The sequence below is a fragment of the Mesoplodon densirostris genome, chromosome 4 (genome assembly GCF_025265405.1).
Source record: "Mesoplodon densirostris isolate mMesDen1 chromosome 4, mMesDen1 primary haplotype, whole genome shotgun sequence".
In the NCBI taxonomy this organism is placed as follows: Eukaryota; Metazoa; Chordata; class Mammalia; order Artiodactyla; family Ziphiidae; genus Mesoplodon; species Mesoplodon densirostris.
The window spans coordinates 152607134-152676677 of record NC_082664.1 but is presented as its reverse complement, the minus strand read 5'-3'; the positions used below and the strand labels follow the sequence as shown (position 1 = coordinate 152676677).

The window sequence follows — 69544 nt, the reverse complement described above, 5'->3', positions numbered from 1 at the left end:
CTCCCATCCCATTGGCAGGACGGGAAAGGGGATGAGGGTTAGGAAGGCTGGCCATGACCCTCAGGGCTGATCCCCAAATCATCGGGGAGAAGAGGGGGACCCGAATCAAAATTGGCCTCAAATTGGATGGGTAGGCAGCCCCTGTGCTCTCCAGGAGTGGGGAGAAGAGAGTGGGGGACCAAGAGGGAGGTCACTTCTAAAACCTGGAGGACTGCATGCAAGGGCATGGGGTTAACGTGCCCAGGGTGCATGGGGAGGGAGGAGGTGGGTGCAGGGGCGGGATCTGGCCCCAAGTATCCAGGCTGGAGCTGCTCCTTCTGTGTGCAGAACCTCTGGAAGGAGCAAGGTCTGGCCTCATGTCAGCACCAGGGGAGGAGGGCTGGCGAGTGCAACCCGCAGCTCAGGCAGCAGTGCCCAGGGAGGGGACCGATCTGAAAGCCACTGGCCAAGGTGTCCTGCATGCCTGCCAGGCAGAGCACTGAGCAAGGCCACCTGCCCAGCGTCCTAGCGTGGGAAAGTGACCAGTCAAGCCGGACACACTGTTGATGAAATACCTTCTACACACTCACCTTGACATACAACCACCAGGCCAGGCCCAAAGGGAGTGTCCTAGATGCCCAGGTCGGCCCAGGGAAGCAGCCTGACCAGCGCACCTGCTCCCTTCACACCGACTCTCAAAAGCCCGGGAAGCAGGTGGGGACAATTGGCAGGGAGCTTACGGGTCCCAGGTTCTGCTTTCAAGGGGTGTGGGCTCTGGGTGGGCATGTCCACCTTGGGGAGGGGCCCAGCTGGAGGAGGACTCTGGAACAGGGGCCTCTTGGGGCTCTGAGGGGGGCACTGGTCCCCATACAGTGTGTGACAGAGGGATGCAGAGAACAAGGGGAAGGAGGACCCTGCGGAGGCGCTTGGCCAGGAGGAGGGTGGTGGCCCCTTCACCAAGATGGGCTCTTCAGAGAAATAGCTGGGGTCTGTATGCTTTTCCTATTGGTCTGGGGTCTTTTGTAAGTATTTTTTCAACGGTGGATTATTCCATGGTGTAGATGTTTCAATACACCAACCGTTCCCTTGTCATTCGGAGTTTGGGAAGGAGAGGGATGCCGTGGTGGGCGTGCACACGCTGGGTTCTGGAAGACCCTCTGCTTTTTGGTCGGGGTATTTGGGGTTGGTTTGTTTTTCAGATGGTGAGAGCCCCGAGCAGATCCGGGGGCTCCCTGCAGGAGTCGGCGGACATGGGCAGAGAGGTCTTGCTCTTCTCTGTCTCGTGTGGAAGCCGCACTCCTGGGGTCACAGCTGGGGCGCTGGGGCTCTGTTTTCTTCCTGGCTGCCAAGTGTGGCACAGTCTGGGGGCCCTATGTCAGAGCTCCCCGTGCCCTGGGAAGGGAGGATGCGTGTCGGGGGCCCTGGGCTGGGGGCAGGCTCGGGCCCACAGTACACCCTTGCCCGGGGCCATGGCTCTGAGGATGCTGGACCCCGAGGCCCTCTCTTGGAGAAGGCGTCAGTGACAGAGGGCAAAGGACAAGGCTCGGATGAAGTCCAGGCCCAGGTGCTGGGCAGAGCCCAGGAAGACCCCAGCTCAAAGACCCTGGACCAGAGGCCTCCCCCAGGGTATAACAACTCTGTGTTTTCTTCTATCCCCTCAACCCCCCAAACCCTGTCTGGCCGGGCTCCTGCTTTGCGGGGTCAGATGCAAGGACGGGGAGCCCAGGACAGGAGGAAGGCGGCAGGGCGCAGCCATCCAGCCCACCGCCCACCCTCTGCCGTCATGTGCTCACCCGCCAGGCAGAGGCTCACAGTGCTCCTTTGTTTGGCAGCTGGCTCAGAGCACAGGCCACGTGTTTGGGGCAGCCCTGGCCGGCCGGCGGTGCCAGCCCTGGAAGCCAGAGATGCCAGGCTGGGGAGGGAGGATGCGCCCTGCTCCGTCCTCTGGACCCCGGGCCAGATGCTGTCCAGAAAACACCTGGGCTGGCCTTGCTGCTTCCCAGGACCCCTGGGACCCTGGGGGGCTGTGTCTGGGGAGTGGGCAACCTCAGCAGAGACCTGGCTGTCCGTCCCCAAACTAGCAGGGCCTGCAGGGTGCCCTGGCACCACCAAGCCACCCTGCCAGGCCAACTCAGAGCCCCCTGGTCTCAGGTAAAATGAGAAAACGAGGGCAGCTTGGTCAATTTGTATAAACTGAATGTATCTATTTTTTTAAATATTTTTTTTCAGATGTAAAAACATTCTCTTTCAATGAAATCATCATGGTAGGTAGAGGCTGTTTTTGTCATAACGCCTTTAATTGAGAACATAAGAAGTTGGCAGGGAATTCCCTGGCCATCTAGTGGTTAGGACTCCGTGTTTCACTGCTGAGGGGGTGGGCTCGATCCCTGGTTGGGGAGCTAAGACCCCACAAGCCGTGCGGCCAAAAAAGAAAAACAAACAAGTTGGCAAGTCTATTTTCATCTCTTTAAAAAAAAAAAAAACATTTGGTTCTTGGAGGCCCCCAATGCTGACTCCACAGCACTGGCCAGGCCTGGCTGGGGTCTCAGGGAAGGCCTGAGTCTCCAGAGCTGGCACTGGGGCAGAGGTGGAGGTCTCCTCGGGCCCTGGGTTTTCTCCCCTCTGGACCGGGGGGAGCGCTGACTGTTAGGGTTCCTCAATGACGACTGCAGCGCTGAGCAAGGCCGGGTGTGGGTGAAGTGTGTGCCCAGCGGGGACAGTGCCCGCTCGGCTCCCGTCCCACCCTGGTTGGTCTCCAACCTGTGTGGGGCAGGTCTGGGTGCCGGGTCAGAGCTGGGGCCTGGATGTCCAGCCAGCCGGGCTCTCGGGAACACCCTGGGAGGGAAGACCCCTCCTCATTTCTTCCCTTAGAGGTCAAGGGCAGTGCTGGTGAGCTACCCACATTGTCCCCCTCCCCAGTTGCCTGGCTGTCCTCTTTAAGTAGAGCATTCAAAGGGAGGGGAGATGCGTCAAGCCTGAGAAACTTGTCCTGGATCTGAGAAGAAGAGCTGTCCCTGGTCCAGCGGGCACCGACTGTCCCCTGCCTGCTGGAGGACCAAACCCACTGCCTGAGATCTTATCAGGCCTGGAGTTGGTCTCCACCAGATCAGGCCTTCTGGAGGGAGGGTCCAGAGTGCAGGGTTCTCCATAAAAGATCTCACAAGAAAATGGCTTTTCATTCACTGAAACGTTTAGGAAAGAAATGCAGGGGGACGTCTGTTTTGGTTCTACTTTTCGAATGACATAGTAACATGTCAAACTTAATTTAAGAAGCAGCACCCTCAGATGTTTATTGGATTGGATTTTCATCAGGCTTTTTTAAAAATGCAAAAAAAGGCCTCTCTACCTGGGCCTGCCTCTCCCAAAGAGTTTAACTCATTTCAGCTCTGTGGACGATTACATGGGACTGGTGGCTGAGACAGACTTTCCCAGAGGAAAGACAGACTTTCCCAGTAGAGAAAGGCCCCAGCCCTGAGGGCCCCCCCTACACCCCCGACACCATAGCGACCCCCCCTAATCAAAGTGAGGTCAGTGGAGAGATGCTTCTGGGTTTGGGAAATCCATCCCCTGACCAGTCCAGACTTTTCTGTGTGTCTGGGGGAGGGGCAGGGATACTGTGGGACCTAGGGAGCAGGCACGCCCTCACCGGATGCCACGAGCCCTCTGCTGGGCCCGGCCCTGAAGAAATCACAGCCTGGGAGGAAGGCTGGAGGGCAAATGAACAGAAGCAGCCCCAGTGTGCAGGTCACTGGGAGAGGGTGTGGGCAGAGAAGACCCCAGAGCAGAAGAATATGCCCAGGTGTGCCATCCGTCCAGGCCAGGCTGGAGGGTCCCTCATCCCTCCCTGAGCCGGCGAGGGTCCAGCTCCCAGGGATGAGCTTCTGCAGAGCGGGATTCCCTAGGTCCTCCCTGGAGTGTGGCCATGGAGAAACTGCGGGCCAGGGGAAGGGGGTGAGGCCAGCAGGTTGGAAGTGGGAACGGGAGGCCCAGGCCACCTCTCAGAGCCAGTGTTGGCATGTGTGCCGTGGAGACCCCTGGAAGGAGTCACCGGGGCCTGTGCTGGGAGGGCAGGGGCAGTAGGAGCACAGGCCTCAAGGCGGTCCCTGCTTGGTCCCTGGCCCAGAGGTGAGATGAGCATGCTTGTTTCTGGACCTTGTTGCTATAGGTTCCCCGGGCTTCCACTGTCATAGCAGGGAGGGAACCTCTGTCACCCTGTTAGCGCCCCACAGCCATTGTCTAGACAAAGCCAGAATGCCCTCAGGGCCTGGGGGGGAGCCTCTTGCTCTCAGGGCTTTGGGGTGGAGCATCTCATGTCCTCAGGGCCTGGGCGGGAAGGGGCGGGTGTCTATGCCCTCAGGGCCCAGGGGGAAGGTGAGGGTCTGAGCCCACCCCCTGGACTCTTAGACAGGGCCACTGAGGCCCCGAGAGATCGAACACTCATCCCCAAAGCTGCAAAGTGCCCGTAGGCTGGCACTGCCAGGTGGCATTTCAAATGAAAGGAACATAATCTTTAAACAGGTTCAACCTAAAATAGAGCCTTATCTCTAAATGACAGATGCTCCACTTCTCAGAGTATTTCTGTCATTTGGCTGGGGCAGATATTCTTGGTTAGTTCAATACTATGGGGGGATGGTTTTGTGCTTGTACAGCATAAAGGGACCACACCCCAAGCACGACTGTGGGCAGCCCTGACCCCAAGCCAAGCCTGCAGGAATCATCCGTACCCCGGGAGCGGTTATGCCAACAGCCCAGAGCCCCGAGCCTCACCAGGGCCCACCTGGCTGGGAGAGGGGCCTCGGGGTCTGACTCCACCTGGAGGAGAGGGAGGGGCAGAGAACCTCAGGCTCCCCCAAAGCCTTGCCGTTCAAACCGCTCTCCCCCCAAAAACTCCCTCTGCAGAAGACAAAACTATTCCCGTAGTGCTGGGGATCACACACTAGCACAGATGTCTGTGAAAGACAAAGGAGCATCAGTTCACACTTTGGGGGAGGGGTGTCTCCAAACCCATCCCCCCACCAACTGAGAGTGAATAAGACCCAAGAGGGCATCCTGCAAATCCGTCCGCACGAGATGTAATTTGACCTAGAACGTTGCGTGGATTTCCCCGTTATTCATGATAAGTGTAGTAGCTGTTGCACACCAGCTCTGCCCCACCCTCCCTGCCGCCCCAGGACAGAGCTGGAGCTCTAAGCCCCTCCTCATTCCAGCCCCTGGTGCCTGTGTGAGTGGAGCAGGGTGGGGATGGTGGGGACACAGGAGGGTGGGGTATAAGGGTAGAGGCTCTTGACAGGGCTGATACACAGGTTGTGGGGTGTCAGTGAGACAGCCATGAAGAAGCAGGGACAGGGAGGCCGATGACTGGAACCAGCCTGGTCTAACCAGGCAGGGGCGTAGGGGGCAGGGCACACCCTGGAGAACCTGCAGGAGGAGGGAAGCAGACAGGACACCCCCAATATCCTTGCCTGCTCCTGCCCCTGTATCCATCTACACGGTGTCTCCACAGTGGAAAGAGCCCTGTGTGTCCTGATCCCATGTGGACAGAGGAGGGGCTGCCCACTGGACCGGGGTCGCCACGTCCAGAGGTCAGAGATCCCCTGCAGCCCTTCCCAGAAGGGTCAGGCCTGGGAGATGCTGAGCACCAGAATCAGACCCCCACCCTCACCTCCCTCATAGCTGGTCACGTCCCAAGGGAGATTGACTTCAGGCCAAGGGGCAAGACCAGCAGTCAGGGTGGGGTGGTGCCTTCCTGGGGAGCCATGGGTGGTAGGATGACTTTGCAAGCAGGTTCAAAGCTGGAAGGGTTGGACTCCCCTGCTGGCACAGTGGTTAAGAATCCGCCTGCCAATGCAGGGGACATGGGTTCGAGCCCTGGTCTGGGAAGATCCCACAAGGTGCAGAGCAAATAAGCCCGTGCGCCACAACTACTGAAGCCCGTGCACCCTAGAGCCCGTGAGCCACAACTACTGAAGCCCGTGCACCCTAGAGCCCACGAGCCACAACTACTGAAGCTCGTGTGCCTGGAGCCCGTGTGCCACAACTACTGAAGCCCGTGCACCCTAGAGCCCGTGAGCCACAACTACTGAAGCTCGTGTGCCTAGAGCCCGTGCGCCACAACTACTGAAGCCCGTGCACCCTAGAGCCCGTGCGCCACAACTACTGAAGCCCGTGCACCCTAGAGCCCGTGAGCCACAACTACTGAAGCCCGTGCACCCTAGAGCCCACGAGCCACAACTACTGAAGCTCGTGTGCCTGGAGCCCGTGTGCCACAACTACTGAAGCCCGTGCACCCTAGAGCCCGTGAGCCACAACTACTGAAGCTCGTGTGCCTAGAGCCCGTGCGCCACAACTACTGAAGCCCGTGCACCCTAGAGCCCGTGCGCCACAACTACTGAAGCTCGTGTGCCTGGAGCCCGTGCTCCGCAACAAGAGAAGCCACCACAGTGAGAAGCCCGCGTAGAGCAAAGAAGAGTAGCCCTGGCTCACCGCAACTAGAGAAAGCCCGTGCGCACCGCAAAAAATAAATAAATAAATAAACCTGAAAAAAAAGGCTGGAAGGGTTAGGGAGGGGGCAAGGAGCTTGGAAAGCAGGCGGACGGACTGGCGGGGACTCACACCTGGGTTCAGGCAGCAGCCCCTATGGGCAGCATGTCTGGGAAATCGCTTGCCCAAAGAAAACGCAGTCTGCCTTCTTCCTTTTCTCTAGTCATTATTTACTTATCTGGAAGATGCTTTGGTGACAGAAATTTAGGGGTGCACGCAGCCCTCTCTAGTGAGGGCGACAGGGAACAGAAGAGGGATGAGGCCGTCCCTCTGGTGCGGCCGTGGGAGGCTAACAGCCTTTGCATCAGTGGAGCCCTGGCCTGCTCTATCTCATGCTCCCAGCCTTTCCCTCCATCTCTCCTCCCAGGCCCCGAGGTGCAGAGGCCTCACGGGTCAGATCCTCATTTTACAGACAGGAAGTCACACTGCTGTGGCCACATGCACACCCAGGGTGACTGAGGCGCCTCCCAGAGGCAGTCCTGCTGGGGGCCTGTAGTCTCTTCCTGTGCTCGGGGCACTGCCCACCTTGTGAAAATTACAACCGCCTGTTGTTGCCATGGTGACCGGTTGCATCATCCCATCCCCACAGTGTTGTGTGCACCACCTTGCCCCAAGACAGTTCCTTTCTGCAGGAGAGAATCTCTACCTCCAGGCGTGTGTGTGTCCGCTACCCTGGCCCTGCACACCACCCTTCCTGGCACACCCTCCCCCTCCCCGGGCCAGTGGACCCCAGGCCCCTGTGATGCTGGGGTGAAAGGAGTGAGTCCTTTCCTAGGGCACTGACTGTTGGGCAGGGCCGTGTTTACCCCTTGCAGCTCCTGTGCGATCAGGTCCCCTGTACCAGTACACAAGGGCATCCTCATTCTTGTTTCAGCTGAAGAGGACTGTTAACGGGAATTCCCTGGCGGTCCAGTGGTTAGGACTGGGCGCTTTCACTGCCAGGGCCCAGGTTCAATCCCTGGTCGGGGAACTAAAATCCCTCAAGCCACGCCACAGGCCGCTCCCCACCCACCCACCCAGAAAAAGAGTACTGTTACCTGAGTGGACAGGTCATAATCCATGTGACCAACCCCTGGAGATGGACAATTGGGTCATTTCCAATCTCTGACTGCTGCAAACAGATCTGTGAAGAATAACCTTGAATGTGTGTCATTTTGTACATGTGAGGACATTTGTAGGATAAATTACTAGAGGTAGCATTATAGGGAACTGGGTGTATGCATCTCTAAGTTTGATAAATATTGCCAAATGTCTGTCCATCATTATCAGCCATTGCGTACCTGTTTTGTGCTGAGCACTGAACTCAATATTTTTTCTGGATTATCTAATTTCATTTCACCAGGACCCTGTGATAGAGGCTACTCCTATCCTCGTTTTCCAGACGAGGAAACAAAGGCTCAGAGAAATTTGGAAATTTGCTAACTCACCCTCCAGGCTAGTGAGTGGTGGGGCCGGAAGGGTGCCCGACTGTGTGGGGTTCAGGCCCTTTCCTTCAGAAGCCCAGGAGTCCAGGGATGACCCTTCCTCCCACCAGCCAGTCTCCTCCTGCAACTGGCCAACCACATCGGGGCCTTGGCACTTGCTGTACCTCTGCCTATGAGGCTGTCCACCCCAGACGCTGTCCCCTGGGCAGGCCAGCGTGGCCTGAGTGCCGTCGGCACATAGGAGCCTGGTCTCATCCTTCCCGGCCGGTTGTGCGATTCAAGGTGGTCCTCTGCCTCCACTTCTTTTCTCTGGTCCTGGCATCGCCTGCTGAACTGAGAGTCCCCGAGGGCCAGGTCCCGGCCAGGCCAGTGCCGGTAAAGGTCATTAAGCCTGGATGGGGAGGGCGGTGGGGACAGGCAGGACCGCCCTGCCAAGTGCCGGAGGCCTTGCTCCATCTGCATCACAAAGTGGCTGGGACGGGGCTGGCTGGGGGAGCAGGCTGGGCCCCTCCTGCCACATCTGCATCACAAAAGTGGGGCCCAAAGCCGCACTGCGCCCACGCCCAGTGGCTTTGTTGAGAGCTTGCAGCCGCGCTTGGGCGAGCCTGGGGAATTGTTCCCCAGCCCAGGTCATCCTGAGCTCCACAGCCACCCCGGCTGACAAAAGCCACATTGCTGGGCCAGCGGCAGCTGCCAGCATCTGCTCCCTGAGCTGCCACCCAGGGGCCTCCAGGCTCCGCGGGGCGAACACGATCCTTGCAAGGGACACGGCCCGGGTCAGACCCGGAGGCCTGGGTCAGACCCGGAGGCCCGGGGCCGGGGGAGGGACTGACCTTGCCTGGTGAACTGAAGTCTCCAGGTCACCAACAGTGACACTAGACTTGAAGGAGGGAAAAACACTGCCCGGGGACACACACCTGCTACGTGGTGGGTGCCACACCCAGGCTGGAGCATTGCATTATTATTATTTGTGTGTGCGTGTGTGTGTGTGTGTGTGTGTGTGTGTGTGTGGTACACGGGCCTCTCACTGTTGTGGCCTCTCCCGTTGAGGAGCACAGGCTCCAGACGCGCAGGCTCAGCGGCCATGGCTCAGGGGCCCAGCCGCTCCGTGGCATGTGGGATCTTCCCGGACCGGGGCACGAACCCGTGTCCCCTGCATTGGCAGGCGGACTCTCAACCACTGCGCCACCAGGGAAGCCCCTGGAGCATTGCATTATTTGATGCCCCCCACACACAAAGCAGCTTTTTTAGCTGGGGAAGCAGGCTCAGAGAGGTTCACTAGCCAGCCCAGTGTCACACAGCAGAGCCGAGAACCCAGCTCCTCAATGTATGGTCCTCTCAGCTGCCCCAAGGCTCCGGGCCCCTCCTCCTCCTTTTCTTTCCTGAACATCTGAAGCTTCTCCCTTCCTCCCTTACCCATCCTTCCTTAGGGCATCCAGCTGCCTCAGCCAACCTGTACACTCCCCTCGGAGCCCCCCGTGGGCCCCTGCCTGTGTCGGGGACTCCCCAACATATGACCCTCTGCCCTTGACAAGCTCCTAGGGCCCTGCCATCAGCAGGCCGCACCTGCCTCTCGGAGGGCTCTTCTCCAGCCGGTCAGACTTCCCGGCCCCTGAGCACGCCTCGTTGGTCCTGGGCTGCCTCTGCCATCGCACCCCAACACCCTCTCTTCCTTGGTGGACCCGCAAACCCGGTAGCCCACCCACCCAGCCCCCCGCACACGCCTTACCTTCCCTGGAAGCTCCTCCCAGTGGCTCCCCAGAGCCCAGCTGCCTTCTCCTGACTCAGGGCCTCCTGTCCTGGCTGTGAGCATCTGCGATCTGGTACCCTGGGTACTTAGCCCGGAAGCCACACCTCAACACCTACAATCAGCCAACATTTGTGGAACTAGATCCACTTTACAACTGTATTCCAGTGGGGAACACTGCAGTTACCCCGGCTTTCGGGAGAAACATTTAACCTTGTGTGTGTTTCCAGCTAACCTGGAGGGGCAAGGGTTGGGCTGGCCACAGAAGCAAACGTGCCCACATGCCTGGGGGAGCGCACGTGGCCTTGACAAGGATGCTAGCAAGTAGGGAAATCACAGGGACAGGGCATCCCCTCGGGGAAGTAAGAGCAGGCGAGGGGCCATTACCATCCAGGGTCCTCATGGGGCAGGAAGGCAGTGCCTGGAACCGGGAAACAGCTGAGTGGAAAGGGGTTCCATCAAAGCCATGACCTGTTCCCAAGGGACACAGCCAATCTACATAGACCCCAGGGGAGGGCCCCTCCTCCTCTCTCCCTGTGATTTCCTTCTGGGACTCCCCAAAGTCCAAAACCGACCAGAGGCCCAAGGAAGGTGGAGGGTGCCTATGATCCCCGGTGGGGCAGGTGGGGGTCCTGCTGGAGGAGCCCAGGAGCACAGCCCCCCTGTGAAGGCCTGAGCCCAGCACAGCTAATGACAAAAAGATGCGGCCATGGGCAAGATAACTCTCATCAGCTGGGGAAGTCAGGGCTGAGCCCGGGCCTCAGGAGGAGAAATGGGGGCCAGAGAGGAGCACAGGCGAAAATGGGGGTGTGTTGGGGGGAGGCTGCAAGGAGAGGCTGCAGGTAGGCTGGGCCTGGAGGGGAGAGGGCTGGCTGGCTGGCTGGGAGTATTGGGAGGGGTCTGGTCACCCCAAGCCTCAGTGTCACAGTGCAAGGGCGGCATTTAGGGCAGCCTGGCCGCTGGACCAGGAATGGAGCCCTTTCCAGGGCCACTCACTTTACAGTGATCCTGTGTGACATCATTTATCTTAGCAGGAGAAGGTAGAGCCCTGATGCATAGCTGGAGGAAGAAGGACCTCCAGGGGATCCACCGTCCCACCTACGGAGAGGTTCCGTGTGGCCACTGCCACCTTGACCAAGCCCATGGCGAACTTGAAAATCCCTCCAACAAACAGGCCATCAACCCTCACCATGAAAACCCTGGAACATTTCAGAGACGGGCCAGAGGTATGGAATTAGAAACATCACATCTCTGCCCCTTCCCACTAGGAAAACTAACCCCACACGCCAGAGCATGCTCATTTGCTAAGGATCCTATGAAACCTTACAGGGCACTGTGAATTTCAATGACTTCCTGGACAGTCCCGAATTGGCAAACACCCCGAGTCAGAAAGCAGGCTCTGTAACAGGTGCTGGGTGGATTGGGGGGTGAGGCAACATGGGACATGCCCCAGAGAATTGCTTCATCAATCTGCTCAGAGACTGGCATAGCCAGCTAAGATAAAGCAAAAGTCTTCTGGGAAAGCTGCTGCTTCTTACAGAGGGTATAGGTCGTGTTCTTCTGTGTTTCCCCCCAGCCCCCAATGCAGCTTCTAGCTCCAGTTGCAGACCTGGAGCTGTGGCCAGTGTTTCTAGAGCAAAACGCCAACATTTAAAGATGGTGAAGGGGTAGGGAGAAGATGCTGGGCCCCCATGGGCACCCTGAGCACTTCTCCAGCCCTGTCATCTTCTGATGGGAGATCCCTGTTTATTTAAGTGACTGTTGACTGGGTTCTGTTACTTGCAACCCAAAGCATTTCCAACTGGTCAGCTGGGCTTGGAATCCGGACAGTGCTGCAACCTAGGCCCTGGGTGTGACTTGGTGTGGCCCCTACACCTCTCAGAGAGGGCTTCCCCTGTGCAATGGGAAAGTTATCCCCTCCTCACAGGCTGCCTCAGTCAGCTCTGGCTGCTGTAACAGAATCCTGTAGGCTGGGTGACTCAGACAACAGACATGTACTTCTCAAAGTTCTGGAGGCTGGGAATCCAAGATCAAGATGCCGACAGATTCAATATCTGGTGAGAACTCTCTTCCTGGCTTACAGACAACCAGCTTCTTGCTGTGTCCTTATGGGGTGGAGAGAAGAAGCTCTGGTGTCTCTTCCACTCCTGAGAAGGGCACTAATCCCATCATGGGGGCCCTACTCATGACCTCCTCTAAACCTAATTACCTCCCATCTCTTAATACATTGGGGGTTGGAGCTCCAACAAATGGATTGGGGGGGACACAAATATTCAGCCCATACCATGAGGCCATGGTGGGGACCAGATAATAGTGCTTGGTGTCATCCGTGAGTGGACAAATGTAGACTACTGATTTCTTCCAGACATAATCCCTTTCCTTCTGGAAGGCAGTTTGAGGGAGGGGATGGGTATTCTTCTCTGTCTTTATAAGAAGGAGTGAGATGGTGACCAGGTGGGGACAAGGCTACAGATGGCTGGGGGCCTGAGGGCAGCCCTGTGCCTTGAGATAGCCCAGGTCTACAGTCTAAAGACTTGGTCTAAAGACCAAGCCGCTTAAATGCAGGAAAACCCATGGCGCCTTTGTCAGGGCTCAGTTCCATCCCTTCAGGGCCAGACCAGGATAGCAGGGGGACAGTGAGATATCCTGGTCTCTGGTGACTCCCTCACCACCCCCCACCCAATGTCAAGGTGGGCAGGCTCCATAGAAATACCTAAGATGGGGCATGTTTGAGTGAGAGTGTGGCTTTCTCAGTTTGATTGATAAAGAAGAGATGTGTGGCCAGAAAAAAAGTTTAAAAGCCATTGCAAAAAATTTAAATATGGTTTGCATATTATGTAATTACCATAAAAGGATGATGAACTTCTTAGATGCAATTATGGCTTTGTGGCTTCTCAAGGAGCAAGTCCTCATTTTTGGAAATATTTATGAGTAAGGTGTCATGATGTTAACAACATGCTTTCAAACGATTCAGGAAAAAATAGATACAGAAAGATATATGGAAAGGGAAATAAAGGGAAGCATGGCAAAAACTCAACAACTGGTGAATCTGCATAAAGGGTGTTCAATGCATTCCTCTTTCAGGGTGAAAACTTTCAAAGTAAAGTGTTGGGGAGAAAAGCAAGAGCTGTTTGGCTAACTCTGTGGTGCCCCCGAGTTTGAAGGTGTCCAGGACAGCCCAGGCGTGGTTCCACCCACACCCTGCCCTCTTGCCCCTTCTGCTACCAATGGTGGCTGTCTCCCATGGGTGGGGCATCATCCGGAGCCCTTTCTAACACTGGGGTGTTTATCTTCTGATGGAGGAGGATGCTTCCGATTTTAGGATGCGGATGCCAGGTGGTAGAGGTGGTCTAGCTGGTTCTTCAAATCAGACAACCCCTCCCCCTCTGCTGGCTGCATCACCCCTCTAGGAAGCCCCCAGCTCCAGCTACACGCTTCTCCCCATGCTCCCCCTGCAGCAGGGCGGATCCGAGATACTCAGCGGGGCAGCTGCTCTGCTGACAAGGGCCCTCAGGAGGCCTGCTGTATGAAGCACCCAGCAGCAGGACTGTCCCTCCGTCCATCAGGCCTCCTCCTGGGGCTCTGTTCCCTGGAGACTCAGAGGGTCAGCAGAGGGTACTGAAGCTGAGCTGCATGGAGAGGGCTGTGAGAGGAAGCCCGGGGTGCAGGAGCCGATGTGCACAGCAGGTGGAGAGAAGCAGCCGCAGTGCCCACAGAAGGAAGGACCCAGAGGACGGCCAGGCAGCTCTGCTGTCTACATGTCCCACTGTTGTGCTTCCCCAGGCCTTATCCCTCCAGGCCTTCCCACAGGAAGCCCCGGCACACACGGCGAGCAGAAGGTGACAAGGGTCCACCTCTCCCTGTCCTGGGGTTTCTGGGACGCCATATCTCCATGGGCCCCCTAAGATCCCATTGGTCCAAGTGGAGTCAGAGGCGTGCCTAGCTCTGAGGGAGGCTGGGAAGACCAGAGATTAAATTTTATCCTGTCTCTCCTGCAAAGGCCCTGGGAGACACATCCAGGGTGCAGCAGAGCTCTGTGGGGGGCACTCTCAGCATGTCCCTCTGGGAAGTGGCCTTGGGTACCATCTCAAGAACTCACCCTCGGACTGCTGGAAACTCTCTTCCACTGGGCCCAGATTCCACAGTGACCACAGTTTGAAGCGGAGACGTATCTCACCTTGACACATAAAATTATAGTTTATCTTTAAAAGAAAATAACACCTCTTTTTCTCAAAAAGAGCTTCGGTTTCTTGGGAGGAGGAAGGGAGATAGGGCTGTGGCTTTTCAGGCCTCCCCAGTGTCCTTATGAACTGCAGTAGAATTAGACACCATCCCACTTCAGCAGGGAAAGGCCTCTGGCACCCTCACTCCTTATGGCAGGTTTTATTTCCTAAAGAATGCCACAGAAATACATCCCATCCCATACACTCTTCTAGAACCTTGCTACTCACCCATCAAGAGGCGTCCTCCCTGAAGCAGGGAACCCTGTGACTGCCCCAATCCAGAGAGTACTGTGGAAGTAAGTACTGCCATGTGACTTCTGGGTGCCAGGTTTTAAAAATGCTGTGCCCTTCCATCTCCATCTCTTGGGACACTCGCTCTTGGAAGCCAGCCCACCAGGCTGTGAGGAAGCCCAAGCAGCTTGTGGAGAGGCCCACTTAGAGAGGGTCCATGGGCCCAGCCCCACAGCTCTGTCTGAGCGCCCAGTGGATAGCCAGGACCGACTTGCCAGCCCTGTGAGTGAACCATGTTGAGGCAGATTCTCCAGCCCCCATTAGGCCTTTAGATCAGCGGTCCCCAAACGTTTTGGCACCAGGGGCTGGTTTCGTGGAAGACAATTTTTTCATGGACGGCGGGCAGCGGGGATGGTTCTGGAGGTAATGCGAGTCATGGGGAGTCATAGGGAGAGGCAGATGAAGCTTCGCTCACTCACCTGCCACTCACTTCCTACTGTGAAGTCCGGTTCCTAACAGGCCGTGGACCTGTACTGGTCTGTGGCCCGGGGGTTGGGGACCCCTGCTTTAGATGACTGTAGTCCCAGCTGACGTCAGGACTATAATCTTATGAGAAAGACCCCAAGCCAGAATCCCCCCAGCTTAGCCACTTCCAAATCCATAGAAACTGTGAGTGATAGTAAACGTTTATTGCCATCTTGAGCCACTGAGTTGTGGGGCACTTTGTTATGCAGCAGTAGCAGAGTAAGACAGGAAACAATTAACAATGATTGTCACAATGAGTAAATAGAGAAAACTGGTCTGTAGATGGAAAAGATGACAGAAAAGAACAAAGAAGGGATTCATTTCCTGGAGAGAATGGAGATTAATAGCAATTTTTACTTTTTAAGCTTTTGAATATTTTTCAAATTAAATAATGTTACAGTAAGGATGCCATTGAAGGGACTTCCCTGGTGGCACAGTCAAGCTCCCAACGCAGGGGGCCTGGGTTCAATCCCTGGTCAGGGAACTAGATCCCACATGCAAGCCGCAACTAAGGAGCCTGCCGGCGGCAACTAAGACCTGGGGCAACCAAGTAAATAAATAAATTAAATAAATATTATTTTTTTAAAAGGATGCTTTTGAAGCCTGGAGTTTTAGAGAGTGTGTCAGAGGGGCTAGGCCTGGGACCGCCATAGTCCCAATCACCTTCCTGAAGACGTGGCCGCTGCAAAGACCCCAAATGGGTCATGTGCCAGATAGAGGTGTGTCATGGAGATGGGTCCACAGAATGGTCTCCACCCAGCCTCTCAGAGGAGGGTCTGCGGGTCTCGCCACTTGGGTGCTCTCCCTGAGCCGTGAGGGGAGTCTCAAGTCAGTCTCTAAGTCAAACAGAATAGGTCAAGTCCCTTGAAAATTCCTCAGCTCACACGTAGAGTCCAGACCTCAGACCCAAGCCCACCATCTTGGTCTTTCCCTCCCCAGGATCAAAAGACATCCCTTTACTTTGATCCAGGCTAGGTCAGTCATTTCTTGGTTTAACCCTAAATGTAATAGCCTAGAGCAACAACCATTGTTCTGTGGATCAGGAATTTTAACGGGGCCCAGAAGGGATGGTTTGTTTCTGCTCCACTGATACTTGGGCCTCATCTGGGAGGTCTGGAGGCGGCAAGACCTGAGAAACAGCTGCAAGATGCTTCTTCACCCACAGGCTGGCTTCCAGATCAGGGTGGTTGGAAGTCTTAAATGGAAGCTCAGGGTTCCAAGAGGGAGCCTGTGATGGGTGCACTGCAGGGCAGCCTGGGGAGGCCGTTGCCTTTTAGGACCAGAGGTCACACCACTCCCCTTGCACGAGGCTCTATGGGTTGAAGCAGTCGCCAGCTGCCCAGAGTCAATGCAAGCCTTATCAAAAGGTTTGCAGCCATTTTTTAAAACTACAACAATATTGCAACAATATTTTAAACTGCCTTGTGATATTGCAACAATTTCTGACTTGAAGAGTGAGCTCCCCTTCAGCTTGGCAGCCTCAGGGGATCCCCAGGTCCCTCCCATTTGCCACTGTGTCCCAGGCACGCTGAAACTGCTGTAGGTAGAATTGTGTGCATCACTGGGATGGTTCATATGAGCCTGGCTCCCTCCCTCTCCCCACCCAGGAGTCTGGGCTGCAGTCTCTGAGTCAGGCGCTCCCAGCCTGGGAGTTACTGCTTCGTAATGACACGTGGGTGGATAAAGGTCTTTAAGGGGAGACTTCAAGGACACAGCAGAATGTGTGGACCCATTCACTGAGGACCCACTTCTTGAGGGACTGCATGCCACGAGGCACTGAATGTCACGCAGCACTGTCCAGTGGCTAGCCCAGAGCCAGGGGCATCCTTGTCCCCTTGGAGAGAAGCCTTTGGAGGGCTTGCCTCCTGGTGACCCACCAGAGCCAATGCAAACCACTCAAAGGGCCTCCGTCAGCCGTTTCCAGTGGGAACTATTTCTGGACTGTCAGGAAATGACTTCTGGTTAGAGATGGCAGCCTCTTGGCTGCTCTCAAGTTACCTGAAATGTGATTAAAACTAATTCATTTTCAACTTCTCCTTTCCTTTTCCTTGGGGGAAAACATTTCTTTTTTTTTTTTTTCTCCCTGGAACATCAATAGCCCTGGTTGTGCAGTTCTCTGCTTTACATACGAAAGAAGTTTCATACCAAAGACCAAATCCCAAGTCAGAAAGCTCCAGTTCAAAGAGCCTCGAGTAGAAAGAACCAACACATACTACATTTGGAAAAAATTTTAAATCAACTCGTTGAACTGTAAAATCAGGTCTAATAGCTACTGACTCTCTCAATGTACCATCCTATGTAGGAAGCCCAAGCCCAGAAAACCAAGTGAATGTACGAGGATGTGGTCCCGAAGGTAACCACAGACCCCCGGTGCCCAAACTGAAGTGTCCACCTGACTGGGCATGACCCAGCCCCACTTTCTAACTCCCTTCATCACTAACAAAAAGAATACTGCTTCCCTTGTGTCCTGTCAATCATCCTTCAGTTCTTCGTTAAGTCCTACATGCAGCCAAGAATCAGAGTCTTTATCCTACATCGTTCATGGCAAATCCACCCATTCCCATTAACGGGAATACTTATTAGATGGGATTCCCACGAGAGCCCAGAATGGACTAACCTGGCTCTTATTTAATGGAGCTGATAAATCCCCACATTAATTAGCTAGCTTCCCAGAGGCTGGGGATGCAGGTACCATGATGAGGCCAAAGAACCCGGGCTCTGCATCTTGCTAGGTATGGCCTTGAGGAATTCTCTCTGCCTGACTGAGGCTCGGTTTTCTCACCTGTAGAGTGGGAAGGAGTGGACCCTTTCTTGTGCCTTTTCCACGTGTGTCAATGTGTCAGGGGAGCTATGAAGCATTACCTGAAGGTTGGGACTTACTGACCTTGACTGGTGCTGGGAAAGAATCTCAGAGTCAACTCAAAAGGATAAAATGCAGCATCTGGCCCAGAGCATCCACCAGGGAGGGGATTACGAGTTACGAATGGCAGACTACTAGGGGTTTATTGTCGGGGCAGAGGGGGCGGTTCACAAAAGAACAGACAATTACCATTGAGACCAGAGACCCTCCCAGATCATCGTGAAGTCGGGGGGGATCCCACGTCACTTGAGCTCAGGAGTGGGAGCCATCCGCTCCAGCAAGCCTGGAAGGAACTATCCATCATTTTAACATGCTTTCCTCATACATTTGTTGCCGACCCTGTAAATATCTCTTAAGTCTTTCGATGGCTGGGTCTCAGAAGCATTTCTGGTTTTAATCTTTCCCCATGTAAACGTGCACCAGCTGTGAAGCTGGCTTTCATCATTTGGGCCCTGATGAATTATTCTGCACTCCAGGACCACTGGGAGACAGGACGTGGAAAAGGTTTTCTGCTCCACCCCCATGTCATACAACAGAGAATGGCTTGTCCTCCTATTAGTATGGCAAGCCATCAGTGACTCCCTGGGAAGGAGGAAGGATGATGCCCAGAGCTAGCACCCCTGGCTGTCACCAGGAAGCCAGCCCCAGAGAAGAACACTATAGCGCAAAGCACAGACCTCACTCCACCGGCCACCAAGCCCTCTCCTCATATGCCTTCTTCTGTTGTTTTCCTTCCATCCCCTCCCCCCCTCCCACCTTTGTATTAGTGAACGTAGGCTAAGCTGCAGTAACAGGTAGGCCCTGGATTATTATGGCTCAAACACAGTGACCATCTGCGAGCACCCTGGGCCAGATTTCTGGGTTCCAGCCTCCTCTATTTCGTGACTCCACCATCCCCTAGGGCTTTGTTTATATAAGCATCCAGCAGGCAGAAAGGAAATGAGAAGATGCAGGAGAGAGATCCACTCTCTTAAAAACCCATAGCCCCTCTGCTCATAGTCCCGCCCTGGGGACCTAATTACCTGGTCACACCTAACTGCACAGGTGTGTGGGAAGTATGGTTACTCACTGCTGTGGAAAGAGGGGATGGATTTTGTTGATGTCTTAGTCCGTTTGGGCTGCTGTAACAGAATACCATAGACTGGGCGGCTTATAAACAGCAAATATTTATTTCTCACAGTTCTGGAGGCTGGAAGTCCAAGATCAAGGTACCAAGCATGTTCAATGTCTGATGAGGACCTGGTTCATAGATGGCTGTCTTCTCACTATGTCCCCACACACAGAAGGGGTGAGGGAGCTCTGTGGGGGTCCTTTATAGGGACACTAATCCCATTCATGAGGGTCCCACCCTTAATCACCTCACAAAGGCCCACCTCCTAATAGCATCACTGGGGGTTAGGTTTCAACGTATGAATCTGGGGGGGACACAAACATTCCACTGAAAGTAGTTGGGAGGCTGGTAGTCTCTGACATGATCTTTCAATTTTAGTTTTTCCTTACATCAAAGTTCTACATGAAGATAGCTTAAAGCTGCAAGGTTAGGAAACATAGTCATCCCTAATCCCTTCCCTTCCCTCCTTCCCCCTCCCCAGAGACAATCCTACTTGCCTCTTTTACCTGATCGTTTCCACAACTCAAACAGTATATGCATTTGTTTCCTTTTGCTGCATAATAAATTGCCACAAGCTTAGCTGGAAACACACATTTATGACCTGCGGTTCTGTAGGTCAGAAGTCTGAGCATGGTGCAACTGGGTTTTCTGTCTCAGGCCAAAACCAAGGTATTGCCTGAGCCATGTTCTCCTCTGGGGCCTGAGGCCCTGTTCCAAGCTCAGGTGGCTGTGGCAGGATTCTGTTCTCTGTGGTTGTAGGACTGAGGTCCTCTGTTCCTGACAGTCTGCTGTCAGCTGGAGGCCACTCCCAGCCCCCCATGTTCCTTGCCATGAGGCCTTTCTACCTTCAAAACCAGCAACAGAGAATCTCCCGTGCCTCAAATCCCACTCTTGCTTCCAATCTCCCTGACCTCCCTGTCTCCGACCCTAGACCCAGATGAAAGGGCTCATGTGATTGGGTCAGGCCCACTCAGATAATCTTCCCCATCTTAAGGTCAACTGATGTGGCCCTTCATTCACATCTGCAAAAGCCCTTCACAGAAACACCTGGGTTGGTGTTGGGCTGACTGGAAGGAGGTGTGGACACCAGGGGTGGGGAGGTGGGGGGCCACGGTGGAATTCTGCCATCACACACGATCACACTGCCGCCCCCCAAGGTTTTGGTCTGGGGTGATGTTGGTTGATCTCCAAGATGTAGGTGTGGACTTGGCTTCCTTTCCTCCTGCTGCCTCTGGCCACGCGGGCATCTCTGGGGGCCTTGTTCCTCCATTAGATCAATGTTCCTTGTTTACAATGATCATTATGGAAATACTGTCTGCAACTGAACCAAGTGGTCAGTGGCAATGGACTTTCTTTTGTTCTCTCTGGAGCTCTTGATTATCTTCCATTTGCTTAGTTTTCTATCTCCTTACCATTAATCCTTTCCCAAACTCTTTGCCAGTTTTCTCAATAGCCTCTCAGGTCACATCAGGTTTTGTGTAAACCATTAATGCTTTCGGCATAGCTCAGCTCCTTGCCTTCTGGGGACATCGTGGGTCTGCCCCGGCTCCCTGTGGGCAGGATGGTCCATGTGACTAGCTAAGAGCGCAAGTGATGTGCGTCATTTCTGGGCCAAGCATTTAATTGCCAGACCTTCCTTCTTCCCTCTGTTGTGGTGACTGCCAGTGTTCCAGAGAGGGATTGCTCTGTCCATCTGGATGCTGGGGTGGAATGATCATGCCACAGAGCAGAGTGCTCAGCCAACCCTCCAGGTACTAAGAACTAAACTTATGGTATTTCAAGCCACTGAGTTTTGGAACTATTTGTTACTGAAGCATAACTTAGCTGCTCCTGACTGGTACAGAAAACGGTAACCAGGAGTGGGGCATGGCTGCAATAGAAAAAAAGGCATGTGACATTGGCATAAAGGCTGGTCCAGTGGGCAGTGAGGACACTGATTGTGGAGGCTGGAAGGATGGCCATCACATAGCCAGTGGTAGAACGTTGGGTACATTGTCACCTGGGATAACTTAGAAGTTTCAGAGACTAAAGAGACTTGAGGGCGTTCCTCTACCATCAAAGACCAAGAGGCTGAAAGAAGCTGCAATTCAGTTGAGACAAATATGTCTTGTGAGGGCGTTGAGAGTGGCCATTGACAATGAAGCAAGCTGGAATCGAAAAGATTAGGTAAGACATTAACTAGAGTTTTGAAGAACTAGTAGGGCAAAAGAAACCATGTACAAGCACTAATACAGTTTGTGGCTGGAACTTAAGATGACCCTTCATCTCTAACCTTCTACAGGCTGAAAGCGGGCTGGGGAAACTGCTCAGCCTCCAAGGAGGGCATATTCCCATTGCCCCTCTCCCACAACATGCAGCCAAGGAGGATGATGGTGGAGGAGGAACCCCGCAAGGTGGAGCAGGGCCCGTAGAACAATTGGGTGGCCGGGACTCCCAGGGAGCGGGACTGGGACTATTCACCCAGTCACTCCAGGATGAGGGGCAAAATCTGCCCAGCAGGGTCTCAGGATTGCTAATGGACACTGTCTGCTGGGATTTCCCCCTCCTCCCCTTTCTGATTTGGGCTGTTTGTTGTGTCATTCTGTCCCTTTCCATCACTGAATGTTGAGATTGTGTATTGGAACTGGGAGTGGGGTGGAACCGCCTACAGAGGTCCTGGATCTCTACCTCCCTTGGCCTCGCATCCCTGTTTTCCTTCTCATCACTGATTTCCCTGTCTCTGGCCCCTAGGTCAGGATTTAAAAGTTTTCCCACCTGGGGAGGGGGACAGTGTATCTTGTGTGAAAGAAGGCATGAGGGACACCTCTGGGTCCCTCTACCATGGCAACCAGCATGTTCTAGACAGAGGCTGCTCCATCAACCTGGGTGTCCCCAGGCAACTCACGATGGACGTGTAGCACGGCCAGAAAAAAACTTTGAGATTTGCAGGTGGTTTGTACTTTGGGCCCAGCTTCTCCTGATGGATACGGGGATCCTGTCTATTTCACCTTCTGAAGAAGTGTCCAGGGAGCATTTGACCTGCTCCAGCCTGGCCTGGTGGCTCTCTGCACCCCTCCCCTCCCTTCTGCATTGAATGCCTCCTTCCTGGATCACATGCCTCCCTCTTTTTCGGTTGGCTTCTTTATTTTGGTGAAGAATTATCTCTGGTAGCATCCTACCATGAGAAAGAACCCATGGGTAAAAATTTTGAGATCTCATTCATCTCAAAGTACTTGGTTTATATTTTCACTGGGTAAAGACTGGAGAATAATTTTCCTTTAGATTCTCAAGGCTTTGCCTCTCACCTTCTGGCTCCTGACCGTCTCTCTGTGACCTACTTCTAATGTCAGGACACTTTGGTCTCCATTATTCTGAACTTCAACAGTGATGTGCCTTGGGGTAGAACTATTTTTTCCCGTTGAGCTCCCTATGGGCCCTTTCAGTGCATGCTCCTGAGTTTCAGAGATTTTTTTAAGGATGAATTAAATGATGATTCCCCCCACTTCCACCCCCCCCGCTACCCGTGTTTCTCTGGTCACTCTTTTGGGGTTCCTATTATTTGATCGATGGACTTTCTGGATGGTCCCCCTTTATTTTTTTCTCTCCTATTTCCCATTTTTGGGGTTCCTTTTGTTCTGCTTTCATAGAGATTTCCTCAACTTTATCTTCCAATCCCTCTCTGGAGGTGTTTTTTTTTTTGTTTTGTTTTGTTTTCATTTCTGCTACTTTAAATTTCCAAGAACACTTTTTGCTTGTTCTCCGAATGCTTCTTTATATGTGGCCTCCCTTCATGGGTTGCCATATTTTCTCTGATGACATTATTGATGACTACTTTGCCATGTACTTCTCTCTGCAGTCTCTGTTTCCTCCAAGTTGCTTTTTAAAAATCTATTGGGGCTTTAAGCTTCATGACGCAGGCTTTCCTGAGATGCTGGGTCAGCTTCGGCTGCCTGTGAAACCCCAATTAGAAGCTCTGCACACGTGGGGGCTCATTACTTGCGCCCTTCCCTCTAGGGTGGTCTGGCTGCTCCCTTGGGTAACCACAGGTGTCAGAAAGTTTAGGTGTTCCCCTCAGCCTGGTCTAATGCCCCAGGAAAGACCCTTTCAGCCTCCTGGCTGCGGGCAATCTGAAAACCCAGAAGAGGGGATGGGGCATGGTCTCAGCATCTAACACTTATAGGTTCATTTAACCGCTCTGTTCCTACTATGGCACCTCTGCCCTTAATTGTGAATGGTATCTCTCAGCCCAAGATGTGCCCTTTTACCTTCTTTAGATGACAGACATCCAGTCTTTTATCAGGATGGGGAAGGCAGCACAGATATGGTGAGAGGATCTGGGCATCTGGGTGCTTCTTAAGCAGACTTTATGCCAGTTATTAGCTTAGCCCCCATTCACACCCGCATCCAGAGGTGCCTATTGCCATCCATTGGTGAACCTTCTGGGGACTCCAGAGTTTGTTCTTGGCTTTCCTTCCTGGCTACCATTTCAAGATTTCATTTTCTCAGGCCTGCTAAGTATTTTAGCTTCAACAACCGTGTTGCAGTTACTTCTTCCCTTGCTTGCCCCATTCTTGCCAATTTCTGCCTTAGAGCAAAGCAAACTTACTGCTGTGTCAGGAGGCTCCAAAAGTCAGAGTCAACACATACCATCAATCCACCACCTCCAGCGGAAACCTCAGCCCCTTTCCAGTCCAGCCTCTTCACTCCAGACACATCCCCATCCACTTTCTCTGGGCTGATCCTCCCTACCCTGCTTTTGTTTATCCTGTTCCTTCCATCTGACACTAGATCCTCACCCATCTCATACATACAGAAGCCACCTCTGTCAAAATCCTCTTAAGCAAGGAAAGCATGGGCCGGTGGCTATGGTGAGATTTTCCTCTGGGGAAGACAACTATATGTATCTGGAAGATATTCCCATGTGGGATTGGGGTAGTCTGCTGGGTCCTGGGGCCTCTTCCATAAACAATCATTTGTTTATTTATTTATTTATTTTATTTTGTAAAACATTTATTCATTTATTTGGTTGCACCGGGTCTTAGTTGCGGCATGCATGTGGGATCTAGATCCCTGACCAGATATCGAACCTGGGCCCCCTGCATTGGAAGCGTGGAGTCTTAACCACTGGACCACCAGGGAAGTCCCCATGAACAATCATTAAAGGCCTGAGAAATAAACCAAGGGGCTGAGTTTTGCCTCCAGAATGCCACGGGGGCACAGCCAAAATCCTCAGGGAGGCTGCATCCATGCGGAGGCCTGTGGGCTGTTTCGGGCTGTGGATGGGGCTGGGGTATGTGTTAGTGCAGACGACCCTTGACCCAGGCTTGCCTCCCCTCACCCAGGGCAGGTGTCTTGTCCATGGTCAAAGCCCAATGCCTAGAAGGGTGCCTACTCCTAGGTGTGTGCAGGCTGGGGTGTCCCGAGGGATCATGGAGAAAGTGGGGAGATGTGGTACCTTGAAGACTGGGCAGAATACTGCTGGCTGGAGAGGGAGGGGGAGGGGGTGGGTGGCTGGTAAGTCAGCTAGGGCCAGCTCCATCCTTAATGAAGTGACTGATTGTGACATGTGGTGAGACTGCTGGAATATTCTGAATCATTATTTGGTCAGAACACAGATCTCTTAAATGTCATCAACACAATCTGCCTGGGAGAAGAATGACTACTTCCTGCCAATAGGAGACCGTCTTAGAGGAACCTGACCCAGCTGGCTGGTACAGAGCACCCCCCCCCCCGCCGCGAATAGCATGCTGTGTGGTCTTCCCGGGGGAGCACGGACTCCACCAGGGAGAGGGAACTTTAGGGTTTTAGTCACAGATACCCAGGGCGCCCAAACGTCCACACCAGTTTACAGGTCACCATGACATGCAACGCAGAATGCCTGTCTCCGTTCCTCCTTAGTGACCTGGAGAGATTTTTCTACCCAGGCCCCAAATTAATTCTGTGAGAATGGCTGCTATTAATTTTGTGCGCAGAATGACTTTGTCCCACCCACCCCTCTTCTCCGGTCCGCAGGGATCCAGTGCCTGGGCTGCCCTCCCTCTCCAGGCTCCCCGCGGGCAGCTGACATGTTTGAACGTCCATTAAGAGCTGCAGACGCCGGCCAGTCTCTCCGGGTCAGGGGCTTGCTGCGATCGGTTCCGGCCTCTACCCTCTATGATGATGGCCTAGGCCTGTAGCAGAACGGCGGGGGGGAGGGCCTAGAGAGAGTGAGGGTGAGGGCGCCGGTGAGGGCCAAGGGCAAGTGGGCGGAGCGGGGCAGGGAGCATTTCCCCCGCCAGGCCCGACAGTGGGTGGGTGGGGCGCGGTGGGCGGGGCCCTCGCAGCCGGTGGCTTTTGAAGCCTCCCCGGCCGAGGTGGGAGAGGGGCAGCCGGGAGAAGTTGGCAGCGGGCCTGGGGAGGGGAGGCGGAGGAAGGGGCCCTGCGTTCCCTAAGCGGCGGCGCCGACGCCCCGGCACGTAGTTCACTCCTGCGAACACAAGACGCGGTGGACACATCACCCACACTGCCAGGCTAACCACCAGCTTGGGGCCAGTCGGGCTCCGGATGACCCGGGCTCAAGGGCAGCTCGGCGCGGCTCGACCCCCGGCCGCCGGACGGTGGGGGAGCTCCGGGTTCCTCCGGCGGGAGTGGCCCCTCCCCGCCCGAGACCCCGCTCCCGGCCGGGCAGGGCCGAGCGCCGGACTCAGCAGGGGAGGAGCGTGCAGCGGGCGTGCGGTCTTTCTCGCGGCGAGGCCGCCCAAGAACCCGGCTTCGGCGGGGTTGTTCCGCGCCGGCTGGAGCGGACACGCCTCCTCGCCGGGCACCTCACTCCGGAGAGAAAAGGGAGAAGCGGAGGCGAGCCCCGCAGGGCGAGCTCTCCGCCGCGCCCAGCACAGGCGGGGCTGGAGGGACAAAGGGGCGCCCTTCAGAGCACTAGTCTCCGCGCCGGGGTTCAAGGCTGTCACGGTACAAAAGCTCCGACAGGAAAATACCCCGCGGGGTCCCCGCCGCGGAAGGGAGGGGGCGCGGCCCCGCCCCAGCCCGCCGCCCTCGGACGTCGTGCGTCAGCGTGCCCGGCTCCGGGCTCCAATTTCCGCCCCTCCTCCCGCCGGCCAAGGGGGCACGCCCATTGGCACGCGCACGCCCCGAGGCCGGGTGGGCGCCTCTCTCTGTACGGATTGGCCCTGCCGTGAACCCGCGGACCAATGGCGTCCGCCTTTGTCCTCGGCCACGCCTCCTCCACAGGAGTGGGCGCGTGACCGCGCCATCCCGCCGATGCGCGCTCCGGGATCCCCGCCCCCTCCGCGTGCGCAGCTCCCCGCTGCCGCCGCCGCCGCCTGTAACCTGCGCCGCCAGGATGTGGCTGGGGGCTGACGTCGGGTCCAGATGTGGCCCCGGCCCCGCCCACCCCCGGGGCCGGGCCGCCCACACCGAGCCGCGGCGCGCGCGGTGGCTGTCCCGCCTGCCACAATGCGCGGCGAGGCTGCGGCCGCGACCTGGCGCGGTCGTCCCTAACGTCGCCACTCGGCATCCTTAGGACAGGCCTCCCCTGACGCCCCGCGGAGACCCCACTGGCCCGCGCCCCCCATGCGCTCACTCTTCGGTGCCCAGCCAGGCGGGCGCCTCGCAGACGCGGAGCCGCGCGGGTGACGGCAGAGGCGGTTGCGCGCCCAGCCCAGCCCGCGGAGAGGGCGCGCCGCGCCCCCGCCCCCCGCCAGCTCTCCGGAGGCCGTGGGTGCGGATGCGCCGCTGACGACTCGCAACGACCAGCAGTGCCGTCCGCCCGCCGGCCGGAGCCCGCAGCATGGCAGCCGCCGCCTATGTGGACCACTTCGCCGCCGAGTGCCTCGTGTCCATGTCGAGCCGCGCGGTCGTTCACGGGCCGCGGGAGGGGCCGCAGCCCGGACCCGAGGGCGCGGCCGCTGTCGCCGCCACGCTGCCCCGCGTCGAAGAGCGCCGCGACGGCAAGGACAGCGCCTCGCTCTTCGTAGTGGCGCGGATCCTGGCGGACCTTAACCAACAAGCGCCGGCGCCCGCCCCCGCGGAGCGCAGAGAGGGCGCCGCGGCCCGGAAGGCGAGGACCCCCTGCCGCCTGCCGCCCGCGCCACCACCCGCCCCCGAGCCCGCCTCCCCCGGCACCGGTGGCGCGGCGGCCGCGCCCCTCAGCCCGGCGTGGAGCGAGCCCGAGCCCGAGCCCGAGGCGGGGCTGGAGCCGGAACGAGAGCCGGGGCCCGCGGGGAGCGGCGAGCCCGGCCTCAGACAAAGGGGCCGGCGGGGTCGAAGTCGCGCCGACCTCGAGTCCCCGCAGAGAAAGCACAAGTGCCACTACGCGGGCTGCGAGAAAGTTTACGGGAAATCCTCGCACCTCAAGGCGCACCTGAGAACTCACACAGGTCAGTGGGGCGGCCCGGGGCCAGTGCGAGTTGTGCAGCCACGCCCCCGGAGCCGCCGGCGGGTAGCGAGGGGAGGTCGGGCGGGGAACGGTAGGAGCCTCGCCCCTTTCCCAGCCGCTTGGGGCTGCGGGCGACACCCCGCGCACCGCGCGAGGCGGGTCCAGACATTGGGAGCCGGCGCCCGCCCGGCGACCGCGCCCCCGCCGGGCACGCCCCCTCCCCGGGCGCGCTCGGGCGGGGCCGCGGGGGCGATTATCGTCATCAGGGCCGGGGCCGGGGGCGGGGACCCCGCCCAGGCCGGGGGGCGCACGGGCAGGTGCCGGCTAGCTGGGTGGGGGCCGAGGTTGCCGCCGGGGGAGGTGGGCGGCCCGGGAGCTGCGGGGGAAGGGTGTCCTCTCCCGGCCCCTCCCCCGCCGGCCGGGCGCGCGCTCGGGTGGGGAGGGGCCGGCCCGGGCGCGCGGCGGGCGGAGTTCATGCGGGGACAGGGCTGCCTCCAGCCACTCGGCACATTCTTCGCTCTCCTCTTCCTGTAATTTTTCCAGCGCTCTAAGGTTTAATTTGTCGAAACCAGAGCCAGCGGCGGCCGACGCGGGGGGCGGTCCCGGGTCCTCTCCCGCGGCTCTTTGTGGGAGCCCCGCCCATCCGGCCGGCGGGGGCGCGCCGGCCCCGAGTGACTCTTGGGGCCCGCTGCGCTTTCTCCCGAAAGGAGCGCCCTGCCTCCTGCCCGTGGGTCTGCGCCGCCCTCCTCCCCGCCGTGCTCTCACCTGCCGGGGCCGGATGCGGGCAGGCAGCACCTGCACGGGGGCGGGCGGCCGGAGCCGGCAGCCTGGGATCCGCGGACCGCCGCCCGCCCCCGACCCCAGGGCAGCATTTCCCTTCGCGCGAGTCCGGGACTTTGTTGTTGATTCCTCTGTGGTTTTTTGTTTTTTAAATACAAAAGTGGAGACAACCTTTTAATGGTTAAACAACCTTTCTTTCCCAGTTTGGTTTAAAGGATTGTGTATTTCATCTGAGCTCACGCGAACTCTTCTGGACACTTTGGTATTCCACCTTTGAGACAGTTTTTAAGCCTTTATACTATTAACTTCGTGATCAAAGGTTTAGTTTTCTCATTTGTAAAACAACTCACAAACTGATTACATGACTGATTTAAAAACCGCAGTAGTCTTCAAGAACCTAGAGCTGAAAGGCTTTCTCCCGGTACATTTGGAACTGAGTCGGCCCGAGGTCTGCGGGTGTCAGGTACCGCGGATCTCACGACCTCTTCCCCCCGAGGCTGTCCCCGCATTTCTGGTCCCACGCTGTGGCCGCTCAGACCACGTGGCAGGTGGTGGGGTCGCGGGTGAAGGCGGGCCGTTTCTAGGCTGTCTGAGTCAGAGTTCGGGCTGTGTGGACTCATGAGGGGGGTGGGGACGTTACTGCAAGAGTGGGTGTGGTCGTGGGGGAGGGGCGAAGCTAGGTTTGGAGCCAGGTGGACCCCAAGTACCCGGGCGGGGCCAGCGTTTGGGGTGCGGCTAGGGTTGAGTACCCCGTTGAGGCGAGGCCAGTACTGGGTAGGGAACTTGATTGGAAAACCTTTCTGTAGCCTCTTTTACTGTGGCCTTCCACCCGGCAGCACCCGGTAGCCAGCTTCGCGAATTGCAGAGGGACTGGCCCGGGGCGGGGCTCGCCCAGGCCTCTGCCGGGGGATGCCTTCCGGGTTGCCTCAGCCCCCCTGGTCCAGGGTCCATGTGCCCTGCGCAGCACAGGGCAGGATGGCTAGATGCTTGGGTCAGGGGTGCTGGGAACCCGCGTCTTCGCAGTGGGGTGGAAGCCAGCCTCTCTGGGGTGCCTGGAAGCCCAAGGCAGCCAGAAGAGGATGGATCCATACTTTGCCTGCAAAGTGCTATGTCTGTTCTTAGAGCAGGAAGCCGGCCCCAACCTCCAGGTGTGCAGAAACTCGGAGCTCTACCTCCAGAGCAGTTGCAGACCTCCAAGTCAGGAGTACACAGGGTTCCCTTGGGGCCCTCGGAAATGCAGATTTCCAGGTCCCAGATGCTGACTGCAGTTTAAGGGGTTGCCCAGGTGAATCTGCTTATGAACCAAGAATCTATCTCTGGTCCAGGGCTCCTCCAGGAAGCCCATTTCCAGGCTGAGCCCAGGTGTGCAGAGCATAAGTCACTGGTGTTCATAGAGGGGACAGAGGTAGCCCACAGAAGGGAGCGGAAAGGCAAGTTGGCTGCAGGGGGTGACCGAGAGGTGATCCTGGGAAGACTCGAGCAACAGACCCTGGTTTGTGGGCTCCCAGAGTGTTCTGTGGTGGGAGGGGTGGTCTCTGCAGGCAGTGGCTCAGGTCATGCCAGGCCTTTCATTAGGGACACCCCTACCCCCATAGCGATTGTATGGTGGGGAGTGAATACCACAATGACCTTTAGCCAAGGAGGCAGTTGGCACCTTGCTCTGCCTAGTTTTGTGACCAGGGACTGGTCCCCAGGTCTCCCTGCAGCTTGGTGATGTCTCCCTTGACCACCTGGAAGGTTTGCGGGAAACGAGGGTGTGTGTACGTGAAATTCCTTTGGGAGTTCCTAGGGTCATCTTTTTTTTTTTGATGTGGACCATTTTAAAAGTCTTTATTGAATTTGTTACAATATTGTTTCTGTTCTATGTTTTGGTATTTTGGCTGCGGAGCATGTGGGATCTTAGCTCCCCAACCAGGAATTGAACTCTCAGCCCCTGCATTGGAAGGTGAAGTCTTAACCTCTGGGCTGCTAGGGAAGTCCCCTAGGGGCATCTTTGACTCTGGGGGAACTTGGGCTTCCTGGCTCTGCTCTAATCTCCCACCCCCACCCCTAACCGACTGCACGCAAAGAGCTGCTGCTTGTCCTGGTTAGCTCTGTGGCCATGTGGTCCCCCAATGGTCATCTTAGGAACTCATGACCCTCTGTCACATTTAGGTAACTGTTGATGTTATAGCAAACTCATGATAAAACAAAACAGAGACACAAATGTCTTTGCAACTTGAGCCCCTTGTTATTTGCTTGATCGTAGCTTCCCAGCCCAGACCTGGGAGGTTTGCTAAGACTCGGTTTGGGAACTGCCTAGACCAGGAACAGATTTTCTTCGTGGCTGAAGGGCTTTGATTTGAAAATTCAAGGACTTAGAGAAGGGAAGCTCTGGATCCCTCTGGGGGCAGACTCCCCACCCGCCCCCAGCAGCTGGCCAGGTTGCACATATTGGAGGAGGTTCCTGCTTGTTGTCCAGGATGGGGCGGGGGGCAGGGGGTGCTTGGTGAGCACCAAGCAGAGTGGCCCCCGTCTTTCTAGGCAGACATATCACAAATACATTCCTACCTATTTGTTCCCACAAAGGATTGTTTTCAGAATGCCTCTGTGCCCTGTTTTCCCTCCAGCGCTAGTAGCCAAAACCTCTCCTTGCACCCTGGGCTGGGCCCATCTCAGCAGCTCTGGGGGCCTGGCCAGGAAGGTGGGCACTGTGCTGGACACAGCCCCTCCCTCCTGCAGCCCCAGAGAGATGTTCCTAGCCACCTGGCCCTGTGTGGGGTGGGGTGGAAAGTAGAGTGAGACTTCACTGTCTCAGCCATTTCCTGTGATAATTTGGGGCAGGATTTGTTTGAAATTTACCCTGACCCACTGAACGAGGGATTCGATCCCCAGTGAGATTACTGGGGCAAGGATTTAGGTCCCCTCCCCCAACCCAAGCTCTGGCTTTAGAACATGGTTTCCAAGCACACTGCCCCCGCCACCCCCCGGACTCCTGGCAGGTGCTCCCCTGGGCAGCTGCGTTGGAAAGGCAGCCTGTCAAGAGTGGAGGGTGGCTGGCCGGGATCTCCTTCGCCCAGAGCAAACCAAGCTGGCAGGGGGCCAGCACTTTGTCTAGGACATGGCCAGGCCAGCAGCTCCCGCCCCTGCTCGCCCACAGTCCCAGGCTGCCAGTGGGCCTAGTTGTGAAACTCTTCAAACAGTGCAGAAGTGTGTAGACAGAATGTGCAACCCTCTCCTCCCCCAGCTAACCACTGCTGCCCTTTACTGGTGCGTCCCTTTCCAGACCCTTTTAATGGATTTTTGTGTATACGCACAAGCACGTGCATCCATGGAGTAGGTGATTTAAAAACACACATGTAGGGCTTCCCTGGTGGTGCAGTGGTTGAGAGTCCGCCTGCCGATGCAGAGGACACAGGTTCGTGCCCCGGTCCGGGAGGATCCCACATGCAGCAAAGCGGCTAGGCCCGTGAGCCATGGCCGCTGAGGCTGTGCATCCGGAGCCTTTGCTCTGCAGCAGGAGAGGCCACAACAGTGAGAAGCCCGCGAACCGCAAAACAGAACAAAACAAAACAAAAAACACATGTAGGATCCACCAAACACATTCCACCAAGGCTTTTGTCCTGTGTGTTTGCTCAGTGAGGCAGCTTCGTTTTTTTCCCTGGCTGCATAGTACTCCAGGGTGCGGCTGTGTGGCTGTACTGTCGCTTACCCAGTCTCTTACCTGCTGGAAGCACAGCTGCGCTGCTTTTCTTGTTTGTTTGCTGTTAGAAGCCATGCAGCAGTAGACTCTGGTGCGTGTCTTGGTGTCCAGCTGGCATTCGTGTGGGATTGAGACCTGGTGGTGGTGGTGATGGAGGCATAGGCGGTGTTTAAATATGTTGTAGAGCTACTATGTTGATTTAAAGGACACATTATGTTTTGAAAGGAAACAGGCTGACAGATCTTGGTCTCCCCAGTGCTAAGTTTCCTGCTGTGTCTCTGGCTGACTTTTTTTTTTTTTTTTTAAACTTCTCCCAGTTCTCCTTTTGTACACGTGAAAGCATCATATTGAGAACATTTGAAACAAACCCAACAAAACCATTGTTACTCTCGCATCCCTCACGACCGGCTGTCCTGCCGTCCTGACTCAGCTTACCCAGAGACCTGCAGCCCCTGCCGCAGTGAGGTGTGCCTCCGGGGGCCTGCTGGCACGGCCTGCACTGGGCGGGGGTGGGGGGCACCGATATGATGCCATTTGCTCCCCCCTCCCCTGGCTGAAAGCAGATTTGAGGCCCTCCCTCCTGTGTGAGCATCTGATAGGACCACGCTTCACTTAGCCAGAGGCCCAGTGTGTGTGGCTTCAAGCCTCTGGAACCAACAGGGTTGGGGGCCCTGCCCCTTCAGAGAAGGTGCTGCTGAGTCCACTCGTGGCGGCCCACATGCTCTCAGGGCCTGCCTGCTGGGACAGGCTGAATCCTGAATCCCGGTGGTTGTTTGATTCCTAGACGTGGCATATCAAAAGGGCAAGGGTGAGATACGTTGCTGGTGCCTAAAAGCAAGGGAGGAAGCAAACCAAAGGGTTATTCACACGCAAGCATGTGTGTTTAAATATATAACTTGAGAAACCCCACAAAACCCCACAGCACTAGAGCAGATGCAGGGCATCTGCAGAGGCTGCGAGGTCCTCCCTGCCGTCCCCGGGGCCTGCGCTCCGTGACACCTGACCTTCCCAACAGAGATCTGGAGCTCTCAGGGCACTGTTAAGGTGTGTCTGGTTTGTGCCCTAAGAAGGCAGTGAAAATAGTTTTTAAAACAAAAACTTGTAGAATGACACACTCAGTGCTCACGCTGTGTCCTGCACATCCGCGCGGCTCACCAGGGGCTGGGCCTTCCGTTTGCAGTACTTTCCAGTACACTGTCTCATCTTCACAAGGACCCTATGGAACATGCACTGTAATTATTACTAGTTTTTAGATAAGGACACTCAGGCTCAGACGGGTTAAGAAATATGCTGGAGGTTGCACAGCAGATGAGGGTGGAGGCTCCCCGCTTCGGGGTGTGGGTGTGCCCGCGTGCCCGTCTCCACCGGGTTCCAGGGGACGGTGGATGAGCAGGGCCTCAGGGTGTTAGAAGCCCAAGTGTCCCTCGCACACCGTTTCCCCCACAAATTCTCATTACTTCTGAAACATTAAGGGACTGTACGATGAATATTCAAATACTCCTCAAGTCATTAGTTAATATTCTGTCACACTTTAAAAAAATCCTTTCTTCCCTCTTTCCCACCTTCTCTCTCTAAATATTATGTTTTTTCCCTCCCCTGCCTCTCATCTCTCTAAATATTACACATTATCTAACATACAGTCCATATTCAGTTTCCCTAGTGACCCTCCCAGGTGGCCCATACGGGAGCCGGGATGCGGTTAATCACACATTGCATTTGGTGGTCCTAATTCTTTAGTGTCCCTCAATCTGACACTAAGGGACACTAATGTGCCCCCCTCATCTTTTGGTCTTTGGTGCATTGGCATTTTAGGGATCCAAGCCAGTTATCTTATAGAACGATCCCACAATCTGCATTGGTCTTGTTTCCTCGTGATTAGATCCACTTTAAACAATCTTTGGTCAAAACTACAACGCAGGTGATGCTGGGCCCTCTGTGCACTACAGTGCTGGATCGCGGGTGAAGGGGTGTCTGCCAGGCTTCTCCGCCGTACAGGGCTGTTCTCTTCTTGACAATAAGTGACACTCTGAGACCGTGGCTTCCCAGAGGGCCAGGGTGCTGCTGGTCCTTCGCGGAGCCAGGTACCGTGCTGGGGCGCCATCTGCTCACCTTTATTCAGCCCCTTCTGCCCAGTCCACCTGCCAGGCTTCTGTTCATCGTCCAGTGTCCTTGACTGGACAGGTGCTGGGTTTTTCAGGTTTGTTGTTGGAAGTCTTTTTAAAGTAAAAGGGCAGCTCAAGAGAGTCTTAGGAGCTCCTTCCCCCAAACAAACCAGATCCCCTGATTTTACGTTGAATCAGATGTTTCCAGATGGTATTTGGAGCAGCTCAGGAGGTGTTCGTGGGCATGTTCTTCTCCTTCAGCCCACCCACACCTCGGCTCTGTGCCTACTGGTGACCTGTCTCCCAGGCCTGGGCGCGCGGGGCCTGCAGCCGGTGACACACATAATTTCCTGGTGGGTCTCAACATGCTTTCCAGAAAAAACCCAAATACGGATCTAAGTCCATACACCTGAGCCTGTTTTCCTATCCTTTCTTAGCCCCAAATGGGGTTATTTTCTTGAGAAGTCAATGTCCCGTCAAGATGGGAACAAACTTCTGAGTGTTCGCCTAGCTTGGTGGGTCAGAGGCAGCTGCTGCAGTGTGACTGGGATGGGGCACTGGGGACAGAGGCCCCCAGAGCTGAGCGCTGGGCTCAGAAGGCCTTGGCCACTGCCCTGGGCCAATACAATGGAGGCTGGAACTCTAACTTTTTACCCTGCAGGCAGTGATTTGACACGAGGCACTTAACGTTAGACATAAGGACTCCTCACCCAACCCCGAGTTCTGCCACACACACACACACACACACACACACACACGCGCGCGCGCGCGCGGTACCCTGTCCGTTGTGGCTGACCTGAGCATCCAAGGCTGGAGCGTGTTTCTGTGGAACCCATGACTCCAAGTTCCATGGTCAGTTTTACACGTTGGGGCCCACCCTCCCCCGCAGCGTAGAGGCCCTGCAGTGAGGGGGCTGTGTCCCCTCGCTCCTCTGGTGGCTGGGCTCTGCCGTGTCCTCCACCAGCTCCCGGTCCCCTGCTGAGCCGGGTGGGCTGGGGCATCCTCCCCGTTCACCATGGGCCTCCTGTGCGTGGTGCGGGCAGCCTGGCCCAGAGCGGCGTCTGCGCTGACATCGTTCTGAACGCACAGCACAGGGCACGCTCCAGATTTTTACTGTGATGTGTGTGCAGGGGGTGGAGGTGGGGATCTGTTTATTGTTCTCCTTTTTTGAAGTTCATCACGCAAAAAACCCTCGCTAACCAGGAACTTGGCCGCACTCCGTGGCCATTGGCCAGTCTGTCCCAAGGTGACCTGTTCGGAAAAGTGCTGAGACTTGACGCCTCAGTTTAAATGTCCCTGCGCTGCTGCCACAGGGACGTGGCCTGCCTGCACAGATGGGCGGCCCGTGGTCCCCGAGCACAGGGCCCAGGCCTGGCTCCTGGAGCCAGAGCCCAGGGCGCGTGGTGGGAGAGCTTTGCAAGTTGGCAGTCACTCACCAGAGAGCGCGTGGCTCTGCCTGTGTCAGGCTCCTGCCTCGGAACGGGCTTCTGGCGCGGGCCTTTGTCCTGCAAACGTGGCCAGTGGGAAGGAAGCTCAGGTGTGGAAGAGGGTGAAGCGGTCTCAGGAGCTCAGGGGGCTTCCTGCCCCCACCCAGGGCGGGGCCCCAGCAGGGTGCCGGCTGGGCAGCCAGGCAGGGACCTGGGGCCCGGTATGGGGTTCCTCATGCCCTTGGGTTAAGTTGACCCAAGGTCATTCTCCTCCAGTGGGAGCAGTACAGGAATTTCCTCCTCCTGTAAATTCCTTCTCTGAGCTTTTCACCTGTTTTTAACTCTTTTTTCTTGTATAAATGCTCACTAAAAAAAAAAAAAAAAGGATAAAGAACTTGTTTGGGGGCCAGAGGAAGAAGCTAAAGTTAATGGCAGATCGAAAATAGAGGTTTTTGCAAGAAAGTGTTGGGAAAGAGAGGAACCAGAAAAGGCGCACACAAGCCGCAGCACTCAGCCCGCTAGGAGGGGCGGAGCGGGGCCCCAGGGGCCCAGGCGTGTCCTTGGTGGGGAGTGGTGTTTTGCCTGGGCCTTTGGCTGGCTGAGTTGCTCAAAACCAAGTCTGAGATCAGGGAGAGGGTCTGGGAGGTGGGGGGTTAGCACCGTGGGTGCTCCCTTATCAGCAACAAACCTCACGGGTTTTCACTGGAGGAGGGACAGTGAGTGTGAACGAGTCAAGTAGTTGCCACTGATACTATCACCGAGTGATGGGCAGTCTGGCTACTTAGGAGCCCCACGTGCTTCCCTAACTTCTGCCCATTGTCCTCCATCCCCAACCGGCCACTCTGGTTTGCCCACTGGTCGTGGGTGGTCCTCTCCCACTGGGCATGCTGAGTGAGCACGGCAGGGCAGCGGGGCTCAGGCGGGGTAGATGCCATCCACAGGTCCCCTCCACCCATCACTGAGGTCTCGCCCGAGTCCCACTCTGGAAGGATTTCCCCGTGTTTGTTCATCAGTTGCCATTTTTGCCACTGAGCACAGGCGTGGTGGTGTTAGGAGGCCCCCAGGGACTCCAGCTCCTGCAGCCCGCCCTGGGTGCCAAGGGTGGTTCCCCAGGTTTCCTTGTCTTTTCCAGAGTGCCCTCTCTGGGCGGCTTGCATGGCAAATCCTGTTTTCAAAAGTTGCCTTGGGCATTCCCTGGCAGTCCAGTGGTTAGGGCTCTGCACTTCCACTGCAGGGGACAGGGGTTCGATCCCTGGTTGGGGAACTAAGATCCCGCATGCTGTGCGGCACGGCCAAAAACTTTTCAAAAATAAAGTTGCCTTGTTGCTTGGCCTAAGGCACCGGGGGTATTCCCCCGGGAGAGTCTGAGGGCCTTTGCCGGATGCCATCTTTTATGATGATGAAATGTCTTTAAGCATTTTCTCCGAGCCCTCTTCGAGATGGGGCCCTGAGCGTTCACAGCATAGGCCTCGTGCTGTTGTGTTGGCGATCAGGGTGGTTGCCCTAAGTTACTGTCAGGCCTCTGGGGTTTGCAGGAAATTCAGCCTTGGCTTCTTACAGGTGCTGATTTGAAGCTGTCCTTCCCTGATACTGGGCTGGGTGTTCCGTGCTAGCATCCTGCTTTGGACAGGTTGCATCAGTCTTAAGTTCACTCACTTTAGCCTTTGGAAAACGTTACCCTTTCTCTCCCTTTCCCTGATCGTCTCCCTGACTTATGAACCAAGTGTTTTAACTCCTTCCCATATTCAGCTCCTCCCGTCACGTGTTCAGCACTGCACGGGGCCTCGGGAGGCAGACACGTGTGTGCACGTGTGTGTGTGCGAGCATGCGTACCAAAGCTCAGGACAGTTGTTTCTGTGGAAGGAAGCCCGGTCGGGAGGCCTCTGGCCAGGTGGCTCCTGCTGCGGCAGGCAGGGGGGTTGTCATGCTGAGGCTTGCCCTGCAGGAGCCAGGAGGAAGGCGCAGCGTGTGTCCAGCTGAGGCTATAGGGGCAGCGCTGACCTTAGGGTGGAGTGGGCACCCTGGAGTCGAGCTGGAGGTTGTGGATTCCCGGGCCTCAGTGGGGTACTTGTTCTGGGGCCATTCTGCCCCCGATCGGGGCCAGCAGCCTGGCATGGGGGTCTGGCTGTGGCTGGCCGGAGGGACCTGAGCTGAGCTCTGTGGCTGCCCAGTGGAGGGTGCAGCCTGTTCCTCACATTTCCTCCTCCCTGCCCCCTCCTCCCCCTCCTCCTTTCCTTCCTCCTCCTCCTCCCCTTCTCCCTCCACCCCCCTCCCTCCTCCTCTCCTCACACCTGGGGTCTAAGCACATTTTTAACCTGCCCTCAGGGGTTTCCAGTCCTCGGGACAGGGGACAGGGGACAGGGGAAGGTCGGTGTGCTGGGGAGCAGGGCCCAGGAGGCTGGGGAGGCCTGGAGACGCCTCTCCTTTGTTCTGTGGCCTGGCTCAGCCCGGGAGACCAACCGGCAGAGGTCTGGGGTGGGGCTGTGGCTTCCTCCTCTGTCCTCTGGGCCCCTGGGGACACCCTGGCAGCCCTTCCTGTGGGGTGTTAGAGGCAGTGGCCTAGCTGTTCCTGGTAGGTCAGCATCCTCCTACACAGCAGAGGGAGAGGTAAACACTGGGTCCCCTTGGCAACCGGCTGAGCCGGGGCTCAAAGTACTTGTGGCAAGAGAAGCTCTCGTTGTCTCATGTTTCTAGGATGGGCTTCTATTTTGATTTTTTTTTCTTTAATTAGCTGGAGTGACTAAGATACCAAGATGCCTGACCTGGTTGCTAGAATTTCTTAATAAACATTTATATTCCCTTTACAGGAGGCATGTTTCTTGCAGTGATTCGTGGGCATTTTCTTTTAAACTGTGGAGAGGCCCTGGCATGGCAGGGCGGGGGTGGCACAAAGGGCCCCCACTGCCGACAGCTGGCACGGTCGCAGGCTGGGGCGCTGGCAGGGTCCCGGCCCGGGAGTGCTTGCGTAAACACTGCCCCAGGATTGTGTGGACTTGGAGGTTGATGACACCCCATCGAGAGCTTTGGGGAGATGCCTCTCTCATCTCAGGATGTTCAGAGCCCCATAACAAGCATCCAGAAGTCTGTCTGAGCCCAAGCAACGCTCTCCCCCCCACATGCCAGGTTCTCCTGAGAGGCCAAGGTATGAACTAGTTTACACCTTGGTACAAGGTGACACTTTGGTGTTTGATGTTAAGCCCTAACTGCTCTCGTAGGTGGTGGCTAGGCTGGATGTCGCATCTCAGTGGGAGTGCCTGAGAGGGTCCCGGCCAGGACGGGGGCACCTCTCTGTGGGTGAGACTCGGCGGCAGGCCTTGCCCTTTACCTGGGGCTGCCTTGGGCTGCCCTGCTCCATCCACCTGTGAATTAGCTCCTGCAGAGGCGCCTGCCCCCACGGAGGAGGTGCCACGTGAGTCTGCAAGAAAGCTGACCTCACCGATTTTACCATGAGTGGAGCCGACCCAGGAGGCCGTCTGCAGAGGCACGGCAGGTTTGTGTCCAGGGGCCCATCTTCACGGGGGGCATGCAGGCCCCTTGGCTCCCTACCCTCGGTACAGACAGGGCTTTCCCCTGGACCCCCACTCCGGCCTCCCTGTCGACCCCACGCGTGTAGCTGCGTGGGAAGCAGCTCCCTGCGGAGGGGTCTGTTGGGGTCACCAGGGGCAGGGTGTCAGGGGTTCTGTCTGGTGCCCGGTGCCCTGTGCCCTTTGTAAGTCCTGACCATCTGGACTTTGGACTTGGAGTCCCGTGCTGTTGCTGCGTCTCGTCCCGGGCTCACGGAAGCTTGACTCCACGTGTGCTGTGTCTTAGTAACCTTGGTCAGGAGCCTCTCAGTGTTTTGTTTTTATCAGAGAAAGGCCTTTTTGTCTGATTGTGCATAGTCATTTAAACAGAGGCAAAGTGCAGTATTGCTGAGGATGCCTGGCCTTGGAGGGAGAACAGATGGAGCCTGGCTCCATGTTCTCAGCTGTGTAGCAGGTTGGGCATGCTGACCTCTGTCCTCTGAGAGTGTGTGTAAGGCACCCACTGGGAGGTGTGTGTTTGTGTGTGGTGTATGTGTGTTGTGTGCATGTGTGTATATGGGTGTGTGTGGTGTGTGTGTCTGTGTTTAACCTAACCTGTGGGAGCAGAATTTCAGAATGGACGGACAGTTTTGCTGACTTCCCTTTTGGAAAGAAACAGATGATTCGGAACTACTTTTTTGAAGCAGGTGCCAGCTCATGTCTCAGGGCCTCCTGGAGCTGCCCTGTGGCTCTGCATGTGGGTGAGCTGTGTCCCAGCCTCAGTTCCCGCCTGTCAGGTGCCCGTCCATCCTGGGCCACAGAAAGGCAGTGCAGACAGTCTGGCTCCCAAGGCCTGTTGCTATGGAAACCTGCTGCCCAGAGGCTTTGCTTAGGCTAGGGAGTGGTGCCCATGCAGGTGAGCCTCATTTGTTACCAGGTACCAGCCGCTCGGCCCTGGCCACAGTCTTTAAAGACAGAAGCTGCTGAACTGGAACCTTGTTTGTTTGTTTTTTTTTTTTTTTTTTAATTAATTAAATTTTGGCTGCGTTGGGTCTTCGTTGCTGCGCGCGGGCTTTGCCTAGTTGCGGTGAGCAGGGGCTACTCTTCGTTGCAGTGCGCGGGCTTCTCATTGCAGTGGCTTCTCATTGCGGAGCACGGGCTCTAGGTGTGCGGGCCTCAGTAGTCGTGGCTTGTGGGCTCTAGAGCACAGGTCAGTAGTTGTGGCACACAGCTTGTGGGGCTTAGTTGCTCCGAGGCCTGTGGGATCTTCCTAGACCAGGGCTCGAACCCTTGTCCCCTGTGTTGGCAGGAGGATTCTTAACCACTGTGCCACCAGGGAAGTCCCTGAACTGGAACCTTGAGGTGACAGCCCAGGTCCCCGTCCCCAGAGCAGCTCTGGGTGTGCCCGCGGCCTGGGGTAGAAGTAGGGGTGGCGCCCTCCACCTCTTCTCTGCTGGGCGTCACTGGTCTCTACCGTCTCATGGTGATGAGTGGCTATGCCATTCCTGCCAGATGACTCCACCCGGATGGACGGGGCGCTCTGGGTGGGGCTTCCAGAAGCCGGCCGTCGTTGGGAGAGGTGCCCACCTCGGGGAGGCCCCAGCTCCCTGATGGCTTTCGTGACTGGCAGCCTCTTCAGTCGGAAGGCTAGAGATCTTGTTTGCAGTGGAAGCGGCCCCTTCAGGTAGAGGGCACCATCCCCGTGGCCAGGGGATCCCGCTCAGGACTGGCAGTCGCTGTTTGACGGCTTCCTGGGCTGCTGGTCTCAGCAGCATCCCGCCTCTTATTTGCAGGGGTAGTTGCTCTCAGGAGCTTTGGGCCATCTGCGGATTTTTTCCCCCTTTCTTCTCTCTTTTTTGGGCCACAGTTTTATGTTTTCAGATACGAGAATTGTTTCCTAGAGGGAAGCATGAAAGCACTCTTGAGGCTGGCTTTTCAGCTGTGGAACCACAGTTCGTGCCCCTTTCCTGCTAGGTTTTCACCCTCGCGTAAGTGCGTTTGGCATTAAGATGCTTCCCGTATGTTCTGAGGGGACGACACTGAAGGAGTGTGAGAGCTGAGGGCCTGTATCCTGAGGTGGCACCTGGGCACCAGCGTGGCCGTCCTTCCTCTGTCCTGGCATCTCATTTCAGAGGACATTCGTGAGTGCCCCAGTGGGGCAGGGGCTGTTCCAGGGGTTTGCTCGGCCGGAGGAGCGTGCTGAGGACCTGTGTTCCTCCCCTGATCGTGTGGGCTGGAGTGACCGGCCCTCCGTGTGGAGAGGCCCCTGAGCCCGGCGCACCCAGCACTCCTGTAGCTTTGTACCTGCAAGGGCTCACCCTGCCCTGCCACGCCCAGCGACACCTGAGCCCCTCCCCACCCCTGCCCTCAGGATGCTCACCTGCTTGGGAAGGCAAGGAGGCGTGAGTGGGGTCCAGCCTTGTGTGGGGACCACAGCGGGAAGGCGCTTCTGCCCTCGCATGTGCCTACCTGTGCCGGCAGCACCCTGGGCCGCAGTGATGCCGACCAGGATTCATGTGTTAGGGTACGATTTCCAAGCACAGGAAATGACCAGGGAGGGTTTTTTGCTCACACGGCCCAGAGCTGTTAAGAGCCGGCCAGCCAGGTCATGGGATGCTCTCTGGTTTGCGGGCTCCAACGGTGGTCCCTGCTGACCCCGTGGAGGATGGAGTCTCGCAAAGCCTGGGGCGGATGACCCGAGGACACCTTGGCTCCCAGGCCGGGATGGGGGCAGAGTTGCCCCTCAGGGGCGCCTCCCTGCCCGCTGTACCTGGTGCCTGCGTGGTCGGAGCCTGTTACTCCTGCCCCAGAGGCAGGCCTTGCACCCCTCCCTCCTGTGCACACGGGGAACCCGGTTTGTCCTGACATCTGGTCCACCCGCCCCACTCCTGCCCCAGGGCTGGGGGTCAGCAGAGTGGTTTACTGAGCGTCTTCATCACTGCCCTCGCCCCCATTTTCAGGCCAGGGTCATAGTGCAGACGTGTCCCGTAAGTCCAGCTGGGGTGCTGGGAGCAGGCTGGGAACTGGCCGCAGCCAGGCGCTCGGTATTTGGGGTGGCCTGCCCCTGCCCCACCGATGTGGGCCTGGCTCATGGGGGGTCACCCCCTGCTCCGGAGCCTGGGCTGAGGGACCTGTTTCCACCGGTGAGAAGGGAGAGCTCCGGAAGGCCTGGGCTGTCCTTCAGCACTCCTCCCTGAGGCCAAACCGGGGTCACAGGATCTGTCCTGAGAATGTGGAGAATGAGTCCTGGTTCTGAGGCTTACAGATTTTTTTCCCTAAAAGCAGTAGAACCTTTCTGTCAGCACATCTCAGTGGATTCCAGGGCAGTAAGGAGCCAGAAGGATGGCCGGCAGGGGTGGGGTGGGAGGGGCTGGGGCCAGGGCCCCTCTGCGCTCCTGAAGGATAGTGCCGGCCACCCCAAGGCTGGGGCAGGGTCCTGCCTCTACACGGCGGGCAGAGGTCCAGCCCCCGAGGCCGCAGGCTGGGTGCCCTGACGCTTGGGGCCAGGCCGGGGAGTTGGGGCCTGTGGTCTGGGGCAGGTGCTTCCTCTCGGGCCTTTCACAGGCTTGTGGTCGAGGAGGCAGTGATGGGACCCGGGCCACACCGGGGGGCAAAGTGGGCCGGCCAGGAGGCACGTGAGGTCACACGCTCTCGGGCAGTGGGGTCCCAGCCCCCGCTGCAGGGCCGTCGAGGGGAGAGAAGGGCTGCGGGTCAAGGTGACAGGGCTGGGGGCTGGCCTGGCCAGTGGCCCACATGGACCCACGTGTGCAGCTGTGTTTGTGGGGTGCCTGGACAGTGCTGGGGCGGGGGGCAGTGGGGGGTTCTTCACGGTCCCCTGAGTGCCGCCGAGACCCTGCCTGTGGCTGGCATTTCTGTCCCTAGAGGACTTGGTGCTGCACGCCAGCGCCATGCGGCCCTGTCCCTGTGAGCTGCCCTGGGACTGGGAGGCCTGCGTCTCTCCCACTGTGGGGCCCTGTGCACAGCGTGTGGTGAGGGCACCCTGGGGTGAAAGGAGGCACTGAGTGAGGGTGAGGAGTGGGTGGGGTCTCGAAAGGCGGAGAACTGAGCTGCTCCTGCTGCCCCGGCCCCTTCACCGGCGACAGTGGGGGGCCTGATGTCCCCGCTGGGCAGCAACCGCCTGGCCTGGGGGTGTCGCTGCCGTGAGGCCGAGCTGAGTCCCCGCAGCAGGTGCGGGTGGGTGCCTCCCAACACAGGACACCGCTGACCCAGGGCACCTGCTCAGCTGTCTGGTGGCAGGTCTCCGTGTTTTATCCGCACCTTCCCATGTATGACCGGGAGCCCTCCTGGGTGGGCCTCAGCCCCCACTGGCTCGTCGCCTCTCCTACCCCGTGGGTGAAGTCAGTGGTCCCGGACTCTGATCCCAGTTCTAGGGGAAGGGCGTCGGAGGACAGGCTTCCCTCATGCCGTCCCGAGCACCCGAGTGTGCCCACGAGCCCCAGTCCTGGCAAAGGCCCCTGCCACCCAGCACCCGGGTGAGCCTCCAGCCTGTCTGTCCCCACGGGAACCCGTCCTTCTACACAGGACACCAGGTCGATGAGCTGGGTTCCACTGCTTCTGGAAAGATCACCCATCTGTGGTTGCAGAAAGTATCCTCTTCCTTTTCCTGACCTCTCCACCCCCCCACCCCCCACACACACTCTCTCTCTCTCCCCCTCTCCCCTTCTCTCCCTCTCCCCCTCTCTCCCTCCCTCTCCCCCTCTCCCCCTCCCTCTCTCAGCTCAGTGCACCTCCTTAGCACCAGCTGCCTTTCCTCCCGGCTGGTCCCCGTCCCCTTGGTGAGAAGCAAGACGGACGTGCTCAGGACTCCTCCCCGTGCCACCATCCACATTCGGTCACCCCTGGGCCACCATCCCCAGCTGCAGCCTGGCTCCACTCATCTCCCCGGGCCCGGTCCTCCTGGAGCCCCACTGCCACCTCTTCTTTCTCCCTCTTCCTACTGGACCTCGGCCTCTCAGCCTCGGGGGCTTCCAGGCCAGGGGCGAGCCTGCCACCCTCACCCCAGCCTCTGCTCTAGGGAGGGGCTCCCATGAGGTGATACCCACATTGTCACAGCGGCTCACTTCCATGCCTCCTCTTTCAAAGGCATCACCTTCAACTGAAGAAGAAATGAAAGCATCACCTGTTCTCTGAACCTTTCAGTTTCCAGACAAGGATGGCCCGGGCTCCTGGTCTTCGGCCCATGTGGTCAGTCCATGGGTGGGCTGGTGGCCCTGCGTCTCCAGCTTCCCCGCCCACTGCGCCACAGCCCCTGCCGTCGGGGAGGTGCCTACAGGAGCAATGGGTTGGGTGGCCGGCAGGGGTGGGGCTCGGTGGGGGGGGGCACAGGGGCCCTGCTTGTTGGCCTTCAGCCAGGGCTGTGGTGGGCCAGGTCTGTGACGGGGCCACCCTCAGGAGGTGGGAGTGCCTGGGGGCTAAGAAACCGCTCAGGGAGGCACGGAGCTGGGGCTCAGTGTCTCCCCGGCATCACAGGCATCCCCCCAGAGCTCCTCTGGCAGCACCAAGGCTCCAGAGGAGAAGGCTCCTGCAGCCGAGCCTGGTGACCACTTGGGAGACCAGGGTCACCAGAGTGCTGGCTCCTGTGCCGAGGCCACGCTGGGCTGGCGGAGGTTTGGGAGGCGCCATTCTTGGTGCTTGTGGGTAGGGAGAGGAGATGGGGGGGTCTTTCCAAAGCTATGAGCCAGGTTCCTGTAAGGGAGGGGGACTTGGGTGTGGACTCTGGGGGGTGTAGGAGCAGAGAGGCACCGCCCAGCCACTGGGGGGGTGGGGGGCAAAGGGCAAGTCAGAGGGGCCCCTCCGGAGGCAAGAGGGGTGTTGCCTTGGTGATGAGAGCCAGGCCCAGAGTGTGGGCATCCAGGGATCATGAGGGATGGTGGGAAGGGGAGTCCTGTGCGGGCTCCTTACCAGCAGGGTCTGGCTGGGGGCACCAAGGGAGGGGAGAGAAGTGGGGGGCGGAGCGGCATGACTCAGGAGGCCAGGGGAAGAAGAAAGGAGAAGTGGGCGTCACGGTGCTCTTCGTGTCCCCCGGCTTCTGGGCCTCAGGACTGCATGTGTGCCCCTCCCCTCCATGGGCATCTTTGGGGGATGCACAGCCCCTGCCCAGGAGGAGGGAAGGTGTGTTTCTAGCAGCCCTTCTCATGCTCGAGTGCTTGCAGCCCAGCTTTCCTGACGGCTCCCCACGGTCAGCCTCAGCTCTGGTGGCTTCCTCCTCCTCTTGCTGGGCACCCCTTGTCTGCTTCTGAAGGCAAGACCCAAACCCTGGGTTTCTCTGCTGGTGAGGAAAGTGAAAAGCGCACAGGACTTGGCAGGATGTCAGGCTGCCCACGGGAGGGAAGAGAAGAGGATTCGGCGAAGCCCACCGGAGTGGCTGGTGGCCCCTGCTACCCCCTCTGACTTGGTTTTGCGCTAAAGTGACAGCAGAACCCAAGGGTCTGGCTGTGTCAGCCCAGCCCTAGTGCCCTCTGGGAGGAGGAGGGCCACGCATGGCACACGTGCACACACGTTCTTATTGAAAACGACACGTTAACTGTAAACGATTTGGGAAATTTTAGAAAAGCTCATAAAAGAGAGATTATGTGGCACCCAGTTGTACCTCCCAGAGCAGTTGCTTGGCCCTGTCCTCACGCTTGGGAGACAGTTCACTGGTGTTCAGCCCCGGAAGCCCTCCCGGCGCCCGGGCCTGGCCGCAAGGTCACAGCCGCACAGCCACCTGCCCAGACATGACTGCTCACCAGCCTCCACGCCTTGGGCTCTGCTTTGCAGCCGTGGTGGCTGCCGTGGGCTGTTTGTGGAGGCCTGTGTTCTGTCTGGAACTGAAGTGCAGCTGTGGGGAGGAGTGGGAGCCTACCGCCCACCCACAGGGGCTTTGGAGCATCACAGTGTGCGACTGTCATTCCGCCGGTGGCGTCCTGGGACCCGTGGAAGTGCTGCTGCCCCGAGCTCTCCAGGGACCCGCCCACGGTCCTGACCCGGGCACTCTGTTCCCAGAGCATCTCCTGCCTGGCCCCCGTGGGAAGTGTGTGCCTGTGGGGCTGCGGTGGGAGGAGTAGCCCTCTGGTCGGTTGAGCGCCGTCGTCCAGGGGGCCAGGGATTTCAGGCGTGCTTGCCTTGTGCTTGCCCAGCCCTGGACCCCGGTCTCTGGGCCTGGCCGGTGTCAGTCTGTCAGCCCTGGTTGGCCACCTCCTCTCTGATGCTTGCCCTGGCCTCTTGCCGTGTGAGCCTGCGGGGGTGCCCATGAGGTGGCTGAGGAGGAGATGGGGGCCCAGCGGGAGGATGGGAGTCAGAGCGCGGGTGGCTTCAGTCCCTCCAGGCTGTTTCCCAACCCTGTCTTGGGCCTGTGGGGCTCCCTGGGGTCACAGCTTCCGGCGCCTCTCCAGCCAGTGTGAGGTTGGGTGTGAATTAACTAAAGCAGACAAGGTCGAGCGTCCCTAGAATTCCATAAAGCCGGACGGCAGAATCAGCAGTCGGCCATGTGTCCTTGGCTGAACCAGGAGCACTAGGAGAGTTGCCGAAGCCACCAAGTCCTGGGGGAAGCCGTCACAGAAGTTGTGGCCATTCCTCTGGGCAGTGTGGCTCTTCCCTACTGTGTGAGGCCCTTCAGAGGGTCCCAGAGTCCCTGAGCTTTCAGAGCGGTCTGGCCTGTGACCTCTGTTTTGAAGCCGGTATGCAAGTTGTAGGCCAGAGGGGAAGGGTCTGCCTGAGTCACAGCGGGGAGTGGGCATGGGGACCCAGGGACCCTGGTGTGGGGGAGGGTCGTCCCATAGGTGGCCCAGGCTCTTCCACATGTGGACAGCTGTCCTCAGTGGCCTGGGGACGTCTGTGAGCTTCATCTCATTACAAGTCTCGGGACGTATGTGAGGTTTCAGGCAGGGTGCCCCCCTTAGGTCCTGTCTTCACCCACTCGTGTTTAGAGAAAGCAGTTGGGCGTGTAAAGAAGCCTTCTGGCTGACTTCAGGGCGTCCACAGGGTGGCTTTGGTGTGGGGACAGCCTTCTAGGAGGGCCTCAGGGGTGGCCCGGGCCAGTGCAACAAGCGAGACCCACCAGGTTCTGAGATGCCCCGCAGCCAGGCCAGAAGCCAGGGTGCTGGTGGGGCTGCAGCAGTTTTGAACTTGTGAGGAGCCCAGCTTTGAGGACCTTTCTGCAAGAACACAATAGTGACAGCAAGACTAAGGACACCAGGAGGGTGGACAGCCACGCGGAGAGCTCCATAGTGTCCCCGGCAATGACATGCTTTTTCAGATGACCCAAATCCACCATCCCTGGACTGGATGGCAGCTTCTGAGTTGGGTCCCATCAACAGTTGGAAAATGTGTGCTCCACCCATGTTATGACTTGCTCTTGGTGCTCTGGGACCAGGTTAGATGTGAGAGTGTTCCTGTTTCTCGTAAGAAGTTGACTTTACTGGAAGGCTGCAATTTCAGTGCATTGCATTTGTTTTTATTTCTGATTTAAAAAGTCAAGCATGTTCGTGAAAGAGGATTTGGAAGACAGGAAAGTATTGAGAGAAAACTTAACAAGGAGGAAAAGCAATAACTTTAATCCCACGAGTTACTACGTTAACAGGTCAGCCTGTGTCTATTTTAACATAAAACGTGGGATGGTCCCACACGGTCATTTTACGTTTGGCCCTTTCCCACTCTCTGTAACATTATGTCATGGTCACATCTCCAAAGTGCCTACTGGGTCTTGGACCTGGCCTTTCACGGTTGCCCAGTGCGTCCTCATCTGTTCGTCCCTGGTGTCCTAACCGGGCCCTGGGTTGAGGAGCTGTGACACCTCCTGTGACTTGCTCTTCTGTCACCCAGGTTGGGCTTGTCCTTGTGATTGTCCTGGGAGCCAGCAAGGGAATGTGCATTTAGGAGCAAATTGCCTTCTAGAAAGGAAGAATGTGTGTGAGAGCACCCAGCCAGCACCCTGGCAGGAAGGGTGTTCTTAGGTGTCCAAGGTGATAAATGGAATATTTATAAATGGAATGGAATATTTATAAATGGAATATTTCCTGCCATATCAATAAACAAAGGATGTCACAGTCACCAATGATTGCAACCCTCCAAGGAGAGCCGGTGAGCCCTGAGAAAACTCAGGGCTGAAAAAGATACCTGCCTTCTAGCAGCCATCAGACTGCAGCCACTCCCTGTGGTAAGCCCTGAGGAAACTCAGGATGTGAAAATACAGGCCCCAGATAGCTGAGGTGCACATCAAAGGAATGATTTCAGTGAGCCCAGCATCTTCCCACACATAGAAAAGCGCTAAATTCCTTAACTTGAGATATCTGGTTTTCTTTATTTAACAAAAATTTTTTGACGTTCCCAATTACCTGCTCTTTGTTGCAAAATTCCTAGGTATCCTGGCTCCCTCCCGCTCCCCTTCCCTCCCCTCCTCGGAGCAGTTTCTCAGAGCTCTCTGAAACGCTGTCTCCTGGGCTGCAGTCTTCATTTTGCCCCAAATACAACTTAACTTGGAGCTCTCACGTTGTGCATATATATATTTTTTCAGTCGACAAAGGGCTTTGCAGGACTTGGCTGGCTGGAAAGGCCCCAGACCCACTCTTTATCCCAGGACGCTCAGACTGCCCTGTCGTACACCCCACCTCCCGGCCCTCAGAGCTGGAGGGTGTGTGGTTTGGCCTCAGACGCCACTGTCTCCTGGCCCTGGAAAGGCGGCCGCAGAAGCTTCGCTCATCTCGGGGGCTCAGGCCACGCCCAGAGCTTTCCATCTCTCCTCAGCGCTGGCGTCCCCCGGGGACTCTCTGCCTGGACTCCGATTCCACCCCTCAAGACCCCCTGGCTCCCTGCTCTGAACACATGGCTCTGGTGGCCAGGGCGGTGGCCGGCCAGGCCCTGGTCAGCGCTTCTGGAGATGTAAATGCAGCCTTGGCCGGCCCCCCCGGGGGAGTGTGGGTCTGGGCCCTCCTGGCTAGGTGTGGGCTGGCACGCGCCCTGCGGCAGCTTCAGTGACTGAGATGGGTGCACGTGTGACAATGGAGTCACATACGGTGGCTCCAGCTCCTGGCCCTGGGCTGGCCCCGTGGAAGGGTCTCCGGCAGCCGCTGTGTCTTGGGGACGAAGCCCCATCCTCGGGGCCAGGGCCTCCCCGTGGCCTCTGCGTTCCAGGCCCCTGCGGGCTTTAGCGAAGGCTGTGCATCGACAGGCCAAGCCGAGTGCCCTTAGAAGTGAAGGGGGACGTTGCTTCCAGGTCCCAGGACCGCTGGGTGTGACCTCTAGGGGAGTGCGGCTCCCTGACCGCCTAGTGCCCATGAGGCCGGCTGCCCTCCCCTTGTCCATCTGCGGCCACCGTGCAGCCGGCCCCCCTGGGGGCGGTCAGGAGTCAAAGCGCCCTGCCTCCTAGCCACGCCCTGTGTGCTCAGGGCCTCTGCCTCCCTCCCACCTCTTCCCCTCCCAACCCCGCTGTGTGACACGCTGGCGTGTCGCAGACCCTCGTTGGGCCTGATTTCCGGGTCTGTCCCCAGACAGTTTTACTGGGTCAGGTGAAAAGGCGAGTCCCCGTGGAACTAGGCAGGAGCTCAGAGACCTGGCTTCACGGCACAACTACGGGGGGTTTACAACCGCTGAGGCCCGCCGCCCCCCGCCCCCCCCCCCCCCGCCTCCATGGGAGAAGAAGTCGGCCAGGGTAGTGCCAGGGAAGTCATCAAGGCCATGGGGGAGAAGGCCCGCTCGAAGGGCGGCAGCAGGAAGTCCCCGTGGGAGGGAGGAGGGGAGCCCTGGGAGGGGCCTTGCTGGGCAGAGGCACTGCCATCTGGCTGGCCCACCCCGAGCTGCCCCGTGTCTGGCCTGGTCCCGGCAGGGGTTGGGCAGCTTCCAGGTTTGTTTTCATTTTCAATTCCCTTTATTGCTTAAACCACCTCAGGGCCACAGAAAACAAATCGTTATCCTCAGCCGACCTCAGATTCCTGGCCTCAATTGTTTGCTGTTTGCTAATTTTAGCTTCTGATCATTTCCACCCTCATCCTCCCCCCAAAGGGAGACACACACCAAGAATAGCGCCAGGAAGGGGGGCGGCGGTGTCTGTGGCCAGAGTTCCCACAGCCATCTGGCCGGGAGTGGGGGCGGCCCAGGGCCTGCCGCGGGGACCCCCAGGCTCTCTCAGCGGGGACCCTACACCCTTGGGGCACGGATGTGAGGAAGAGAACGAGGACTCTTCTGTTTCTCCTTTTAAACAGAAACCAGGCTGTTTCTGGGAACGCTCCCACTCTCCCGTGGCGCTGCCTGGCTCTCGGACCCCTGGAGGCTGCCACTCCCCAGCCTCCCAGCCTCCAGGGCCAAGGAGACGTGGAGAGTCTGGGGTCCAACATGGCGCTTGGCTCAGCCAGGCCCGCTCCCCGCCCAGTGCCCAGGGCCCCAGCCCGGCCTGCAGGCCACCACCCTGGCCTCAAGAGGGCGGGCCCGGAGCTACTGACCAAAGCCCAGCCTGGGGCGCAGCGAGTGGGCCTCAGGGACTGGGGGAAGGGTAAGGTCCATCGATTAGGGTGGCCTCCTGGCTAGGCCTGCTGGACAATTGAGCAGAGCCTGCGAGCAGCACCCTGCAGCCCCGCCGCCCTCCGTTCTCTGCAGGGGATGCCGGACACCCCCTAACATGTCAGAGCGCCCCCATTCGGAAACCAAAGTCTAACGTGTTTCAGGCTAGAGTAGCGCCGTGTAACGTGGAATAAAGACAGTCAAAGCCCGAAGCGCGTCCCCCGCCCCCGGACCGGTGACCACGGAGCTGGGGAGTGGGGAGGGTCCCCCACCTGCCCCTGCGCCCACCCACTGTCAGCGCCTCATAACGGGGAGCAGGCAGCTCCCAGGACACAGCCACCTGACTCCTGACATCGGTACCTGATATACTCCTCTCTCCTTGGAACTGTGGGCGCGTCTCAATCGCGGCTGCCTGGCCCAGGTTCCGGTCCTGAACGTGGCCTCGTTGCCTGCCCTGGATGACGGCCCACCTCTGTGTCCTTGGACTCTCTGGGCTCCTTTACCTGGATCCTTCCATTTTCTTTCTTTTGCTCTCTTGTCATCCATTTATTTGTCTTTAGCTCTTTTTCTGTGAGATTTTCTCAGTGTTCTCTTTGCAACCCTGAGATTGAGATTTGAGTCTGCCGAATTCCCCTGCTGTGTCCTTGCATTCAGACTCCGTTTCTGGGTCTCCTCTCTTTAAGGAGCATCCTGTTCTTGCTTCACAGACACCATATCTTACCTCTGAGCATGAGTGACAGCTCTGGAAGTCTCATCTCCGCCCCTCTGCATCCCCTGGGCTGCCTTTTTCTGCTGGCCTGTTCGGCGCTCTGGCCTGCCCGCCCATGTCAGAGGCTCTTCTCAGATGTCTGATGGTCGGTGGTGACTCGGAGCGCTGCCCAGAAGCTGGGAGCTGCCTGGGGGTGTAACTGCCGCAGCGCTGGGAGGGAAAGCCCCTTCCCGCAGGCGCCACTGCCGCCTGGGGCTGCGTTGTCCAGCCCGCCAGCCAGGGCCCTCCTTTTGTTTTTGTCTAGAGATATTACCGAGGAAGGACAGCCAGAGCCCCAGCCAGAAGTCGTCTCAGGGCAAACAAGAAGGCAGCTGTGTGGGGAGAGGAGAGGGCTGCCCCGGAGGGTGGTGATCACATGACTCTACTGGTCCTGCAACGTTGGAACTCACTCCGGGCTGGGAGGACTCACCTAGGCAGGGGGGACTGGCTGCAGGTGGGGAGGACGTGCCCTGAGGAAGCATGAAAAGCAGAGTGGATATAGCCCCCATCTATCATGAAAATGCACCTAGTGGTTCATCCAGAACTCATTGGCCAGAATCAGTTTTCAAGGCCCATCATAGCTGCAAGGGAGTCGGGCAGGAAGCATTTTAACCTGGTGCATTGCTGTTGCAAAAGCTAAAGCCGGGCCTCCCTGGTGGCGCAAGTGGTTAAGAGTCCGCCTGCCGATGCAGGGGATACGGGTTCGTGCCCCGGTCTGGGAGGATCCCATATGCCGCGGAGCGGCTGGGCCCGTGAGCCATGGCCGCTGGGCCTGCGCATCCGGAGCCTGTGCTCCGCAACGGGAGAGGCCACAACAGTGAGAGGCCCACATACCGCAAAAAGAAAAAAAAAAAAAAAAAAAAAAAAGCTAAAGCCATGTTGTCTGGAAAGAGAAGACTCTAAAATACAAAAAAAAAACAAAACAGAAAAAGAAGACCCGGACAGTGGGTGCGGAGCCAGTGGGCACTTCGCTCTTTCTGCCACAGTCACCAGGCAGCTCCTACATGTTTGTCCTTGGAATGGCCAAGTGTTGAGCAGGGAAGTGTCTGGCTGGCAAAGGTGGCCACTGTGTGAGCCAGTGCTAACATATCCAAGGAACCTCGGAAATCACTTACTTTCACCAGCATTTACTTTTTTACCCAAGTGGCACCCTCCTAACCCTCTGCAGTATCTAAGAAGTCCTGACTTGTTGCTCAGAAATAAGCCACATGGGCACTGCTGTCGTGATCACAAAATGTGAGTGCCGTGGGTTTTCTGTAATTCACTATTTGAACTATAGCTGTCAGCTCTCTTTAGGCTTCTCTTGGCTGGGACAGGTTCCCAGACTTTCCTTGTTTCCCCTGACCTTGACAGTTGTGAGGGATGGTAGCCAGGGATTGTGTAGAATGTCCCTCAGTTTGCATTGGGGTGAGACTGGGTTTATGGCTTTGGGGGGAAATGACCGCAGAGGTGAAGTGCTCTTCTTATCACTTCATATCACTAGGAGAGTGGTACCCACGTGACTTACTGCTGATATTTATTTTGTTGCTCAAACGTTCCAGCCTTGGGCAGGGACTGGGTCAGGTTAGCTCCTGTGTCCCTTGGACCTGCCCCCTTCATGTTGGCTTCTGTGCACTTCCTCACTTTCTGGCCTCACAAGCTGCTTCAGGCTCGTCTTGTGTGTTTCCTGCTCTAGTCCTAGAATGAGCCATTCCTCCAGAGATCCCTGTTTCCTTTTACTGGAAACTGGTATTTAGAAACCAAGATCTGGGTGCTGTGGTGCTCCTTGCTCCCAGGGTGTTGCTGCTTCTAGCCCTTCCCGGTGGACAGAGCCAGGAAACACGGATGAGTCCTAGCCTTTATACCGTTACTCATTTATCCCTCTGTGTGCACTCGGGTCTAAGCATGGGTTCACACTGTCTCATGAGTTCATGACGCCTCCGACACCAGAGCAGCCCCCCAGGAAGGGCTCACTGGCCTCCCCCTAGTTCAGCTATAACCACCCTCTCCAACAGCGAGACACAGGCTCCCACCACCCACCATGCGTTCACCTGTTTGTTCAGCCCCAGCGTACGTATGAAGCATTTTGGGGATTGTCTACCCTGGATTCTCGTGAGAAGCTAGAGCTTTGTTCAAGTGCAGTTCCTCCTGTTGGCTCCTTGTCCCTGCCCAACCCCCCACCCCCAGAGGCCATGCCATGTGTTTGTAATAGGGCCAGAGTCTGCTGTCCCAGTCTGCCTTCCATCCTGGGATCCCCAGCCGCCTTTACAGACTAAACATTTGCAAATATTCAAGTGCGTTCATGGTGAAGTACAGTCTATGGGTTTTGACAAATGCAGAGAGTCTTGTATCCACCATCCCAGCACCAGGCACAACAGTTCCATCGCCCTAAAAATGCCCCTGTGTGAGCACCCACTTCCCAATCCTTCAACCCCTAGAACCCCTGGTGCATGTTCTGTCCTTAGAAGATGTTGGGGGTAGGAGTTTATTAATTAATTTATTTATTTTTGCTGTGTTGGGTCTTCGTTTCTGTGCAAGGGCTTTCTCTAGTTGTGGCAAGCGGGGGCCACTCTTCATCACGGTGCGCGGGCCTCTCCCTATCGCGGCCTCTCTTGTTGCGGAGCACAGGCTCCAGACGCGCAGGCTCAGTAGTTGTGGCTCACGGGCCTAGTTGCTCCGCGGCATGTGGGATCTTCCCAGACCAGGGCTCGAACCCGTGTCCCCTGCATTAGCAGGCAGATTCTCAACCATTGCGCCACCAGGGAAGCCCCCGTCCTTAGTTTTTACCTTTGGCGGAAGGTCATGTGAATAGTCATACAACGTATAGATTTTGGGGTCTAGCTTTTTCGACTTAGCAAGATGCATTTAAGACGCATCCATTTGTGTGTGCATGAATCAGTGGTTCCTTTCTTTTTTTTTTTTTTTTTTTTTTTGCGGTATGCGGGCCTCTCACTGTTGTGGCCTCTCCCGTTGCGGAGCACAGGCTCCGGACGCGCAGGCTCAGCGGCCATGGCTCACGGGCCCAGCCGCTCCGCGGCATATGGGATCCTCCCAGACCGGGGCACGAACCCGTATCCCCTGCATCGGCAGGCGGACTCTCAACCACTTGCGCCACCAGGGAGGCCCGGTTCCTTTCTTTTTATGGTTGAATTGTGCTCCATTGTGTGGATGCAGCTCGTGTTCATCCACTCACCTGCAGAAAATGCTGACTTCCAGTGTTGGCCGGTTGTGAATAAAGGGTCTTTCCCGTGGCGAATGCCTAGGGTAGGATTGCTGCCTTGTCTAGTGAGTCTGTGTTTAACTTCATGAGAAACTGTCAAACCGTCTTAGAAAATGACTGTCCCACATTGCATTGTCACCAGCAGCAAATGAGAGTTTGAGCTACTCCACCAGCGTTTAGCACGGTCAGTTTTTTGGATTTTAGCCACTCTCACTTGTGTGTAGTGCCATTTCATGGTTTTACTTGCATTTCCTTGATGGCAAATGATATTGAGCGTTTTTCACATGGTGTTTGCCATCCGTACATCTTCTTCAGTTGAGTTTGGATCTTTTGTTCAGTGTTACAATCAAATGTTCACTTATTGTTGAGATTGAAGAGTTCTTTATATATTTTGGATACGAGTTCCCTTTGCTTTTGATCAGCCCCATGTGAAGAACATTTTTATCAAGCAAATAAACCTGGATCTTTTTTTTTTTTTTAGCGGTAAGCGGGCCTCTCACTGTTGTGGCCTCTCCCGTTGCAGAGCACAGGCTCCGGACGCACAGGCCCAGCGGCCATGGCTCACGGGCCCAGTCGCTTCGCGGCATGTGGGATCCTCCCGGACCGGGGCACGAACCCGTGTCCCCTGCATCGGCAGGCGGACTCTCAACCACTGCGCCACTAGGGAAGCCCAAACCTGGATCTTTAATTTTGGATTCCAAACTCATGTCCTTGCCTTTCTGGGGTGTTTGAGAAAATCTCTGATGAGATAGCCTGAAAGGCCTGAAATGTCCCTCCCGGGCTGTCAGCAGCTGCCAGGGCTAGTGTGCAGCAGATCACAGATTCCCAGGCAGGGGATGCTACCCCCAAGACTGCAGTCAAGGGGGCCGGGGCCTTGACCGAGTTGCTCCCCTCAGCTCGGGGAAGATGCTCACAGCTTCTCTTTGGAGGCAGTTAGTGATGTGACCATCAAACAGAGAGGAGAGAAGTGGAAACATCTGTGTCTGTTCTTTGGGCTCAGCTCACGAGTCGCTCAGGGCATTCAATCACCTGGAGAAAGTCCCTTGTGGGTAGTAGTCCGGGGTCTGGAAGCTTTTGGGGTGGGAGCCGATATGCCTCTCCCTGCATGTCCCTTTAGGAGAAACACGGGGTTGTGAGTCAGTCGTGTGTGTGTGTGTGTGTGTGTGTGTGTCACACACAGAGACACAGAGCCAGACTCCAGAGCCCTTTTCTGGAGTGGCTGCTGGCCACCTGCTGGCAGAAACCATTGGTATTTTATTATTGCTGTTTGAAAGGGGACCTTGGGAACGGAAATTTTCCAATGTGTTTTGTAACCCTTAGCAAGCGCAGGGAAAACACCTTTCTGAAATTCCTGGCATGTGGTCCTTTTGACCTTTGCAGGCATGTGCGCCCGTGCGTGTAAATGAGTGCTGCTCCCTCACCAGAGGCCAGGGGTGCTGGCTTCCATGGAAGCAGGCCCAGTCAGCTGAGCTGGAGTTTGGTGAGACTGTTATTCTGTAACAGAAGTCTGTAATATCTGTATATGTATGGACACGTATGTATTCGTCGCTGGTGTATTGCATTCTTTCTGACTGCAAAAAGCAGTGCAGTTGAAAACTATAGGAATTCAGAAAGGACATGTGTGAGTCCTGTCTTCCCTAGATCACCCCAAAATAACCGTGCGTCCTTCCTGCAGTTACAGCTCTGCAGCACGTGCGTCTCCCACGTGCACAGGACAGTGGGGCTCAGCCGCTCTGTGGTCTGTGTTCCTGGTTGGCCCGTGGGAATGGAACTGCGTGTGTAAGTGGACCCCTGCCTGTGGTTTGCGAGAACATCAGAGAGACAGCCGGCCAGCTCCGTGCTCACCCACCCCACCCAGCACGTGAAACCTGGTTCCGGTGACCTTGGGGGCGACTCCAAGGAGCACCATCTCGGGGTCCCGGGGGGAGGAGGCAGCTTTCACTGGCCCTCCCTAGGCATTAGTCCCCTGCAAACCTGTAGAGGAAGGGGTCGCTCCAGCCCTGAGGTTTCTGGGGGCACTGCAGGGGTGGGGATTTCAGAATGGCTTCTGCTTTCCTTCCTGGCCCACGTCCCCAGGGTCAGCTCCCTTGGACACCTGCTCCAGGCTGGGCCAGGGGAGGGCATAGGCACAGGTGGAGGGCCAGGCAGGATGTGAGGAGAAGGGCAGGCCCTAGCCAGGCCTGTGACAGGGGAGGGGCCGGCCTTTGTCCCCTGATCTGGAAGGCCGCTGAGAGTGCTGTTCTCCCCCGTCAGAGTGGGCAGTGCGGATCTCTTCAGGTGGGGAGGGGGCGGGGCGGTGAGTGGCCCCCCCTGCGCCATGTATGCAGCCCGGGATGCACGGAACAGCACCCAGGTTTGCTGCAGGGCAAGGCCTCCGGCCTACTGCTCCAGCATCTGCTCTCCGCAAACAAAACTGGGTATAAACTGCTCCAAGCGGCCGAGGCTAGCCGGGCACTGGTGGGTCTGGTGACCTGGGCTGCTGAGGGTGGGGCCCGGGAGCTTTCCTGGGCTCCTTCCTGGGTGTCTGGGGTAGGTCCTCTGCGTCTTCAACTGTTGTAGCAAAAGTAGGTCAGTGACTGAGGTTTTGTTTTTGCATCAGCTCTCTCAAAAACCAAAGGCATTTTAGGACTATAGTATAATGGCTTATTTATTTTTATTCTGATTTATTTGCTTTATGAAAAGTCAACTCTGAAAAGTCCATTTTTTGGCTCTGTTTTGTTTGAGCCTCGTGACTCTTTTCCCTGAGGGAAACAGGGCCTGCTTCTTGCACCTGGAACAGGCCAGGTGTAGGTGCTGGGCCTGGAGGCGGGGTGCCGGGCTCTGGTTTTGAGGGTGCTGCCTCTGGGTGCCCAGTCCTTGCAGACAGGCCAGCCTCTCAGGAGAGAGCCGCCCGGCACTTCGCACATGTTGGGTGCAGGCAGGGACACCCCTGCCCAGGCTAGGGGGCTGCTGGCTCCTCCCTGTGGAGCCGAGGGGGGCCTTCTGGGGTGAGTGGGGAGGGTGGTCTCGGCGGGGCAGGTGCCGGCCTCTGGGCCCCGTCTGGGTGATGGGCCAGTGACCTCCAGGGTTCCTCTCCTGCTCTCACCTGGGACGTTGTGGCCGAGGTCAGCATGGGCAGCTGGCCACAGCCGAGCCTGGTCCACGGTGGGGAAGGAGGAAAGCTGGACGCGGGCCAGCCACGCCTTGTGTGAGCTGGGGGAGGTCACTCTGACTTTCGACCTCAGTCCCTGTCTCTGAGATGGTCCGTCCTGACCCCTGCCTGTGTCTTGGGGTGGGTGGGGCCCCAAGTAGCACACCTCGAGAGTACACGCCTGTGCGCCATGGGGTCCCTGCCAGCCAGGCCTACCCGGCAGGCACAGCGGGGAGGAACTGAGGGCTGGGGGAGGGGGCCCAGGAAGAGGAAGTGGGGCCAGAGTGGTTGCACAGGCTGTGTGGAGAAGCGGGTGAGAGCAGGGCGCTGCTGTGCCCGTGGTGAGTGGCACAGGAGGGGGGGTCACGTAGCCCACCGGACCAGGCCCTCTCCCAGGGGCCCCGGCTGACCTTGAAGAGTTGGCTTCTTTGGGGTGGGGGTGGCCAGGTTGGCCAGGGGCTTGGCCTGCGGTCTGGCTCCGGTGTGAGTCTCCTCGGACCTCTCCGTGTGTCCGCCGGTGACTATGCCACCCCCGATGTCCTAGTCCCGCAAGGCTCCAGAGGCTCTTCCACTCTGTGCCTGCTCCCCCCGCCCCGCGCATGCCCTGCCCTCATCCTGGCTTTCTTTGGTCCGAGGGGAAACCCTTTCCCAGAAGCCTGAACAGGACCCCCAGTTCCTACCTCTTCACCGAGCTCTGGCAGAGGACACCGATTCTCCTGCCTGGAACTTGGGGTCTGCGTCCTGACAGTGGGGTGAATTCGTCTGGGCTGCAAGGCGAGGAAGGGTGGCAGCTGGCACCTGCCCCGTCCACCTGGGCTGGTTCCAAAGGGTCAGTCAGTCGTGGGAGGGTGGACAGAGCGACTTTTATGACAGGAGCCTGGGGGACCTCCAGCGCATGATTACAGCCCTGGGTCTGCTGCTGTTAGAATGCGTCACCATGGTCTTCTAAGTCAGGCCAGGTCTGTCAAACTCTTTATCAGGGAATGCCTTCCAACCCCATTTGCAGTGGGACCAGGGGCTCTGGAGCCCTGGGGTCCTGCCCTGGGAACTCCTTCTAGAAAAGCAGATTGGACTTAATTGCTGTTTCTGAGTTTCTCATGCTCTCAAGCCCACCCGCCCTGCCAGGTTCTAAGGGGAGCCCTTGGACTGGTATCTGTGGCGGTGGGATTTGGGATGTGCTGTGGAAACAGCCTAGCCAGGAATGCGAGCGTTGTTCATTTAACACCCGCTTTTCAATTTGTGTTATTTGTGGCTACCGTTTCCTAGTTTGCTACAGATTTCTGTTTTTTATTTTCTGAATAGGTAAATACACTGTGTGTTTCAAAATCTGGGGGTTTAAGTCGTCTCCCAAGGAAAGTTCTCCAAGTCCTCCTTGCCCTCTGTGCACTCAGCTCTCTGCCCCCACCATCCTCGGCTCCAGGTTCTCAGATGCCCGCCCAGAGCACCTCTGCAGACACAGGCAGACACGCATGGGTGTGCACGCAGTACTCAGCCTCCTGACCGCGCGTTCTGCTTGGGACCTTGCTTTTCTCACTCAGAGCTGTCCCTCAGAGACCTTTCCGTCTCAGTTGAGAACGTGTTCCACTCCTTCTTCACAGGATTCTGTCTTATGGGTGTCTGTTAAATTTATGTAATGGGCCCTGGGAGGGCATGAATTGTCTTGAGGCTTTTGCTGCACCGCATAGTCAGGCACACATCCCATCTTGCAGGTGTGCAGGTGTGTCTGTAGGATAGCTCCCCCAAGTTGTGAGTTCAGAGGATACACACGTCTGTCATTTGGATAGTTATTGCCAAGCCGGCCTCCATAGAGATTGTAGCAGTTTGTACTTCCATCAGCAAAGTGTGGGAGTACCTGTTCCCACCGTCTCAGCACCCTGATAGGTAAAAAGTCAGGTGTCTCTGGGGGTTCATTTATATTTGTCTCCTGATGGGTGATGTTGAGCATCTTTTCAGGTGCTCAGGAGTCATTGTACCTCCTGTTTATGAACTGTCAGCCACAGCCCTTGCCTATTTTTCTATTGAGTATTATGTTTTCCTTTTAATTTCTGTGAACTCTTCCTGTATTGGAGATTAGCCCTTTGTAACAAGAGCTGCAGATATATTTTTCTCAGTTTGTTATTTATTTTTTGCCTTTCCTTGTGACTTTCTCTGTGGAGACATATTTTAGACTTTGTTGTCAAATTTATCGATCTTTTCACTTACGGGCTTTAGACTTTGATTCATAGAAAGAACTTCTATCTTAGCATTTTAAAGGAATGTTCTCAGGTTTTCCCCTAGAACATCTGTGGTTTCACTTTTCCCATTTAAATCTTTGACGCATTCAGAACTTAGCCTGGTTTAAGGTGTGAAGCATGGACTGGTTGTTACCTAGTTATCCTGAGACATTTTTGGACACTGCCCCTCTGCCTTGCCTTAGGTGTCACTGCTTTCTGCTACACAGCTCCTATGATCTTAGAATCTGGTCCAGGCATTTCCGCTGTGCTCCACTGCCGGTCAGCAGCTTCTGCAACGGCATGTTGTATCTGGTGGTCCAGTCCCCCCACCTCATTCTTCTTCTTCAGCATTTTCCTGGCTGTTTCTATTTGTTTATTTTTCTGAATGAATTTTAGGATCAAGTTATCCTATTCCAAAACAAAGCAAGGCACAGCAACAACCCAAAACGTCTCCTTTTAAAAATACACCTGCATCCATTGTACAAACGTGGAGACACACGCGTCTGCAGAAGGCGGATTTTCTTGTTTAACCCGTGCCCCCAGGCTGTGTGTAGCAGTCTCCAGCCAGGTGCCGCCTCCCTTCGTGTCCTGCCAGCCCTAGCATGTGTGAGAGTACACAGGAGCGTGTGATGAGCCACACGCGTGCACCACAGCAGCGGTGGAGGAGGGCACCCAGGGCCAGGCTGTTTCAGCAGAGATGAGTCCTGGCTGGTGTCTGGCCGGGGACGCTCCCAGGAGCCCCACCACTGATAACAGCATATCTCCTCTGAGCACCTGTGTATTCTCCCTCTTAACCCTCACAGTTACTGTGAGATGCGGCCATGACAAATGAGTAGGAGCGCAGGAGTTGGGGAGGGGCAGGCGCTGACCCCTGCAGGGGCTGCTTCCATGCCGAAATCGCCTCTTCTGCTGCCTGCTGAGTCCTAGGGTGAGGGGGACCCCACTGAGTGGCAACTCTCTTTCCTGGGCCTCACCTCCCTCACCTGTACAATGGTGGGTAAGAGCTTGCAGCCTGGACTTCCCAGGAGACGGGGCATCTGTGTGTCAGCTCCATGTGGGTCTGTAAACCACCGGCAGAGTAGCCGAATGTCCTCCTAAAGAAAATAGGAAAGTCAGCCTCCCCCTTAGAGGACAGGCCTTTCTGCTGACCCCAACCAGCTTGGCTTTCCTTAGAGGCTGGCGGTTGATTGGCCCCAGTGGTCGGCCATCTGCCGAGATGCCTCAGAGTGGGAGGGAGAGCGGGCCTCCCAGGAGTGAAGAACGTGGCCGTTTTGAGGTTGGGAGCTGGAAGCAGCCCTATGCTGGCGACCACAGATTGGAGCTATCTATTGATGAATGACAGGCCTCTTGCTAGCAGCGAGTAGCTGGGGCCTGGGAGCCCGGGAGCAGCTGTTTCTCTGTGGAGGCCTCTCCCCGTGCCACCCTCTGACTCTCTGGACCAGGCCTGCCTCTCACCATCACCGCCCCCCCCCCCCCCCGCCCCAGACACACACCTGTACGGATGCCTTGTGCTCACTGAGTTCTGCTCTTGCAGGCCTGGGTACCCCTGCACCATCTGCTTTTCTGTCCCGGGGCCCCTGGTCAGAGATGCCTCTCCTCCCTTCTCCCTTCCACGGAGGGAAGCTCAGCCAGGCTTCCCCGAGCTCGGGCCGGTAGACCCCGGCACTCACTGCCCAGAAGGGGCCCTGTTCTGCAGATGTTGCTCTGGTCCTGGCTCAGGGCACACACACACCCCAACTCCCCGCCCCTGACTGCCCACCAGAGGCTCACAGACAGAAAAGGGCCACGACGGTCTTTTTTATAGGTGCTGTTAGAGCCAGCACCTCCCTTCATCCTGTGGAGGCTGGCAGTTTGGCCGAGGCTGGATGGGGCGAGGGAGGTCATGGGGAACACGGCCTTGAGAGGGCGAGCAGGAGGCGGTCTGAGCCGGAGCATGCGCACTAGTGAGCCCAGCTGCACCTGCGGGGGGCGGGCCTGGGGCGGGGCCAAGGGGGTGGCTCCGCGAGGAGCCTCTTGTGGCTTCTCGGAGAGAACACACTGTTCCCGCCCAGGCCTGCGGCTTGGGCAAGAGTGTGGGACGCCCTGTTCCCTGATAAGATGAGGCAACTGCTCTCGGCCTCCTCGCAGGGTGCCAGGGAACATTTATGTAACCCCCGCCCTGCGTGCCCCCGGCCCGCCCCCACGACCCGCTACCTGCGTGCGCCCGCCCCCAACTATCCCCCTCCCGCCACTGCATACCCCCAGGCCCGGCCCCCCAGCTCCTCCCCGCACAGCGCCCCCGACGACCAGCACGAGCAGGTCCTCGACCTGCCCCCACCGTTACCCACACCCCTCAGTCCTGGCTCCTTGGGGCCTAGCACCCACTGGCGGGTACCCACGCTCCAGCCCCTGGATCCCCAGCGCCCCCCACAGTGACCCTGGCCCGCCCTCCTCCCTGTGCATCCAGCCCCCTTCCTCCTTCCCTCACTAGGCCCTCTCGCCATCCTGTCCCACTGCCCCCTCCGCCCACACACCTGCCGCCCTCCTGGCTTCTGAAGGAGGGGGGCGGGCAGAGCGACCTGAAGTGCGCGCACCCCAGGCTTAGGCTCCAGGGAGGCTGCAGGAGGCCTGGGCTCCCTCCAGGGGTCTGGGGGCTGGGTCCCTTGTGCGCTGGGCCTAGCGCCCTCCGGTGGCAGCCCCGCGGTACCGCTGCTGTCTTCCGGTCACATCCCAGGAGGAGGCAGGTGCGGAACTTGAGCCTGGCCAGGAAGAGGCTTGGCTTTGTTTGGTGCACGGGTGCACGCCCCGCCGTCCTGGACCTGCTGGCCCCTGCCCCGCTCTGGGTGCAACCGTCCCTCCCCTAGCTCAGCTTAGCCACGTGCCACCTGGGTCAGTCCCCGAGCGGCAGTGGCAGTTTTCAAAGTGAGGCCCAGGGACACCTGCAGGGACTCCAGACCCTCCAGATAAGGTCAGAACTATTTTCTCAACAATAGCATTATTTGTCCTTTATTTTCTCAAAAGAATACAGTGGAATGTTCCAGAGGCTGCATGATGTGTGATGACATCATCCCTCTGACAGCTACTGGAATGTGTGCTTGAGTTTAAATGTTTTTGTTTTAATTTCTACGATAAATGTCAATGGACATAACCCAGGTGAACAAAAGCTCCCCGGGTTCCTTACTAAAAGGGTGAGCAGTGCTGTTGTGGAGGTCTCTGGTCTCTGTCCCCCTGTACAGGCTGCCTTTGCCCCATCCGTTCGCAGTTCTCCCGCTGCCCCTGGTCAGCCTCCCGGGTGCCGCTTGAATGTCACCACTCAGAGGCCAGCCAAGCGAAACCCGGTGCTGCTCCTCGCCGGCCTGCATCATAACTTCTGAATGGTTTATCCGTCTGTCTGTGGACCAGCTTATTGGCCACCTGGAGCGGGCTGACAGAAGAATAGAGGACGGACCAGGGAGAGCCCTGTCTGTCAACATCACACCCACGTTCCCAGGGCTGGGCATTGCTTTTGTGCTCCATAAAAGTGTCATGCTGCTGATGCCCCAGTAGGCCAAGGGCTGCGTGCTGGCTGAGTAGCGATGCTGGGCTTTCCCCACCTTCTGCCACCAGGCTGCCTAGCACCAACATCCCACCCTGTTGGATGCTGCCTTTCGCTGCCGCCCTGGGGTCATGCATCCCATCTCTAATTATATACATCTAACGTGCCTCCCGGGGTTGCAGCAGAAGGACCCTGAAAAGGACAAGCCTCCCAGTGAGGACACAGGGTTTATTAAGAAGCAAGGCTGAGTGTGGCTTTGGGTTGGTTCTGTGCCCAGCACCCCCAACCCCTGCCCCTCCCGGCAGGCCCAAATCTGAGGAGACCTAGTTGACAAGAATAATAGATAAGAGCAAAAATAACATCTCGGGAGTAAGCACTGGGCCTGTACCAGGCACAGTGCCAAGGGCTGGTTGTGTGCAACCCTGTAGAATCCCCACGTGGACCCCACTGTGAGGATGGGACACTGTGTTCATTTCCTGTGGCTTTTGTAACCAATTAACCACAAACTGGGTGGCTTAGAACAACAGAAGTATGCTCTCTCACTGTTTTGGAGCGCAGAAGTATGAAGTCAAAGTGTTGGCAGCGTTAGTCCCCCCCTCCCAGTGTCTGGTGGCTGCCCCAGACTCCGAGTCCCCTGGCTTACGGGTACATCACTCCCTGGAGTCCTTTCCCCTTTTCTTCTAATGTGTGTGATCTCATCTCATGATCCCTACCTTAATTGTATCTGCAAAGACCTTTTTCCCAAATAAGGTCACATTGACAGGTTCCAGGGGTCAGGACTTAGACGTATCTTTGGTGGGGCCACTATTTACTCCCCCCTGCAGGCAGTGAGGCCTTTGTCTGAGGCCACGCATCAGTACACCACGGAGAGAGGAGCTGAGCCTCATCTGTTGGACCTGGTGCACTAGAGTCTTGAGTGCAGCGCCGGTCACGTGAAAGGACAGCACTGTATTTCGTGCTGGACCTTTCCAAACACTTAAAGGATAACTGTGCACTGTGAATCTCCTAGGGTGGGATTAGTGTGCGGCATTTCTCAAACTTTGTATTGATTCTTTCTCCCCCCCAGAACCGATTAACAGTTTTAAAATTCTGACTTTTCTTTAAATATGGTTTGGTGTTGGGGTAGATATTTAAAGAATAATTTTTCAGCATTCCTTTTTATTGTTATCAGACATAAATGCATATGATTTTTTTAAAAGACACATAACACAAAAGAGTTTGCAGCAGCAAAAAAATCCTCTTCCCAATCCAGCCTTATTCTCTAGAGATCAATACTGCTCTGATTTTAGTTGTCTTGGTGGTTACTGCCATAAATAAAACTGTATGATTTTATTACTGTTTCTCATTTTATCAACTTTAGATGCCATCCCTTATCTCCCTACCCTGAAATTTAAGGAATTACCTCATTCTTACCTCTCCCCCACCTCCTCCTGAATTGATGGTTATATGATTGTTTTTAATTCTTTTGTTGATTATCCTTATAGCTTTTAACCTCATTTCGAGATTTCCTTTGACTGCACATGGATGTATTCCTACCTTTCCCTTAAACCCAATTCTCTCCTGGGGCCACGAATCAGTGGTATGGGCTTTGTCTATAAGATCGATTCTAAACACTGACAAGCAGTGCTAGGGTTCACATGATCACGACTGTGTGAAGACTGCTTCCGTATGCCAGGGCCTGTGTTTGGAACTGCATTCCCTTCTGCCACCTCATGGGGTTGTTGTGAAGGATAAATAATACACAAAAAGCCCCTAAAACAGTGTTTGGCTCGGAGCTCTTCCCTCGTTGCTCGTAATCATGTGGCATTTTAGTTTGCTTCTAATGTAGACAATTTTCTTACATGTCTTCTATTTTTCCTGGAGTTACTAACTGCCTCTCTTTTTTCCCTTTACCCAAAGAATAGTATGTGCCTTGGCCATGTCCTGAAATGTATTCAGCCTCTTGATCATACTCTATGGTACATGGAACTCCCTTTCTTCTTGTAACCCTCCCTCTGTGATTCCTGGCCCACAGCTCCAGTGGCCCACCAAGTCTCCCTCACTCTTGTCCTAGGATGACCCTTCATTGTTCACTTACTTCCCTGGCTTCTCAGTTTTTTCTTATTTTTGCTGGAGTGTGCAAGGTAAACTTGGGAGGCTGTGTTTCTCTGTCATCTAGCAGCTAGTGTAACTTACGAGAAGTCTGGTGTGTGTCCCAGCCTTGTTCCCTCCCAGAGGACCTGCTTCTCCCCTTTCTCTCCAGTAAGTTTTGGGATCTCCTCTTCTTACCTAGTGTTCTGACACTGCAGGTATTCTCACAGCAGGAGCCTTTACTCACTCCCTGGCCCACCTCTGTGCTAATAACCCTTTCCATGTTAGTTTCCTGTCTCCTTTTTTTACTCTATGACAGGTACTGTTCTATTGTTTCTTTGGTAATTTCCTCTTCTCCATTTTTTTGTTCTTTTCCTCAGTGCCTTCTGTTAATTAGATGTCGAACCCACAAGATTGATTCCCTGTGATGCTGAACTTCTAGCTCTTACTGTTAGTAACAGATGGGAAGTGATGGTTTGCTCTCTTGCTTGATTGTGAAACCACCCCGCCCCACCCTGCCTCCCCCTCATAACAGAAAATCAATAAGGAGAGCAAACAGAGCCACACACAGCTCTCAGCTTCAGCATTGCTAGGAGACAGAGAACACTGCAGCATTCACGTATTTTCTAGAGCTGTTTTTTTGTTCTCTTTTTCTGGGATATTTTCTTGAGTATGTTTCCAGCTTTTCTATGGAATTTTTGTTTGGGCAGCAATACTCCCAACTTCTAAGCACTATTTTTTGTTCTCTGAACTTCCTTTTTATCCTGTTTGCTTTATGCATAAAATTTTATCTGAAATTTCTTTGAGAATGCTAATTAGAATTTTTAGCTTAATATTCTCTTCTGTTTCCCGGCTTTACTCTATTTTCCTCTGGAGTCAGTGGTTTTGTTGCTCTTGGCCTTTCCCTTTCATGCCACTGGTTTTCCTTGGATGTCTGGCCATCTTTGGGTGTCTGTTTATATTTAAGGTTGATGGGCTCATTTGGAGTGGGCGGTGTAGATTTCCTCTGCTGAGCACTGGTGGACCAGCTTCAAGGGCTGGCTCTCAGCTTCAGGGCCAGAGTCCGGGAGGGAGGGGGAGAAACGGGGCAGGAAAGTGTACTGTGTGGCCACCCCCAGTGCCAGAGGGCTGCATTCTGGGGTGCTAGAACCCCATGCTGGTTCTCCCTGTGTAATTGATGTCTTTTGTGTGTGTGCACGTGGTTCAGAGTTTGCCTGGGTAAAGGCTGGCCTGCCCCTTGCCCTGAGCAGGGGATGGGAGGGAGGGGTGAGGTCCTGACTGTAGCCAGCCTTCCTTACCTTCCTCTTCTAGGTGTCACCCCGCAGCCTCCTCCTGTGCTGCCTGTTGGCCATGTTGGAACATCTCTGAGAGGAGGAGCAGCAGACTCTAGTTGGAGCCTGCTGCGGTAAACAGACATCTCGGTCATAGACTCTCAGGCCCTGGAAATAGTCCATCCTGACCCATTCATGTTACAGATGAGGAGACTGTGGACCGTCTGAATGGTGGCTGGACGCTGGCGTCAGCAAATTGTCTGCAAGCCCTGCAGGGCTTGGGGGCTCTGGAGTAGGGCTCCTGGTGGGGCCAGGGTGGTGTGGCCAAACTTGCAGGCCTGCGAGCTCTCCCTGACCCCTCCACCCTCTCCTCCTAGTTTCCCTTATTAGAGCCCAGGGACCGGCCTGTGCTCCCCACCACCGCCTAGGGACAGCTGACCCTGCAGAGGGTGCTGCGTGGCATGCGGTGCCGGGTACTTGAGGGGGCCGCAGCACCTGGCATGCTGCCATTTCCTCCCGGGAGATGTCTGCTTACATCCACCCTGCGGACAGGAGGGCGCTGGCACCCACACCTGTACCCTGAAGGATTTGTCACCGAGGCTGTCGGAGATGGGGCACCGAGGGAGGCGCGCAGGGAGGGAGGGGCAGGCTTGGGGTGTGGGCTGTGACTGACCCTCCCTCTGCCGTGTCGCCCACAGGGGAGCGCCCCTTCGCCTGCAGCTGGCAGGACTGCAACAAGAAGTTCGCGCGCTCTGACGAGCTGGCGCGGCACTACCGCACGCACACGGGCGAGAAGAAATTCAGCTGCCCCATCTGCGACAAGCGCTTCATGCGCAGCGACCACCTGACCAAGCACGCGCGCCGCCACGCCAACTTCCACCCGGGGATGCTGCAGCGGCGCGGCGGGGGCTCGCGGACCGGCTCGCTCAGCGACTACAGCCGCTCGGACGCCAGCAGTCCCACCATCAGCCCGGCCAGCTCTCCCTGAGCACCGACGGCGGGGCGGGGCCCGTGGCAAGCCACGCCCCATCCTTGCCACGCCCACCCTAGGCCCCGCCCGGCCCCGCGGCCCCTCCTCACCATAGCCATGAGCAGATGCTCTCACCTCCTCCCGTGATTCCGTGTCGTTTCCTTTTGTAATCAGAAGAGAGTACTTTATGAAGTCAATAACAACAAAACGATTTTCTTCACCTCAGGTGTCAAATTTGTAAGAAAATAACGAAAAAATTCCAAAAAACACCATCCACGATTGCACAAGAGACATACCCACGAAGGTGATTCAGCGGTGTTGAACCCCCCCTTTCTCAGGGATGGACATGTTCCACGAGGTCAGTGAGGACACCCCCTTCCTGCCGCCTTACTCTGTACATAGATTTGCACTCTGGAATTTCCTTTTAGGTTTGGGCACACACTGGGGGCAAGGCAGTGCAGGTGGAGCTCAGCACACGCGGCGGATAGGCCGGTTGGTTAGTTTGGAGCCGTGGTCACCGAACTTGTGCTTCCAGGGCAGACCCCTAAGCAGGGCCCGCGGCTCCCTCTTCCTGCCCCCCGCCCAGCTTCAGCCTCGCCCCAGCTGGCAGTGGGCTCAGAATGCAGACGGCTCAGAGGGACGCCTTAAGCCGTGATGGGTAAGGGGAGCACTCCCCAGGGAGACTGTCGGGGTCCTTGCCTCCGGGACCCTGCCCTGGTCCCCCTCGGAGCGCCGGAAGCAGAGATGCAAACCCGTGTTGGGCAGCTGGTCGCACCATCTGATGTCCACATGGACAGGGCCCCCGCCCGCTGCTGTGTCCCCGCAGAAGGCCCCAGGACCTTCCACTATTACACCACGTTCTCTGACTGGTCTCCTACAAGGGTGTCAGAAGGTGTCATTGGTGCGTCCAGTTCCCACGTTCTCCCCGACTGGCCCTGTTCTTGGGATGCCTTTGTTTGACATGATGGGTAAAGCGGGGCCACCTGGCCAGACGCTCTGTGTGTGTGGCTTGCTGTGGCCGCGCTCGGCACTTCACAGAGACTGTTCCGTAGCAAGAGACCGGAACATTGTGACTTGGAACGTTGGGGGGTGGCGAGGCGGATGTCATGGGAAATGCAGTCGGAGAATGTGCATTCTCTTTCCTCCCTGGGGAGCACCGGACGGAAGTTGTGGGAAATGCTTTTTTCAGACCCACCGTGTCCCCAGCTCAGAATTAGCGAACCCTCAGCTTCTCCATGAGCCCTGTGTCCCTGGACTCCTCCCTTCCCCTCCTCCTTTTTCCCTCCTACCTGGGAGGCCCCGGCCTGTGGGGCACTGGGGTGCAGGGCCCCCACCGCCAGCCTTCCCGTGCTGACGGGGGCGGGCAGAGAGCCGGGGACGTCTCTCCCGGAGCTCTGACCTGGGCAGGTGGGTCAGGCCGGGCTCCAGCGCACTCCTCAGTGGAGAGCTGAAGCCACCACCTGCCCAGTCACCTCCCTTCCCTTCCTCCAGGGATTTGGGGCCTGTAAATACAAGTCCCCAGGACAGTGTGTGTGAGTGTGTGCGTGTGTGTTGGGGCAGGGAGTGTGGGTTTGGGAAGGACTTGGGGTATCTTGCAGAGACCTCTGTTCATTTCGATGAGGAGGGATGATTCTTGGGACCTCAGAGGGCCGTAGAGGGGCTTCCCTGAGCCCAGAGTGCCTTGGTTGTGGTCATCCTGCTTCCACCCCCAGCCAGTCACAGCGAGGGATGCAGCACAGAGGAACCCCGGAGACCCAGGCCCAGCTGGTGCTCGTAGCCCCTGGGCGGCTCCAGAGCAGATGGGCACCCTCTGTCCCTAGCAGCCAGAGGCAGGCAGTCTGCTGTCTGCAGCGCTCTGGTTGCCATTTCTAACTCTGCTGTGTGTCAGCTGGGATCAGCCAGTGGTGTGGTGGCTTCTGAGTAGCATGGTAGCTCCCGAGCTGGGCGGGAGCATTGCTCTTGCTATGGGTGGGAACCAGGCGGGAATGGCGTGGGGTGAGGAGGTGGCCCCACCCTGGCTCTCTTTGGGCTCTGTGACAGCCCTGCTCGCATTTGGTCCAGGAGAGAGAACGGGAAGTGCTGGCCACCTGGACGGAGCCACGCCCTGAGCACCTGGGGTGAGAGCTCTTCACGCCCGGTTCCAAAGTGAGGCCCGGAAGGGCCCTCGGAGGTCCCTCCCAAAGTTGTTTCTGGGTGGGGCAGAGAAAGCCACACTCCGAATACACTTCATGTCTCAGGAACTCACATTCCAGGTTCAGGAATTTTATTCCAGAGTCCTTTGGTGTGCTCGCCACGCACGGGTCCCTGAAGGCTGGGAGAAGCCACGTGCCCCGAGGGGCCAGGCTTCTTGTGACCCGCCCGCAGCATCCCGGAGGAAGAAGGGTTTCCGACCCCCCTGCTCTCTGCGTATAGGAAGGGGGCAAAAGGACTCTAAACCCAGTCATCGTGGAAT

General features: G+C 56.8%; 1 protein-coding gene across 1 annotated transcript; it reads left to right on the top strand.

The window, feature by feature from the left end:
• Positions 1 to 26022: 26022 nt before the first annotated feature.
• Positions 26023 to 67312, top strand: KLF13 (KLF transcription factor 13). Its single transcript, XM_060097500.1, has 2 exons — positions 26023 to 26991; positions 66821 to 67312. The coding sequence occupies exons 1-2, from the start codon at positions 26403 to 26405 to the stop codon at positions 67108 to 67110; spliced, it is 879 nt and encodes a 292-aa protein (XP_059953483.1). The 5' UTR covers positions 26023 to 26402; the 3' UTR covers positions 67111 to 67312.
• The last annotated feature ends 2232 nt before the right edge of the window (positions 67313 to 69544 follow it).

Bases quoted from the DNA above. Each gene is read 5' to 3' on its own strand.
- KLF13 (XM_060097500.1), top strand. From the start codon at position 26,403: ATGGCAGCCGCCGCCTATGTGGACCACTTCGCCGCCGAGTGCCTCGTG. The intron at 26,992-66,820 runs GTCAGTGGGGCG...TGTCGCCCACAG, and splicing joins GCACCTGAGAACTCACACAG to GGGAGCGCCCCTTCGCCTGC.